A 72,089-nucleotide genomic window follows, 5' to 3' on the forward strand; every position below is an offset into this window, starting at 1 on the left:
CTATAACTGTCTGTGTCGTGGTGTAACTGACATCCATATCATAAATCTCCTCCTTTGTGGCCTCACTTGAGAGGATATGTTGTGCCCATGCAAGAAACGTTAATTGTTTGTCATAACATGTCGCTGATAACAGAAACAAAAACATACTCACATCAAGTTCCGGTGAAGTTGAACGTCATTGTGATGGTGATGGTTTCTATTAGGCCATGATAAATTAATTGTTAGATTTTCATATCCATCTACCTCACATCATTTATTGTTATTCTTATATACCTACACATTAAAAAGGGTGGTCGGGTAGCCTAGTGGTTAAAGCATTCGCTCAACATGCCGAAGACCCGGTATCGATTCTTGACATGGGTACAATGTGTGAAGCCCATTTCTGGTGTCCCCCGCTTTGATATTGCTGGAATATTGCTAAAAGCAGCGCAAAACCATACTCACTCACTCACTCACTCACACATGAAAAATATTTGCTTGCAGTCCCTTCTCTCTTTACTTGATCTGGGTCCAAATTCCAGTTACTAAAACCAAATCTGGAGGTTTTTTCTCTGTGGCAGCCTCACTTCTGTGAAATGCAATCATCTCTGTCACACAGATGCACTGATGTTCTTGAAATATTTCACAGACATTTAAGAACTTGTCTTTTTGCAGAAGCATATTTTTGAAACATTTCACAGACATTTTAAAACTTATCCTTTTTCAGAAGCATATGATATTTAGAAGTACATGTATGTTTTGAGTTCCACGGAACAGAGAGTAGCTGGAGACTGGCACTATAGAAATGAATCATTATATTTGTTTTGGTTATTGTTGTTATTATTATTTAATACATGTAGACCATATATAAAATTCTATCAATCATCCATTACAAATTTGAATCACATACATTTAAGGTAAAGATGCCTCAAGTAGTTTGTTTAATTACAAAATAATATATATATATACATATATAGCTTTGCAACTTGAACTCTGTGCACTGAGAATGCCACTACTTAGCTTTCATTTGGAGTAGTAAAGATTATTTCCCAGCTGACAACTTCCAATCTTGGACATTAGTTCTGTTACCAAGAGAACTGCGAGTGTATACCAAGTATGGAAAGTCAATGCAAGAGAATAACTGGTTTCGATTATATGCTGAAACAGATTGAAGGTGAGTTTCACTTTGTTATGATTTGCAATGCATACAGTGCCATTAGGTGCCATCTGTTTGTTGTTTGTTTGTTTAATGCCACACACAGCAATATTCCAGCTACATGTATATGACAGCTGTCTGTAAATAATCGAGTCTTGACCAGTCAGTCCAGTGATTGTCATGATGAGCATCAATCCATGCAATTGGGATACGATGACATGCATCAATCAAGTCAGTGAGCCTGACCACCTGATCCCGTTAGTCGTCTCTTATGACAAGCATAGTCGCCTGTGACGGCGAGCATGGGTTGCTGAAGACCTATTCTACCCCGGATCTTTATTGGTCCAATGTTAACGGAATTAACATACCATCAATCACCTGGGGAGGTCAGATAGCCTAGTGGTTAAAGCGTTCACTCCGAAGAACCTGGGAGCCGAAGAACCCGGGTTTGATTCCCAACATAGGTACAATGTGTGAAGCCCATTTCTGGTGTCCCCTGCCGTGATATTGCTGGAATATTGCTAAAAGCGGCATAAGACCATACCCACTCACTCACTCACTCACTCACTCAACCACTCACCCACTCACTCACTCACCCACTCACTCACTCACTCACTCACTCACTCACTCACTCACCTTCCAATAGGACATGTTTCAAACTGTAAGTCTTTACATTTCTTGAATAAACTTCTTCATCTTCTTCTCTCCTTAATACTTACCTAGGGTGAGATAATTGAGAAAGTTTCAGCCTGTACTTGCCACACCCATCAATGTAAGGTATTCATGTCATGGGCAAGTCATTTTCATCAACATCAACGAGGATATGATAATAATAAGGTGAGGTGAAATGGAGTTTAACCTTGCGTCCAATCCGAACTGATGCTGATGTATAGTGCTAGCCCACTGAGACACCATGCTGCAGTTTAACATATATGCCCCACTCAGACACAGTATACTGAATCTGAGCCAACCAGTCCTTGTTTTAACCCCTTAATGCCTAGCGCCAGGCAGGTTAACAACAAATACCATTTTCTAACATCTTTAGGTATGACATAGCCAGGGATCGAACCCAGGACCTTCCGCTCTCCAGGCAGACTCCCTACCACTAGACCACGGAGACGGTATAATAATAATAATAATAATAATAATAATAATAATAATAAATGTTAATATAAAGAATCCTTGTGTAAAACATACAGAAAACAGTTACTGATGGAATAAGGAGGTATACATTGTGTTTTCAGTGTGGAACTTTCTCAACTGTAGATTTGACGATGCAAAATTTAAAACTATGCATGCAGCATTATTTTAGCATCCATCAAATCAGCAGTTTCAATCTAAAAAAAACCCTGATCATTCAGAATAGAGTGTTTTCCACAGTCATGGTAGAATGAACACACATCTTATTAGAGGAGAATGTCACACAGGACATGCTGACCTGGCCTCAGGTTAGGGGCGTCATAAAAAGTTATAGTTTGATCACAAGCTGAGAAATGTTTGGTCAGTCTTTATGTAGTCTTTTGCAGATGATCCTCCTTGATTTCTTCTATGTGTCACAAATTTGTGAATAAAAATCTGGGTTAATTTCCTGTATGAATGACCAACACTTTGATGGATACTAAGGACAGAAACTTTGAGCCTGTCCTTGTCAGATAGTGTTGTTAGCTTACTAGGAATGAAAGCCTATGTGAGTTGATGTCATTGCTTGTTGTCCACCATTCATCCATCCGTCCATCCATCTGTCCATCTGTCTCTGGCTTTTGGCTTCTTCTCTGAATCAGCTAAAGGGAAGAGCAAGAAACCTGAGGATTATATATTACTCCATGATATGACTGAAATGAAAATGTTGGTGTGTTTATTAAGAAAAATTGAAAAATGATAGAACCCTGTTCTTAGAATGAACACTATGTAGATGTTTAAGAATCTGATCCATGGTAGAATGTGACCAACACAGTTGGATTCATATTTGTTGAGAAGTAAAAGAAAATATTTATTTAAAGCAAACTTGTTAAGAATTCAAATATTGAAAATAATTTAGAATATTCTTCTCAGAGGCCACAAGCCCCTTAGAGTTGAAACTTCATGAATGTGTGTAGGTTTATGATCCTCCACTTTGAAGTTGGAAGGGTATTTCGGAATGGGTGTTGTCCATCCATCCATCCATCCATCCATTACATTATGTTTCCAGTGCATAACTCAAAGACTGTGTAATGTTTCTTGTATATTTGTATATTTGTGATAACATAGCTCCCAGTGATCTTCTTCATAGTTACACCATCTTACTGAGATGGCCGAGGTACCAGACAGGCTATGAACTAGTGATGATACCAGGTGCTTGCGAACAGAGAAGCATATCCTGCCTCACTGGTGGCATCCATCGCAAACACAAGTCAGTTATCCACGTGAAAAAAACACACAGCAACATAGGTACAAGTCAAAATAGGGAATTGAATCTCACATAATTGTTGTCACTGATGCATCAAATTTGGAAATGAAATGTTCTCCACGTGTCCACCATTAGAAAGCTTTACTAAGGCCTTGTATGTGGTTACTCTAATCAAACAACTTTAGAGCAAGAGTCACATGATGCTCTTTGAAATATTCACAGAATGAGCATGCTCAAAAAGTTATAAGACCGCCCCCCTGGTATAGTGGTAGAGCGTCCGCCCGGAGAGCGGAAGGTCCGGGGTTCGATCGCCGACCACGTCATACCAAAAGACCTTAAAAGATGGTACTTGTTGTTACCCTGTCTGGCGCTCGGCATTAAGGGGCTAAAACAAGGACTGGTCGGCTCGGAGTCAGTATACTGTGTCTGAGTGGGGTATTCATGTTAAACTGCGGCATGGTATCTCAGTGAGCTAGCACTATAAATCGGCATCAGTCCGGACTAGTACAAGCAGCCACACACACACACGTGCATGCACGTCGTTATATAAGTGCAATAATCTTGGATGCGACGTTAAACCCAATTTCGCCTCACCTCAACTCAAAAAGTTATAAAATATGGACATCCAAGTCAGGTGGTGCTAGTATGCTGCTGGACTTGAACTGAAAGTTAACTGTTGGAAAGTTGAAATCATCCTTCTTGTCATGTAGTCTTGTGAACAGAAATGTCTTTTTAGCTCATGAAGACTTCTAAACAGTTGTCTTTGGGCTGAACTTGATGACAAGACATAAATGCCAAGACAACAACTATTTAGAATGTCATTCCAAAGACAGAAAACCCACATTTTGTTCAGCATTGAATACAATACAATACATCTGTGTAATACGAGAATACAGATTTGTAATATTTGTAGCATTAGCATATATTTTGTATGAATTGCCCATTGATAACGAAATGCATTAAACTCCTTTCATTTTATCAAAGAACCGTATGTAAATGATGGTATGCATATGTTTTGACTGAAGTTGTTTATGAATATCTTTGGCAGACGGAGAAGTAAAAAAGAATATGGTCATTAAAATTGCACCTTAAATGGCTGTGTTGCCTGTCAAGTCACCGAATAAGCTACTTGGTACAAACAATATGCTCTTCTTGGTACTTTAAGGGCAGAGGGGTAGCCTAGTGGTTAAAGAGTTAGCTCATCACACTGAATCCCCTGGTTCTAATCCCAGCACATATACAATGTTGTCAGCCCATTGCTGATGTCCCCCACCAGGATATTACTGTTACTGGAATATTGCCTGTTTTAACTCGCTCACTCAGTCGCTCACTCACATGCATCACATGACCAGGGATGTGTGTGTGTGTGTGTGCGTGCGCGCGTGCGTGTGTGCATGTATGTCACCATGGCAAGAAACTTGAAGTAACAATTATATAAGCTCATATCACTCCAGGTTTATATGCTGTGAATATCCCTAACAGTGGCAGTATATCTGTATGCTGCACCTCAATACCTCCAACAAACACAGTGTTATACAGGCTGACTGGGAGGATGTGCTGATGACATTTGGCTCACTTTGACCACTAATGTTCTCGCCAACAAGGGAGGTGGACCGGAGAAACCAGAAATCGGCTCAGTCACTGCACCCAGGTTGGGAATTGAACCCAGGCCATCAGCACCTCATCAACAAACAAACAACAAAACCACCTTATGACCGAATTTTACAAAAATATTATTCTATAGTGGACAATGCACCACGAAGACACCATTCTATAACTGACAAAGCCTCAGGTAGAAGTGCATTCTACATCTCTAGGACAACTCCTTACTATAACAGACATCATCAGACATCACTGTTTAAAAGACATGGAAAAGACTTTTTTCGAAAAGCCCATCCTTGTAGACATAGAAAGACATGTCTTTCTCAACAGATTGACGTAATTATTTATTGTAGAGTCTCGTGTAACAGGAGTTTTAGGAAGATGGGTCACCACTTGAGTGCAAGTGATATCGTATCTGAACAGTTAGACTATTGTGCACCCGGCGTGTTGCAGCGTTTTGAACTAACACGACATGCACCCGTTCTGTATGTCCATGTCTATACGCGACAACTCAGGAAAGTGGTTCATCTGCTTTAGTCCGTTATTTTGACTTATTAACGGTTCTGTTTTTTCCATACAGTTTTATGCATTAATACTTTGCATGGTTCTCTTGAGATCCAGTGTACCAATCTAAGCGCTGTGGTCGGTTAACTCCGCATTCCGAGTTACGGAGGCACTGATATTTGTCTCCCGGTGTTGTTAAGGAAAGCGGGCTAGCTTAGCAACAACTCTGCACATAGCTGGCATGTCGTAAACTTGTTAATAAAGGCTGGTGGTGGTGTTTGCGGGGTGGGCATCATGGACTCCCCAACACGGTTGTGACCACACATGTCGTAAGTTCATAACGACCTATTGGTACCTGGGTCTCCTTTTCAACATACATAACCTCTGGAAGATAGGTAGGAACCAAAAACAAAGGACATGGTTGAAATGAAAGTGGTCATATGTTCTTTCACTTATTCGGAAATGAACCTAAAGAATTGTACAGGAATAATAATGGGAATATTTTGACAACAATAACATTAAATTATAATTCTCGATATTACATAAAAAACATCATATAGATGCAAAATTACTTCTTTCAGTTGATGACATGGGTTTTATTTCATCCTACAACATTCCTCAATGGAAAGAAAGATGACATTGTTAATATGTCATCATGTTTTTATTTTAGATTGGAAGCATTTACATCGCTAAATGAAATCACCCAAACCAGAGGATATTGCAAAATGAACAACACTAGCTTGCAATACGTTTGAAGTTCATATGCTTAAGTCCACTTATGACTTGAACGAATGAACACCTCCTACAAAAATTCTCGTGAATAACACTCAACGGAGATTGAGCGGTTTTGTGAAATGTCATCATAGTGTTGTTTTTTTCCACAAATGTCTCTGTGGCTTATGAGTTTAAAACACACTAAGTCCCTTATTAATAAAAGTACAAAAGATAAACACGGATAGCAAATGTAAGTATATAGGTAAACAGACGTCATTGTGAGGGTATACACCGAAACATTCCTCCAGGTAAGTAGGTAAATTCTCGATCTGCAAGGTGAGGTCAGGATGTGTTTCGGCAGACTGTCGTGCTTGAACGTCGCTTTGTCGTCTCGCAGTGATTGAGGACGTTTTGCGATTGAGATTTTAGTCAAATATTGACAAATACTTCAGTTCGACACAAGAATGGAGTTTAAATGGTAAGAATGAGGCTGCCATGTTTGAGAATGCTGAGCTATCAATACCCGCATCAGCCGCATTTAGAAACATGATAGTCCACGTTGCCGGCTCGCAACCGTCATGGCAAGGTCACGTGATTTGGACAATTGTCATCGCCAGAAATTCCAAATGTTGATCTTTTTCGCAAGACAGCGTATAGAGCCGTGTTTGCAAATACAGGGCTAGAGCAAATATGCTGATATATCGTTGGTGATATTATGCACATTTTTCACGTTCTTCAAGACGGCCTTGATTAGAGAATTTTTCCATGGTGGCGTTTGCGAAATGGTTTTGTATGGATGCCAGAAAACCCAAATAAGATTTAGATTTATTCTGTAATGGATACACATGCAAATATGTCTGGCTGGGTTTTTAAATGTTTTAACACAGGAATCTGACCCGAATCACCTACACAGGATATTGGACATTTTAGATGAGATGATTTATAAACATAAGATATTTCCATTTTATTTTATATCGACACGTTATGTCGGTCTGGAAGAAGTATCAATGCATATATATGGCGATTATTATACGAGCATGTGTGTCATACGGATTTTACGAAACGAGTGTAAGAATTGATGGATTTAACCGAGCGAGAGCGATGGTAATACATGAATTCTTACACGAGTTTGGTAAAATGAGTGTAACACACATGCGAGTATAAAATTTATATTACCCATTATTTCTTAATTGTTCTGAGCTCCCTTTAAAAACATGCACTGGTCACCACAGCTGTCTAGAAAGCCGCGATTTCGAATCAATAGCTATGACGTCGTTTCTAGTGTGACGTCGTTCCGACCTTACATCACAATAAGATTCGAAGGACGTCAACAATGCCGTCCACATGACGTAAACAATACACTGGTGCGCATGAAGTGATATTTGCAGTAGTGCACATACGATTTTTATGGACTCGGTTATTCTAACCTCATGGGTAATAATATTTTATGTTATCATACATTTCCAAATATATTGTGTGTGTGTGTGTATGTGTTCCGGGTCAAAACAGGATGTCCTGCTTGTAAGAGCCGGCTGAAATCAGTACCGGGTTATCAAAACTCGCTGACTTGGCTGCATGTGTGTTAGTTCCACCGACGGCGTGGTACGTCGATCATGATCAACCACCTGGTTGGTTTACCTGGTCCAGACTCGACTACTGACAGGTTACAGTGATAAGGTTGGTGGCCTCCCAGGACCCCGCTCTCTGGATCCTCCTTTCCCAACCCAGAATCCCCACCGGTGTCCGGCAGTGGTAAGCTGTGGACGCATGCAGACCCGGGTGGGGACAGATTATGTAGTTAACTGTGCTGTGAGATGGACTAATGAGCGTTTTGCACGTGTGTTAAGATTAGTCCTAAGTGGACTGATAAGCGATTACCTGTGTTATGAGATATTTTAGGCTTAGCTTACATTAAATATGGTAAAATCATATATCACTGTTCTAAAGGATGATTTTGTTATGAAAATTCAAGTGCCCCGACAAACATCGATACCATTCTACCAGGCTTCCATGTATAACACGTAAAACACGCCACGCACTAGACAATACGTTAAACACTGTCAATATACAACACACGCCAATACGTTTAACACGCACCAGTATGTTAAGCACGCGTCAATATGATAAACACGCCAATACGTAAAACACATGCCCCTACGTTAAACACACGCCAATACGTTAAACACACACCAACATGTTAAATGCAAGCCAATACGTTAAACACGCGTCACTATGTAAACATACGCCAATACGTTAAACATGCGTCATTATGCTAAACACACACCAGCATATTAAACGCACGCCAATACGTTAAACACGCGGCACTGTGTTAAACAAACGCCGATACGTTAAACACACACCAATACGATAAACACACGTCAGTATGTTAAACACACGCCACTCCGTTAAACACGCGTCATCATGCTAAAAACACACCAGCATATTAAACACACACCAATGTGTAAAACACGCGTCACTTTGTTAAACACGCGTCATTATGCTAAAAACACACCAGCATATTATACACACGCCAATACGTTAAACACGCGTCTGTAGTAGAACACACGCCAATACGTTCAACACACGCCAATACGTTAAACACGCGTCAGTATGTTGAATACACACCAATACGTTTTAACACACGCCAATACGTTTTAACACACGCCAAAACATTAAACATAAGCCTATATGCTAAGCACTATTGCTTGTGTTTGATACAAAACTGTCCTAGCAGATGCTAGCCAACATATGTATCCTGGTATATACAGTACGAGGTCAAGGCTATCGAGCTCATTCAGCGCATGCATGCACGCGTGTGTATGTGTGCGTGCCTGCTTGTACTAGTCCGGACTAATGCCGGTTTTACAGTGCTAGCACAATGAGATACCCTACCTCATTTTTGACATTGTTACCCCACTCAGACAGTATACCGACTCCGAGCCGGCCAGGCCTTGTTTTATCCCTTAAAGTCAAGCGACAGGCAGGGTAACAAGTACCATCTTTTAACGACCTTCCCCTCTTGGCAGGCACTGTATCCACTAGACCACGTAGGCCGCCCCAGCCTATAATAGACACTACTCTTATGAAGTCGACGATACAGACACCCAATATTGATAGAAGAGTACCAGGTTGGGAAGTTGATGGTGCAGCATGTTCTATTCTGCACATTTGTATCGTCATGTCAACCTAAGTCATGAAATCTTGAGCAGACACAGAACATGATAGCTTACACTCACACAGAAAATCGATGATAGCGTGTATAGCATAACACATTCGGATAGAAATAAAATCATACCCCTTTTTACATATAGTCTATATGTAGGGGTGTGATTTCTTTTTCTATCCGAATATATTATCCTATACATGCTATCATCGAGTTCCTGTGCTTACACATAGTGTGTCTATGTGCGGAATCAAACTTGGTAAAGAACCCAAGGAGCGAATGCATCAACTGCTGGGCTACCCTCCAGAGACTCGTGAAGATCCGGGGTAGAATAGGTCTTCAGCAACCCATGCTTACCGTAAATGACAACTATGCTTGTTGTATGGGGCGACTAACGGGATCGGGTGGTCAGGCTCGCTGACTTGTTTCATGCGTTTCATCGTATCCCAATTGCGTGGATCGATGCTCATGATGTCAATCTCTGGATTTTCTGGTCCAGACTCGATTATTTACAGACCAGAGTCATTTAGCTTGAATATTGCTGAGTGCGGCGTTAAACAACGAACAAAGTTAAACAAATCTTACGACATGAGCATCATGGAACTGCAATTATTCCTTGTACGCGGATCTCAGTGATCGGCCGCACATTCAGATTCCATGCCAAAGAGAATGATGAGCCGTACATATGATCCTCTGACGAGGTCTGTGATTGTTCTTGAAAAATAACAATCCCACGCAGTAAAAACGTTTTGGATAAATAAATAGCCAGATAATATAAATGTGTAATGGATGATAAACTCATATACTTCAATTCAATCGCTAAAAATTGTTTCTTGTGCTGTGATAACGACGAAGAATTATTTTTGGAAGCGAAATTATATTTGCAAAAGGTCCCTTTAAATCAGTTATATGTCCCTGACATCTTCATTATGAGAATCCGATATCTGATACGCAAGAAAAGTGACTATATTTTATGCTATAGTATGAAACGTAATACATGACAGATATTCTTAGGAACGTGGACAAATAACATAGCAGCTGTTTGTTTGCAAATGAATTTAGAAAAAACTTTTAAAAGCAACATATGTGTTACCAAAATTCTATGTTTTAAACAAGGAGTCTGTTGACTCAATGTCGTGAATAAGATACAGCGACGTTTCCGTGGTATACATCATGCTTATACGTGCTAAAGATGTCAGTTCCGACATTGCGCGTTCAGGCGTTGTCCTAACATTAAACAAGTTGTACGACACGTGTTTTGATGCCTTTCATATGTGGCAACACTCGTTCTGTGACCCATACATCCTTATTAACAGACCATTGCTTCCACCCAGAACCTCGTACGAGGTCATTTAAACACACTTTGCCAAAAGGCACTCTGGTGACAGTGGTTTGAATCCCTTCCAATCGATTCAGATTTCAATCGACATTTTGAATTTAGATAAGCGAGCGGATAAGAGGGTCGCAAGTTCTCAATAATTTCGAACCTATTTCACCGTTACAGAATAGTTACATACAGATTACAGTCGGAAAAAATCGTGTGTTTCCGCGAGGTATCGTGTAATCGCTACGGAGGACCTGGTTTGAATATATTTGTCAGAGATGTGTTACGGAGAGATCTCCAACACGTGGTAGCTTCCCGTGTCGGAATGAATGGCTGTACACAAACTGAACAGAATCCGAAAACCGTTTGACAGGTCGCAGATATTTCCTTAAATTCGAGGAAGACTTCTACCATTTCGCGTCATCCGAATACATAACTGTCACGTGATCGCGTAGATACCACACCCCGCCTTGTCATATTCACACGGGGGTGTGACGTTTTATCAATATGGCCGCCGCGGAAGTTGAAAAGCGCCGCCTCTCGGACCAGGCACGATGTCGGTTGTCGCAGCGAGGGGTGAAAGATGGCGGATAAGGTGACGGGTTACTTGGCCGCTAGGTGGCGTTTGAGACGTACAGGTGGTCACAATTGGTCGGCTGGTGTCGGGCTGGGTCGCCTTTACAGAAAAGTACATGACACATGGCACCAGGGTCGTTAACAGGGGTGATCAATCATTGAAGTCGCTACCTACCGCATCTGTCTGGTGCTAGGACCGGTACTGCTAGTCATTTCATATTATCTAATCCGGCCATATATCTATTGCCTCATATCTTTATCTCTGTATTATTCAGTCAGCCGTTTCGTGTCATGCTCTGATGTAATATTGAAAATAGAAATGTGATGAAGGACACACGAGTCCATCTTAATTGTGTAACCTATATGAGTGATTGAATGACGTGTAACGCCACATTATTGTAGCCATATCACCGTGGCCTGTAAAAAATCGTGTCTGGACAAGGCAAACCAGTGACTAAAACGATGAGCAACGATGCACCACACGGTCCGCTTCAGTTGGCTCTCTTTCGACCGCCTCCGTGGTCTAGTGGTAGAGCGTCTGCCCGGAGAGCGGAAGGTCCGGGATTCGATCCCCGGCCGCGTCATACCAAAAGACGTTAAAAGATGGTACTTGTTGATACCCTGTCTGGCGCTCGGCATTAAGGGGCTAAAACTAGGACTGGTCAGCTCGGAGTCAGTATACTGTGTCTGAGTGGGGTTACGACCGACATAAGGGGGTGGGGTCTTGTTTTGCACCCTCCGGTGCAACCGTTTACCTTTGGAAAACTGAAAACCAAAGCTTAAATCTTTAAAATCGGTAACATTTCAATTTAGATTCTCCTAACTTTGGAAACATAGTTTTAGTGTAAGTCAACACGTCCGCATCACTTAAAACAGAAACGTGTTTAAACATATACGACCGTAAATAAACAAGTAACCATGAGATGATACTGCCTGCAGCGCCCAAGGAGTTAAAACTGAGCCATCACTTACTTCACGTTACCGCTCAGAGGACACCTTCCCTGCATCGGCCATATCAAGATGTTTCAGACATCTGTATCGTGCTGCGGGTCAGACAATCAAGCAGGATTACACTCCACGATAACACATCGTTAGATCGGACAGGACACTGCGCCTGGTTCACTGACGGTAGACTGGGGGTTTAGTCTTAAGTTATGCATGGTTCACTGACGGTAGACTGGGGGTTTAGTCTTAAGTTAAGCATGGTTCACTGACGGTAGACTGGTGCGTTAGTTTGTAGTTTCGCCTGGTTCACTGACGGTAGACTGGTGCGTTAGTCTGTAGTTTAGCCTGGTTCACTGACGGTAGACTGGGGGTTTAGTCTGAAGTTAAGCATGGCTCACTGACGGTAGACTGGTGCGTTAGTCTGTAGTTTAGCCTTGTTTACTGACGGCAGACTGATGCGTTAGTCTGCAGTTTAGTCTGGTTCACTGACGGTAGACGGGGGTTTAGTCTGAAGTTAAGCATGGTTCACTGACGGTAGACTGGTGCGTTAGTCTGTAGTTTATCCTTATTCACTGACGGCAGACTGATGCGTTAGTCTGCAGTTTAGTCTGGTTCACTGACGGTAGACTGGTGCGTTTGTCTGTAGTTTAGCCTGGTTCACTGACGGTAGACGGGTGCGTTAGTCTGTAGTTTAGTCTGGTTCACTGACGGTAGACAGGTCGGTTAGTCTGTAGTTTCGCCTGGTTCACTGACGGTAGACTGGTGCGTTAGTCCCAATCCCAATCTCTGTTGCCGCCGCCACTTTGCTTGATTACTGCGAACAGCGGATTAAGACATTATTCACTCACCTACTCACACCCATCCATCGGGGTGTCCCAGCACGTTCATACCCCAAATGGGGGCACGGGTGGCCAAGTCGTCTAAGGCGCCGCGATTCGCTGTGCAGGGTTGCGTCCCTTGGGCACGCCAGAAACCTATGTTCGAAGCCCGGTTCACCCCGATTATGTTTTTTAGGTTTGTCAGCTCCATACCCGTGCTCGTGGGTTTCGTCGAAATTGTAAAGGTCTGTGTACCTGCATCACTTGGGGCTTTCCTCCCACATTAAGCTGACACGCCGCGATATAACTGGAATACTGTTAAAAGCGGCGTTAAACCAAACTCACTCACTCACTCACCCATGCCCCAAAACTTGCTGAAGGAAAGGCCACCGCCGTCTACTGTGTCTTGTGTTATGCGCAAACTTCACGGCAAATTGCCCATGATGGTAACATGGGTTTATTGACGTAATCCAGTTAGCCAACACGAGAAGGTCATGCCACTGATATGTGTCAGTCATGACACCAGCGTATCCACGCATGACACTTTCTGTCTTACATTTCATGCCTTGATTGGCATTCGGGATCCTCCTGGATATACATTACATGTAATACGTCATAAATGTTCGTCGGGCGTTATGACACCTTCAGCAAGTCAAAACTATTAATGATTTCAGGTCTTCCCGGATCTCATTGTAACCCTGCTGTTCTTGAGATCATCGTGACATCTTGGTTTGCTTCTCCTATAACAGATTACTATGCATACTGTTGTATGTAATACACATGGTTTAAATACGCAACCACGGAAGTGAATTATTCTTATCTTTCGTCTATTTCTTGTATTTTGTTCCTAATTTACTCTATTGGAGGAATATGTATTTCCAATACGACACAGACAAAAAATATATTCACAAACATTTTATACCGTTGGATTTATACTCATGGTTAAAAATATGCAACCACGGAACTAAATTATTTTTTACATTTAATCTATTTCTGCATTGTTTGGCTTCTAATTTAACCTACAGGAGCCATATCTATTTCCAAAACAAGATAAGAAAAAGTATTCACATACATTGTAAGCAGTTGTGTGTACATTATGTTAAAAATACGCAACCACGGAATTTAATAATTTTCTTTTATCCGTTTCTGATAATTTGTTTAATTTAGTAATAAAATGAAACGAAAGACGTACCACGTTGAATATATGTTGAGTTTGACATATGAAGAAAAATACCAATATAAAAGGGGCATGTGAGAGTAAGGTTTTATCATTCTAAGTAAAGGTGAAATTAATCTACAATGATGTTGCCGGGGAAAAAATCGAGGAATATTTGGTTATCAATCAAAACACATTTTCTGCGAATGCGACAAAGACGAATGTGCTGATGAAATATACACACACTGAGACGAGAAGTACAACTATCTGTCAATCAAACATAGATCCCAGATCACTCATTAACAAGGCGCGTGACAGTCGTGCCGTGACGTCATGACTCCCGGCGAACTCCGTAACCCCATCTAAAGAATGCTGATAATGGAATGTCCGTGATTTATGAAGAAGGTTTGGTGTATTTCATCTTAATCTGGTGAAATTGACAACTTGTGACATTAACACAACCTAAAGCAGCTGTACATCTTCCAGGTGCAATATCTCCCCACTTCCGGTTCGTTCTGAGTGTGCATGCACGGGACGTTGGTTGTGCATGTTTGTTAACTTTCGTAAACATGACATATAAACAACTGTAAAAGATATGACATATTTTGCTATTGGATAGTAACAGTGTCAGAATTTCTAAGTACATGTATTAAGATTCTATCTGAATAACAACGATCCATCCAGTGATTATGGTTTGAAATGTGACGTCATTATTACTGTCAGGAAACTGATCTTTTCTCTATGGTTTGTGATAAGTACTAAGCTTTGGTCCGTATGTTAAAATAAATCGTATGGGATATCTATCAAATGTCATTTATTGTGTTGCTTTGTGTTTAGTAATGCGAAGGTGGGGAGCCTTTAATGGCTTCTGAGGTGAGGTGGAATGAGGTTTAACCTCACGTTCAAGATTATTGCACTTATATAGCGGCTTGCATGCGCTCGCGCGCGCGCGCGTGTGTGTATGTGTGCGTGGCTGCTTGTTCTAGTCTGGACTAATAACGATTTTGTAGTGCTAGCCTACTCAGATACCATGACGCAGTGAATACCCTACTCAGACACAGTATACTGACTCCGACCCAGACCTTGTTTTAGCCCCTTAATGCCGAGCGCCAGGTAACAACAAGTACCGTCTTTTAGCGTCTTATGGTATGACGCGGCCGAGGATCTCCGGGCAGACGCACTACTACTAAACCACGGAGGCGGTCTTTTCATAGCTGGACGTGTATGGGAACGTATGAATGTTTCACGTATGTTTAACCTTTACTCTAAAACGAAAGAATACTCTCTGTTTGTGCGTGCGTGCGTGCGTCTGTGCGTGTCGGTGTGATTTTCATGTCGAGTACGTTGGGAATGCAAAATGCCATGTTAGCAAGAATTATAGCTAAAATGGATAGAATTATCATTAAACCGCCCGCACGTTATCAGAAATGAGCGGGCCACTGTAACTTGATAATGCCCTCATATTACTTGACGACGGGCCATTATCACGCCCGTTGTTAGGTGACGTCATAGGGTAGAGAAAATGACGTCACGTATTATAGTGACGTCATCTGGTTTTTTCTATTACGTTTCCATATTTGTAAAATGTGGTCAGTGACATTCGTGTTGATTGCAGTAAATGTTTCAAAACCGATATTGTTGTTTCTTTTTATTTGATAACAAATTCCATCCATTTAAGCTATAATAACGGTAACGCTCTTTTTCAGGGCATTATCATTTGCAGAAGCCCTCGGTCTTTTCAACTGCCCTCCTTCGTCGGGCAGTTAATGAAAAACCTCGGGCTTCTGCAAATGATAATGCCCTGAAAAATAGCGTTGCCCTTATAAGTGTGAATTTTTCGTTATGCCACTTAAGGTCATTGTTCCTGTTATTTCATGATTATTAAGTGAATTATAAGCAATTATAGCTAAAACGGATAGAATTATCATTAAAACGCCACTGTAACTTGATAATGCTCTCATATTGCTTGACGACGGGGCATTATCACGCCCGATGTTAGGTGACGTCCAAGGATAGGATAGGTGACGTCACGTTCAATAGTGACGTCATCTGGTTTGTTCTATGACGTTTCCATAATTGTAAAAGCGGGTCAGTGACATTCGTGTTGATTGCAGTAAATGTTTCAAAACCGATATAATATATTAAGGGTAACGCTATTTTTCCGGGCATTCAGTTAATGGAAGACCTCGGGCTTCTGCAAATGATAATGCCCTGAAAAATAGCGTTACCCTTATATTATCATGGTTTCATAGAGATTAAGACATAGAAAATACGACCCTCTTTCAAAAAAGGCGCCACACATTCCCTTACATTCCAGTCACGAACACCATTTCGTCAGAAATCTCTCAGTTGACATCATTGGACGGTCACGTACAGATTTTATTGTTACCAGCAGTGCAAACAATCCATCTAACCAGATGTACACAGTGAAGCATTTACTATTTAATTCCACTTTTAAACAACAAAGTTTAACTTATCAATATCGAAAATCACAGACATATATGAAACCATTCATTAGAGGTTAAACCTAATATGGATTCAACAAACAATAAATATTTCCCCTGTTTCCCATCAAATCAAAGAAAAGTATCATTTTCTTCATCTGATCTTATACATTTCAGTGTACTCAAAGTGTTTGATGCCGTGGCTTTGTTTACACTAATATCAACTTTTCGACACGCACCGTAAACAAAACCCCGAGGAAGGAACTTGTCAAGATCATATTAAAATTATGTTTCCATATTTCACATCTCTGGCGCTCGACTGTCATCGGGGGCTGTGTTTGTTTCCCATGCACAGCCAGGAAGGGCCGAGATCCCGGGGCTCGTGTACACAAAGGGCAAATAGGGGCAGCGTCCAACACACGGGAAATCCATATATGGAAACAAATCCAGAATTAGAAATAATATTTTACGGAATAAATATCGTAGAAAATATAATCGTAACGTGTTGAGAATTTCTATTTTAACGTTTAAGGTAAAGGGTAATACTTTTACGACTTAAAAAAGTGTTGGAAAAAAATACTTCGACTTTAATCCAGTCATGAAAGATGAAAGACGCGTCGCCGCCATACGGACATAATAGATCTTAAGCATTCATTACATATAAAAGGTCTAGCTAGAGAATAATCAGTCTCGATTATCTACCGGAACAGATCCCATTAAACCCATTTGATAAAGGGGTTTGCTCGAAAAATGATTTATTGAACCTAATATTTTTTTATGGTCAATTTTATAGTCTGATTGAATACATGAATTGTGTCATGATATGCGTCGAATTCGTGTATGCTTTATTACCTGTGAGTTTTGAGCTGATTCCCCAGATAAATGTACGTTAAAACGCCAGGTCTGCGTCACCGATATTTTGATATCAAATGCACGGTTGAAACTTGCAGGGAGGCACACGTGTTCTCTGTACCGAGACTATGCGGTAGCGCTCTCACACATAAATATCTCACACTTTCTCACGGTTAAAGATGATTACAGTAAGGAAACTACAAAATGTCAAACCAGTCGTGATTCGGACAAAGAAAAAACGAAAAACAAACAAAACAAAATATATACACTTACTGGAGACTAGCGTCTGGATTCTCGTTAAATCACCATTCGTTTGTTCTTTGCTTGTTTTCCATCCGTCATTCTTCCACTTTTCCTTGATACTATCCATTTATGTTTTCTTGCCTGCATCCATCTGTCCATCAGTCCATTAATTGACTGTAGTTGTCTGTACATCTGTTGTCCGGGAACATGGTTTGATGGTGTATAACCTTCACTCAGTCGTATATAAGAAGCGTCTGATGGAGGACATTGAGAGTAATTTACTAAATATGACACGTCCCTTGTCAAAATGATGCGCGATGCTATCCTATGCTATGACCTGTACATGGAGTTTTCACCTCTCCCATCTTCCCTTTGCAGAGGAGGGGGCACGGGTGGCCCAGTCGTCTAAGGCGCTGCGATTCGCTGTGCAGAGTTGCGTCCTTTGGGCACGCCAGAAACCTATGATTGTGGGTTCGAATCTCGGTTCGCCCCGATTATGTTTCTAGGTTTGTCAGCACCATACCCGTGCTCGTGGGTTTCACCGAAATGGTAAACGCCTGGGACCTGCATCACTTGGGGCTTTCCTGACACGCCGCGATATAACTGGAATACTTTTAAAAGCGGCGCTAAACCCAACTCACTCACTCACTCACCCGTTGCAGAGGCGTTAAGTGACTAGTCCAGTTGGACTTGTATAGTGAGTTAACGCCCTTGCCTCGGGAAGATGCACCCCTGCTTACTAAATGGCGCTTACGTTTTTTTTGTGAAAAGTGTGTGGCTGGAAATTCTCGATACATTCTTGCCCTTTTCGCGAATACTTGGTGTCATCATATTTTTTAGTGACCCATTCATATAATTGTTATCTCCAGTTTGACTTTACGCCCGCTTGAAACGGTTTCGGCAGATAGTATTATTCGAGACTCAGTATTGTCTGTCATTATCGCTTTGAATTCAATGCCTTGATTCATTTTTTTCAGGCTGCCGGATATAGCTGAAACAGTGCTGACACATGCACACATAGTCTTCTACCCATGAAGATCCGGGTTAGAATAGGTCTTCAGCAACCCATGCTTGACGTAAAAGGCGACTATACTTGTAAGAGGCGACTAACGGGTGGTCAGGCTCGCTGACTTGGTTGATGCATGTCATCGTATCCCAATTGCATGGATCGATGCGCATGACGTCAATCACTGGATTTCTCTGGTCCAGACTTAATTATTTACAGACCGCCGTCCTATAGCTGGAATATTGCTGTGTGGCGTTAAATAACAAACAAACAAACAAGCATAGTCTTCCATAGTACTGACCAATTCGTTCGTTTGTCAATGTGTCGAGAGTCGTCCTTCTTACATGATCTCAAATTATTCTTCCCGGTAAACGTATCTGTGTCCATTTCATCTTCTGAACCTCATCCATCTCCAACGACCATTGTTTCTTCCACTGCTTCTTAATCAATCTCACTCCATCCACCATCCATCAATCCATCCATCTTCTATCTCAATCTCGCGCATACCCCAACCGACTCTCTGCCATCAGGGAGGCCAACTTCCTTTCGGTTTAAGGAAAAGTTTAGACCACGCCATTTGAGAACACAAATAAAGGCGGGTTAGAAAATGTAGTGTGAGATTTTAATGATGAAATTGACATTTTATTGCAGAAGGTTATTCCAGACTGTACCTCAGAGATTGGGATTTAACCGCAAACACGTGTCCGTGCTGTAGATGTGTTTATGTCTATCACAATTGTGTCCGAAATTGTTATTTATATTGTATCGTAGTAATTTGATTCGCGGTATAGCATTTTGACGAGGAGTTGAACGGATATCAAAGAAATATTTAAGTGTTTGATGAGTGTCAAAGACGCCGCTTTTTGGCACCACACTAATCGTTTACTTTTTTAAAATATATGAAACTGAGACAGTTTACGGTGTTATTCTTTAAAAGAAATGGGTCGATGGATAGGTACGAAACCGCCTCTGGAATCCATGAGAATGGGCTTTGGGACGAAAACGAATTTGAGTCAATAAACTTTCGTGCCAGCGATATTACTGAAACTCTATAAGATTTGGTGCGGGTTGAGGTCTTCGGATATTGCCATTTACAACAGGTAGGTTTTATGTGGACAATATTGAAATTGTCACAGAAATTGTATTTACTTTACAACACTGCTAACCAGGTCAAGGTCTCAATGTGTTGGTGCTACGATATTATGGGGACTTCTTCAAAATTAAATTAAATTCTGCTAAATAAATGTCACTGTGCATTGTGCAGTTATTCATTTCAAGGATTGACACAAACGGGGTGTTGAGGCATCGGTTTATGCAACGCTTGTATATCATTAACTTTCGTACATTACCAAGCCTCTGTGCCCAGGGTTTAGTTTTAGTGTCTGCGTCATTTCAGTTCAGTGTGAACGTGTTTGTTGTCTGGATGTTTAAACTGACTTGTGGTAGTGTGCGCATGATTTGTGTTTGTGGAGAGATCTGGCCATCTAACGTTTAGCTAACTCCATTTACTCGTTGTTGTATGTACTTTAAACTCAGCAGCTGATGTCAACACTATTTGATAGTGCTTCATAAACACATGTTTATGATATATAGTCGGAATGGACACTGGTTTTAGTAGAGATTTTTTTATGATTATGGAAATGTTTTTTGTCGCTTTTATTTATTATTATTCAATGTAGCCATTCATCACGCCCAAAATAACTTTTAGATATTGCTCATAAATATTTCTAAAACAACCTAATAACGTCTAGTCGAAGATGTAAAAAATGCAAAACATACAAATAACGAAATAAGAGTATAAAGCGTATATGTAGGGGCGCCGATGCGTGTTTTTCTCACACATTTGACGATTGTAGCAGTGGGTTTAACGCATCGATGCATTCTCTCGTCACAGAAAGAAAAACAAGATTATTCAGTTCCTCAGATGGGTTCAGTGTGTGAGTAAGTGAGCCAATATTTGCCCTCGTATCGGTAACATTTTATCCATATACCGACGACCATTCGCCAATCAACTCGCCCCAATAACTTCGACAAGAAAATATAATTATCAATATGGTTTCACAATCGAACCTGGATCTTCGGCATGACCAGCGAACGCTTAAACCACTAGGCCACCCCACCGCCCCTATATTCTTTTTTAGAATAAAAGTGTCACATCGATCTAACTGTCACCACCTAACGACAATTACCAGCGTCAATACGACATTAACATTTACTGTTATTATATATATATATATATATATATATATATATATATATATATATATATATATATATATATATATATATATATATTTGAGGATGGTTGACCTGTTTTCTAGCCAATCATACACCTATCTGGTAAAAAATATAAAACCTAACATAATGGATTATATCTACTTAATTGAACCTACAAGATAAATGATAGGAATTCTCATATCATTTTTGACTGCGCTCAAATTATAGCGATAGGCGACACCCTGGAGACTTGTGGCTTGAGGTTGTGTGAAAGTGACAAATTCGCTCGTTTCTCGCAGCTTGAGACAATATGCATTAATTTGCACTCTCTCCCCCTTGCCACGGTACGTGCTTGCACATGACACAGTGGTGTCATTACACTTTATTCAATGTTAATTTTAATTTAAGTGAAGCAAAAAAACCAACATGTTTGATATATTTGAGTGCATTCAGATTTCAATTTCACTTTTTAATAGCTTTGTTTCTCATTCTACCACCTCTATATAAACACATGTGTCGATAATATATTTATGTTCTCACAATTACTGCGTGAAATCTTTGCCAGAGTGTGCGAGAATTAAACTGCTAGTTGTAGAATTCAAAACACTATGTATTCACCGTTCAATTCAATGTTTGTGTCTGATAACAAACATATTGAAAGAAAACTGATAAATAACAAACGGATCATATACGATATCAATTATTTAGACATTTTATTTCAAGTATACTGCTATGATAAATATATCCTAGATTTTACTGCACCAAACTCTAATCGCATTCACAAATCACACTCTACTCGTCTGTTTTGTTTTGAAAAGGCCTTGTTGACTCGAACGAGAGGGTGGTTTGTTTAAACGTAAGAAGAATAAAATACATATTTTTTCTGTGGAATTGTGTATGTTTCTTTTGTAGTTTTTATCCCATCATCATGTTATGGTGTTTTTTTCGGAGTTAAATTACAAAAAAAAATGGGTGGTCCCTGGCCGCTTAGAGATGGCATACATAAGATCTCAGTTTTCGTGCGAAACGCTTTCTCTGCTAAAGTGATTAAATTATAAACGCATGCAATTAGGCATATAATATATCATGTTTATAATTACAAATATTATTTTACATGTTTATAAAAGCCATAAATAGAGAGGGTCTCGATGTTAGATAAACATTCCCTCGGCTAAACTTTCCAGGGCTCGCCCAAACTAAGGAGGTGATTCAATGGTGTCTATATAAGAAACTGATACGATTAGCATAAAAAAGGTATTTTTGCAAACTTCACGAGCTCTCTAGTGTTGCAGTTATAAATTCAGGGCACGATGAAGGTTGTCGCATGAGTGCTTTGCGAGACTTTCGCGTATTTTAAGAATTTGTGCTTTTCGGAAAACATTTTGAAAATAACTTTAAACTTGCTGCCCTTTCAAGGAACAACATGTGAATAAGATAAATTCTGGAGGTAACGCACATGTAAAGAAGATGTTCATATAGGTTAATGAAATTTAAAATAACTATTAAGCGGGTCGGGTCTTTTACATTTACAAACTATATTACATTTTGTTTTACAATATCAATATATCCTAACAGATAAACAATCTTAAGCATGTCCATGATGGAAGTTTGGTATAGATTTAAATCGGTACATTTTGTCAGTGAAAAAGATGGTCAAGGTTCTTAAATTTTAACCGGTGGGGAGTCTGGTGCAGAATATGCCCTCAACGCCCCAAGCCTGTTGTAACAGCTGCCTTTTTTATGAAGATCGGGCAGTTACACGAAGACAGTGCGTTGCTGTTTGTGTGTCATCGTACACGGACGATGTGTGGACCTTCGTGTATTGATGGATTCGCTCGGTCCAGACTAGGTACAAAACGGCGTGATACAGTTGTAATATCGATGTCTGCGGCTCCAACCAACATTCTCTCACTCGCTTTACAATTGTTGATCAATCATCGTCGTTGTCGTCGTCGTCATCATCATCATCATCATCTTCGTCGTCGTCGTTATTATTATTATTATCATTATTATATTATTATTATTCAAATAGTAGTCGCCCAAAAGGAATAGTATCTGGCCCTACATCCTTTCCCTGTCTATTACAAAGCGGTTGTTCAAAAACAATCAAAAGTTGCGCGATATGTCATTCGACGCCCCGCTTATAAAGTCTATATCGGTTTTGAGCGAATCCTGAGATTACTGGGAGACAACGTACTCCCTTGATTTACACTCGAGCTGATAAAGTGGGTGATGTATGTATGTATTTACTCCTGCCAAGAGAAAACATGGAACTTTAGTATCTTGTTAATGACAGTTTAATTGTTCAATGAGAACGAGCGTCAGTTTCATGTAATTCATGTCTGTACCGACAGGGAGGTAAAACCTGTCTTATCGTATGAAGTCAAATTGTAACGAAAGTGACGAAAGATTCGCGACTGGTGCAGACTGATTTATAGCGTATGTTTACTCTGAGATACGAGAACTGTTTTTATTTATAAAAATGAATAGAGCTTTTAATTTATGAAGGTAATAATTAATACATAAATATTTAAAACATGTGATGAGTGACATTCGGTTTTGTCACTGTGTCTTTTCAGTTATGGTAGCACTTTGGGAGAACGACGGTGAATTTATGATCATGATTATTTAGTAAATGATGAGCATAATGATTAATACATTCGTCAATGTGTATTTGCATTGTTGATTGTACTTTATAGGTGGACGATCGATTGTATATTTTTTGTAGAGACAGAAGAGGTCAATGTTTTTTTTACCTACAACACATTGTTTTCGGGACAACCAGTGTAAATGATTTGGGGGGTATTGTCTGGAACTATTAATTGATTTCCAAAATGACATCCCGGACCCTCCCAAGAATATCAAAAGACCGGCCCCTAACGATAGTCGTAGCGCGAAGAACGCGTTGAGGAACGAGGCACAGATCTACATCAACCCACCTTACAGCAATATGTTACCGCAGAAATTGTTTTAGTTTTAGTTTAAACAAATTTTATTCTCATGAAAAGGATTGGGCACATGTCATCACAATTTACATGTATTCCTATTTACAGTTAATGAATTTAATGACAGAAAGGAAAGAAAAGAAATATAGAAACGTATGTAAATTCACATTGCTCACTCAAACATTTTTGTTTTCCTTTTTTTACGAAAGCATTTTAGGAATGTACATACATATATCAAGAAAGCAGAAATTGTTTGACTGTCATTTTCAATGAAATGGTTAGTCCTTTATGTTGTACTATAATTGATGATACATATTCAAAGAGGAGCCTACTCGTGGATGAATATGCTCTCCCCTCTGTCGTTAACGACCAGGCATGTACAGTGCCATTTAGTCCAGTCTTGTGTAGGTACTACAACGTTCTCTTGAACTTGAATATTGAATCAATTTGAATTGTCATTTTTCCTGTCGTGTTCTGGGAGAATATCTAAATATTTAACGTCACGTAACGTCAGCCAATACGTTGCTAGTTTTATTGAAGTAATAAAATTCAGCAACCCGGGCCTTAGCTGTGGGAGGTGATAGTTATCTTGAAAATCTATGACCAGGATGTCACTGTAGTTGTGAAACGTTTCAAGCATATCATGCCATCATGATCTAACCACGATGACGTATCCCACCCATTGACGTAGACTGGTTTTAATGGTTCAGGGCCCCGTTCCTCAAAGCAATCTTAGCGCTACGATGATCGTAAACCAATGTTAGAGTATGGGACTTACGTTCACCTTAGTGCTAAGATCGCTTTGTGGAACGGGACCCAGGTTATTTGACACAACCATTTAGGATATCAACCACGTTAATAGACTTCGTCATACTGGAAGTTATAACACTTGTGTTGTGTGCAGAAAGGAAATTATTTTGTGACGTAATTAGATTATGTCCAATCTCTCTCGATGTCTTCCTTTAAGAACACGGTCGGATTTATGTGGATTGTGGATTGCTACTTATCGACATCAGATCATTGCATGTCTAGTTTCACAAAACGATCTTTGGTTCGACTCGACAATCGTAGCGCCAATACTGAGTTAAGGATACCCGTGAAGATCCGGGGTAGAATAGGTCTTCAGCAACCCATTCTTGCTGGTAAAAGACGACTAAGCTTGTCGTAAGAGGCGACTTACAGGATCGGGTGGTCAGGCTCGCTGACTTGGTTGATGCATGTCATCGTATCCTAATTGCGTGGATCGATGTTCATGATGTCAATCACTGGATTGTCTGGTCCAGACTCGATTATTTACAGACCGCCGTCATATATCTGTAATATTGCTGAGTGTGGCGGTAAACAACAAATATACAAACAGACTTGAGGAGTAAGTGACCAGACCTACATACACAGGTCAATCCTAGCGTTAGATCTATTGTAGCTCCTATACTTTAGCATAACCTTAACATTCGCGAACACCTGGTGTCATCATTATTTGATAGTGTCATAAGCACATGCTCATGATATAGTCGGAATCGTACAATTGATTCTGCTTTCAGCACAAATTTCGTATGACTATGGAAGGGGCTTTGTCACTTTATTATAGTTACGCTATGATCGCTTTGTGAAAGTGGCTCGAGGACCTCAATAAAACGACCTCACCACTAGGACAATCGCAAGTCTATGTTACGGTATAGGAGCTACGATGGTCGTAGCGCTAAGATCTTTTTGTTGAGAAAGTTTGGTGGTATAACATACCACTCATTCAAAGGAATTGTCCCCTTTGCACATCGGAAAATATTGGAGATGAATGTCATATATAAAGTATTTGTTTTGCTAAGTAAGGACCAATTGTTCGATGTAAAAACGGTTCCAATGGTTTCAATTTAAAAGCGTAATTGTTCTGAAAATATTGTAATGCATTATTTCAAGGTCGCCATCTAACGACTATTGATCTCTGTAAACCCTAAATATGATATTTGTAAGTCTTGATTGTAATAACGTTATGTCCTGCTATGTTCTGTTTTCTTGTTTCTTGTTTAACGTCGCGCTCAATATTCCAGTCTGAACCAGACAATCCAGTGATTGAAATCATGAGCATGGACCTACGCATTTGGGATACGATGACATGCGTCAACCAAGTCAGCGAGCCTGACCAACCGATCCCATCTGTTCAATTCTGCTAGGAATATTATATCATATTACTATTATAAGTCTACGTTGCAGTTGTACCGGCTGTATGGGACCTGGGCATTTCTGCAAGGTTCGATGTTTGAGAGCGACTGCTCGTCATGGTGGTCTGCCTGGATGGTTGAGCAACTCGGAGTAACATGACTGATACAGTAACGTATGGCTGTGCAGGAGAAAAATATTCATTTAATCAGCTGCATCTTGTTAATCCGGTTATTAGATGTAAAGACGTCCGTATTATCGAGGTTCATGTCATTGATATGGATTAACGATGATCCAATTCTCAGAAGTGTTAACACAATGTATTATCTCAGAAGAGGTGTGATAGTATATTTTAGGTATTATCACATCATCGTCATCAACCCCACCATCATCAACCTCACCATCACCATCATCAACCTCACCCGCACCATCAACCTCACCATCATCATCAACCTCACCACCATCATCAACCTCACCATCATCAACAATCTCACCATCCTCATCATCATCATCATCATCACCCTCATCATCATCATCATCATCATCACATGCAGCGGCAGTAATAGGATGAGGTATAAATGATTAATGTTAAGGAACTGATATAACTCATTTGATGAAGTAAGCTCTTTTCAGTGTGTTCGAACCAGATCAGATAATATCATCATCCATGTCCACACGCTGATCCTCGTTTCAAGCCCTATCAAGATGGCGTGCCAGGTGTGAAACAGACATGTAGATCTGCGATATTATGAGGATCGCTAACTGCATGATGATTAATGTACGATGTAAATTGAGTTGGCAAGCACAAAAAGTACGTGATTAATTACTCCAATGAAACAATCTGGGACTACAAATTGGTCCAAACATACTTCTTTAAAATTCAAGAGAGAACAAGAAACCCATATAAAAAGTATAAACAGGTTTATTCAAAACTTGAATAATAACAATCTAGAAAATATGTACATGATTTATGAAGATGTTCTTCTCTACCTCTGAGATAGCTTATAGAATAAACATACCGAGGAACGGAGATCACTTAGGTAACAACTATAGTGCTTTGCATAAGGCTTGCATAGATACATCATCAAAGAGAGGGTAATCCAGCTATTTCGTGCATGTGCAGCACATGAGATCACGACACTCTAAAGTTGACCAATCACAGGTCTCTACACAATGAAACTGACCAATGAGTAGTCAGATTACATCTGCGCCAAGGCACTTGATCTAGGAAGACAATAGCACTGTAATATGATGTCTACATTGTTTTGGTCATGCATATAGGCGCTACGCTGCGTCTTTGGCACATACAAAGCAACCCAAATCTAACTGCAGGCAAATATAATATGGCGTAGCTTGTTGCAACGCTTAAGAAGCACTTGTATTCCTGCATGAGCTGATGTGTCAGGTGTCTATTCTGATCGTATGTTGCTTGGCAAATAGTCTCTTTGAAGCTGATAGTGGAGGGATGCGGTCTATGACATAACATTTACATACACAATATGGCACAGTCCAGACGATACGTCTCTTGGACACACAGTCTCGTCAATACTGTCTGTAAGTCCGACCAATATCTTCTGGAGACACGAAAGATTGAGCGTAATGTCACAAAGAAGTTCGTTCACAAACGCAGTTCTGTTCTCGCTTCAGAGACAGACGCCATTCAAGCAGTCCTGGCTTCTCGAGCCTGGTTCCAAGAGCAGACGACACTCTCAAGAGCCTCAAGATCCTGTCATCCACATTGGTGGCCACCGGTATTATGCATTTGTGGGATGAGATCAAACACAGCTGTTGACAATGACGCCACTCAAGTATACCTTTCCCAGGTCTGTTCGCTGGGTACCGCAGCAGCAATGGGATTGAACATCTGTCGGTGGAGCCCCATAGCATACTGATAAGAAGGAGCAGCACCTACTGGAGCCGAGTTCTGGCCAAGGTAGGCGCTCTGAACAGGTCCACCAAAAGGTCCAGGATTGTCCATATTGTACCTAGACGTCGATGCATCATAAGCGTCGTATTTCTGGTCGACTCTGTAGGGTTGAGACTGGTGGGCCGGAAGCTGTTCCATCTTGATGTGAGAATTGTCTTCGTCTCTGTATTTATATTCTGGGGAGCCAGCGTGGAAGGAAGAGGAAGATGTTGATGGGGCGGCTTGATGGAGCCCGGCCGTCCGGGACTGTGACGACTGTTCACTGATGTCGTAGGGAGAACTGATGCTGCTGCCGCCGTTGGTGCTGTTGGTGGTACTGGTGTTGTTAGGCATGTAGGATTGGATGCAGGAGCTGGCGGAAGACACTCTGTAGGAATTGGTCCAACTTGTGGCGGTGGTGGCGGGAACGTTGTTACCCTGGTTGCCGTAGCAGGGGGTGTAGTGGCCGGGGTGGGGACCCTGGTGGGAGCTGGGGAGGGCCGTTCCGGAGGGGGGTAGGTAGCGATCAAGATCAAGAGGATCGTCGAAGGGGTCGATGATTTCTGGGCTAAGTTCTCGGAGATCAACACGGCTGAAGTCTATTGGGTGACCGGAAGGACCCAGTTGTCCTGAAACACGAACCAATAACCGTTTTTAAAAACGCTGTTCAATATTTAAAACAAAAGTTAACTCGATCATTAAACTTAGTGCAGCAAAAGAGAGTATCGAATAACTATATGTTTAAAAAGCTTGTTAAACTTGAAAGAATAATCAAACAAGTCACAAGTTTACACATTTCATCTGAGACACAACTCACCTGTTCCAGCACGGACTCCCTTTCTGTCATAGATACACTTCAAGTTGAGGGCCTCGTGTTGGTTGGGTGTGGTAGGTGGGGTAGGGGGGCCGTTTGATCCCCCAGGCTGACTGGAGCACTCACTGGAGCAATCATCGCTAGGGGAGGAGCAGTCACCCACGGGCTTGAGCAGCACCCCCGGGGGTAGAGGGCTGGCGTTTTCGTTACCCTGCTGTTGCCCCTTCAGGGGCTTCCTTCTGCGTGGCTGGTATTTGTAATCAGGGTAGTCCTTCTTGTGTTGAAGACGAAGTCTCTCCGCTTCCTCCACAAAGGGACGCTTCTCCTCCTCGCCAAGAAGTCTGTAAAACAAAGATGTGGAATTAGTTTGGCGTCCTTCAACAAGAAGAATGAGACAATAGACTATTAAGAAGACTATTAACATTTCTTTTTGCCCTCAATAGTTTTAATCAACATGCTTACAACTTACTTTCCGCCATAATAACTCGGAACATTTTAAACACGCAAGACAGCTAAAACCGTAAGGACAACGCATGCAATAACAAGGGCCATTTCACAATTTTACCCCCAGATAAGATGTTACGAGAATCCCAAAGCTGTAACATGCATGATATTGTTTATGCATTAATATTTGAGGAACAATTTCATTAGTTAAGTTTGTGCTGTTTTCTCTATGAAGAAAGCTCCTATGTCAAACCTAAGCGCCGAATGGGTATGAACTTATCGTTTAACCAATCACTGCCTAACGTGGTGTGTACATAACGTATTTGTTTTGTGTAGAATGGCTAGTGTTGGCTTAAGTCGTAATATCTTCACTCGATCTCGTGGTCCTGTCGCTAACAAGGGTACATTGTGGCATATGGCATTATACCCTTCATATATATATGTTTGCAAAGCCCATTTGCTGGTCAAGTGACGTGTTTTATACAATGAATAACTTCATTGAAGTTACTAATACTGGAAACAGGGACTCTTAATTGCAGGTGTTACAAAGGCGAGATTGAGTCACCTGTGACAAAGCTCAGCTAGATTTTCCTGAGAACGCGTAGCAACACACGTACTGCGCGGTAACTTTGTAACCCAATCACTCAGGCGGAAAATCAGCACGTTCCGCTGAAACATAGGGCAGGCGTTTTTACCTACAATATGCCCGAGGCCAAAAATGTTCTCCAAAGCCGATTCTTATGCAGGGGTTATGGAAAAGGCTGGACCTCAATCCGCGGGCAATATTTGACTAGATGGCGGAACATTGTGTTTGGAGTGCGAGACTTTGTAATGGCGGCCAGACTCGGTCCATGAGCGGAGCTTTGGCTAAACTCACCAAGGTCTTAAACCAAAACCCTCCCGCGTTTCTCAGATGTCAAGTTTATACAAAGACACGTCAGAACAAGCTTTGTTGACAGTGAAGATTCAGTTTAAGGCAATTGCAGCAGAGTGGTAATCCCTACGGGAGTTTTACAAGGTGCGTTTAACCAAACTATGGCATCAAGGTCCCCCAGATTAACTCAGAAGATTAGTGATTAGGTCTGAAGGATTTGCGTGGAACCCTTTGCTTGGCTGTAAACGCCTCCCGTGAGCTGGAATCGTAAAAATGTCCATCAAGGTCGCATCAATATTAATCAGGGATTAAAAGGTCAAGCCAGGGGATTTGATATATTAAATTAAAAATTGGTTCTGTTTTTGAACATTTCCTTTACTGCAAGAGTACTGGTTTAAGCAAACATGTCCTTCGAAGAAAAGATTTTCAATACGCGTTAACCAACGGCTTGTGGATATTTTCACATACCAAATTTAATAGAAATTTAGCAATACTTTAATGCTGTCTATATTTTCAAAACGGATTGAGTAAAGAAAAACATAAAGAACATTGTTTCAAACTGATATGGATAAGAAAAGGTTCATATTCAGCTGGCGAAATTGATCTCAATACTGCTGCGTTTAATTTTGCATTTACTGACATAACCTTTGATCTGTTTACCAGTCAAACAGCTTCACTATTACCCTTATTGATAAATTATTCGCCTATCATCGGTCATGTTAAGTCATACAGGCTACAAATCAACATCGACCATCTTACACTCACTGATTCATAAAATCAAAATTTATATTTTAGAATGTGCCCTCATAAATATGTATGAAGATTTTCCCGATCATAAGGAATCATTGGGGCTGCGGAACTTGACACAAATTCCTCCACGTCTTAGACGTAAACGGACGGATGCCGGTGGAGGAGGCGCTGACGAATGGGCAGAGGCTGATAAACTGGTATTTCCGTACAGTGATCTCAGCGGACTTATGGAATGCCATATTGTTACCATAGCGCTGTCAGGGCAATAGTTGCGGTAAGACAGAACCTAGTTGAACCTTGTTGTTTCCTAAACTTCTATTGAACAATCTATCAATGAAATCCGTCTCTTTGATTGAAGTAATTGTGCCAAAATAATTCAAATGAATTAATATAATGTGCTCTCGTTGTACACATTCACATGGACGTGTTGAACGTCTACAAGTCTGAACATCATCGGTCTTAAGAGACGTTTTCGCCCATTGTTTGAAAGTCTATGATTTTGATTTTAAGTTTGAGATATTCTCATTTTACGTTGTTGAAATTATAAATGATGTAATTTTAGGAGGAAGATGTAAAATTTGAAACCCGTGTCATGTCTTTTCATTCAGTTACACAAGTAATATTGTCTTTTACTCCGTAATATTACCAGATTGTAGAAAGGGGGGTTAACTTGTACCCCTTGTCAGTGTTTGGTAATCACGTATAAGCTTGACAAGGGATTCAGTGTTACCACTGGGTATCTTAGTGTCGTGGTAACACCAACAAACGTGACAGGTCGCCAAGCAATGGCAACACGGTCACACGTAACGAACTATTTGTTTTAGCGGAAGCAGACAAAGGTTTTGGGTCAAATTCGACAGTTTTATGCCGAACACTGTGTAAGGATATTTCCGACATTAGTGAGCGTATGCTAAGAGATGAATCTGCCTGTGGTCACGACCGCACGAGACATGCACGTGCTATTGGCACTGCCGGTAAACTTTGACGAAGATTAATGATTGTACGTGACTTGCAAATTAACGTGACTTTCGCTACATTTCAATTGTATCCAACGTCCCGGCCTTTCAAAATGCAAATAACAGCACGCGATTCGTTGGTCTATCTCAAACGGCGGGCGACTTTTATTGAACGTTGTCAACAAATGCGCCCTTTACGCTGGACATGAAGCGAATACAATGACTTCTTGAGGGAGTCGTTAGACAATTTGATTAGTTTAATTCAAATATCGTTGACAAAAGTTTAAAACCTCTTGTTGAAGAATCCCCATTGTTTAACACAATGCATCACTTCAGTGATAGTTAGTTATCTCTAACTTAGTGACCCCAAATAAACATTTAAAGATTGTAAAATGCAAACATTCTTTTTATTGAACATTACTGTATTTTGCTTTAAAATTTTAACTGTGGTTAAATTTTCGTTTAATATGCAAATTCTGTAACTCAAACAGTCAGTTGTATGCCACACTTTTTTATAATTTGTCTTGCTGCGGTAAGTTTCCTGCTACAGTGATAATAGTGTTTGGAATTGCAAGCATGCTGTGTAAGTACATGTCCATAAATATTGTTTATTTTATGACTGCTGTTTACCGAAGCATGACAAAGGCAATTTATGACACACTTTGCTACATTTTGTTTACATCACTACTTCCTTTGAAGTGCCGCCAGTGGAATGCGCACTTTACTCTACCCAAGACCTTCGTAGACGATTTGAAGACACCGATGGTGATTTATCATTTAAATGATTCCATGGAATATTTAAAAAAGTTCGTTCAGAGAGAAATATCTAAATCTGAAAAATCAACATAAAACATTATTTCAAAATAACCTTGAACGTTTTAAATTTAGATATACATAGCAATATATTCCAAAACTAGATGGTTAATAAAGGGAGTATTATGAATTGCTATAAGTCTAGGTAATGTATTTTCTTGAACGTAAATCAGCCCTGTTTAGTATCAGCGATAGGCCTGCCAAGTGACAGGGCGAGAGAAAAAAATGAATATTTATTGCGGTGACAGGTTTCCATACAAGGAAAGTGACATTAACAGGTTCTGTGGAAACACGCGGACCGATTCAACCCGGATGACGGCGGAGCAGCGCGGAGGACTTGCACGTGCGAGACGAACATCAACAAGTTGCAGCGGACGGGCCGGAGAATTGGGAGTATTTCTATGAATAAAGCCAAAGATATGCCAACCTCCCTCGCCGTTCTCCTGCAGACGGGATGCCGACGAGGCAAGAAACATTCTTCCATGTTTGGACACATCATGAGACGTGACGTAACCCCGAAATTGTGCCTCCACATAGTGTCTCAATCTCAATATAATGAAAAACATCCCTTCCCTGTCTATGAGGGTTCATGCAATCTTTAATCATTTCTTCTATAACCATCAATCGTTGCAGTGATAAGTACATGTCAAGATTTATCTTCCTATCGCGATGTCCTAAAACCCTTTTAACGATTTTTGTAATAACCGTCCGTCATTATGAAAGTTATGAATAATAATATTGACACTAGCGTCTTATTACTATTTACTCGTTAGCACTGCACGAGCGATGATGCGTGTTATATGAACATAAACTGAATTTGTGAAGCTTATTTCTGTTGTTTTATGGGTTTTTTTGTGGTATGATATTTTTCTTTCTTGAAAATTGAGATATACATATAGAACAAAAAACTATGACCAGATACCCACAGAGATACGATTCGTAGTCGTGTAAAGCTGCAGTACAAATAATTCGCGTACGATTTCTTTTTTATTCTTTTTAGCCAATCTTGAATGTAATTTCTTGCTACGTGTTAGACATTGGGCTCGTGCGTGACATTGATAAGAACCTATTCATTTTTTATTGCACCTCTAAGTATACAAGATTGAATCTACGTATTTGATGGCAAATACATGTACGTTCGTAATTAAAACCTTCAAACGTTTCTAGGAACTATTTTTTTGCGCGGAGCGAGCACTTGTGAGTCACATGAAGAGATTAGGCTACATGTGTTACACTTGATAACTGACTCATTGATAGAAAGAAGGGACAATCTTGTCAACCTTGTAAAACCTAGAGGCTTTTAAAGATTATATATACAGGATTAAGTTGATTTAATAGTTTTTCCATGACTATATTGGTTCCAGAAAGACGGCTCGCAACACACCATTTCAGTCAAAGCACGAATACTGTTTATCAAATAATGTTTATAAAATATTTTCTTCTTGAACATTAAATTTTGATTGCAAAGAGTATGATTTTGTCTCAAAATGTCTGTTATATTATTTTAACATAGTGACATTGAACTGTTTTAAACGAGAGATATTCTTTACACTATAGAAGGGAAAGGTAAGCCAAGTGAAGACTCAGTTCTATTCGACAAGACGGTAGAGGCGGTACAAAGACTATCATTTGTATAGTAATTAGTACCGGGGGTACAAAATGAAGACAAATACCCTTGTTGGTAATGAATTACAAGTGGCACATTTTGCACAGTCGCTTGGCCACGCTGTGTTGACTATGAACATCACGCGCTCGGTGTTAACAATGTGGCAAACACCTCTAATATTGAACGTTGGGGGGCAAAGGAGCCGTATATAGGGACATTGCTAAGTTGCCCGGGTCCCTATCGTGGCCCAACCCCCTCCCTTAAAGCCCCTCACACCTGAGTGCGACCCCCGGGGGACGCCAGAAGACCCCGGGTTGGTTTGGCCAACGTCTGTCACATTGTCGTGACTTGTCTGCGGTCTTTATCAATTTGTCATGTGGCCAACATCCGCCATATGGGTTCAGATACATCACGCGCTGCCCCATGGTCAGTGCTTGTCCGAGACTTAGCAACGTGACGTTATACTGGTCAGAAGAAGGAGCAACAAATGTAAAGGATGTTAAATCAGCTCGTGAAAAGGTGTTTGTTAGTTGACACATTTTGTTTCCTTTCGCTTTGAACAACAGTTTAAATTTGAGAATTGACACCGGCCACTTGAGCACCCCTTTCTAATAGACAGTGAAATAGTTGAAATATCTGAACATACTGTGCGAAATAACCACGAAGCCTGACATCGTATTCCAGAACATTTGCATGTAACTGAGAGGTAACATTATAACGGAACACTTTTAATGAAATATTTATCAAATTACAAGAATTCAATTGGTTTTGTTAGTTCATTTTCTTTCTTATTTGTTTTATCACTTAACCTGAACGAATGTTTGTTTAACTACGACGTAAAAAAGGGAATAAATTAAAAATTGATTTGATTTAAATATTTGAAAACCCAAAAAATCTGTTTCTTGTGTTACGATTCCAAACAACCCAAGAAATCTCAGTTTTCGCCTGGATGTTGTGCTATTTCAAAATAGTCATCATAACATATTTGTTTTTGTTCAAAGGTCTGCATTTTATCAGGTGTTGAAAAAATATAAATTTGTGAGGGCCTAGGAATATCTAAAGAAATAGGAAACTAAAACAACACGATTCCCCAACTGTTCGCCCGCCTGACGTCTGCTTAAAGTAGATAACTAACGCTTGGAATGTATCGTCGGCTTATTTCACATTTATGCATGTCAAGACAGGATATACTTGTTAAAATTCTTAAGCTATAAGTTTTCATTGTTACGTGTTGTGGGATAAGATGTGATAGTTTATAAGCGTATATATTCCTGTGACATGTATCTATACCCCCGTCAAAACCCCATGTCCGCCATTATGACCGATATCGCTGATAAAATGGCGGCTGATCGAAAACCGGCGACTGAAATGATGGTATCAACAACTGCTATCAGTTTTGGCAGATAGACCGACTTTGGCGGAATTGTTCCCATTTGGCAAGCCCTGACAAATTGTCACATGTATGTCTGTGTATAAACACAATGTCGTAACAGAGATGAATTTACTGCCGTCAAGCAGAGGCAGACGACATTCATACGAAACTAAACGTCATTCGTTACCGCTGCAAGAGTGATGACGCGTTAAATATGAATATAAACTGAATTCGGAAAACCTCATTCTGTTAGTTTAGGTTTTTATACGATGGGAACTTTCGCGCTGGAGTCAGTTTGGCGGATTTGTTGTCGACCTATACAAGCTGGATACAAGAGCGAGAGTAATATTGTTTGGATAAGAAGATAACCCTACAGTTTTTCAGCGTTCTCACTCTTATGTATTTTAGATATTGGGGGAAAAAAATATTTCTCACGATTTGAGCTGTGACTTATCAGGCGGGAGACGGTGGAAAGCTGCGATATCCTTAGCGGGGATTTAGCTGGGACATGCTTTTTGACCTTTTAACACATGTGAGGACAAATCTTGGACCACCCGCTCGTCCTTCATTGGACACGACGAAGAGGGGTGGGGACGGGGGGTATTTTGTTGTTGACCTGGAAAACAACTTTTGGAGGTAATTGTGCGTAGTATAAATGGGAAAAGACACTTTCCAAACAACTCGCGACCGATTTCTTTAATAAACTGCCGGGTAAAAGAAAATATACACCCTTGTTTGATGCGGGTTCAAAATTACATAAAACAAGAAATGGTTATTCAATGGCAATGTATATGATACGGGCATATCATTGTGTTTTTGACCTTAAGTTTGCTGTGTTTCGGCAACTGTTTTCATCCGAGTAACGTTTTGATAACATTTGAAATAGTTTTGTCAAATCAAATCTTGAAGTGAATACTTTCTTTTTCCAGGCAGTTTAGTCAAGTAGTTAAGATATTTCAATATTTTTACAGCACTAAGTCAAAGAACAAAATTACAAACAAAGCACTTTTATTAAGTTTCGGCTGGAATACATTGTTGAGTGAGTGAGCTATATTTAACATCAGCAATATAGCGATGAGATCACATTTACTTTACATTCATTAAGGACCAAGAAATTGTAATAATCTGACATTTAATTAAAAATGTGAGCATGTCGTGTTATTATGTCGACCATTTATATTTTAGTAGTTAATTTGACAATTCCCAGGTGACTATGAACTGTATTATGCTACTCAGTATAAGATTTATTAATTATTACCATGTGAACATAATAAATGATAGGTACAAATGAATTCTATGCGTCTTGGAAACGGCATGGTAAACTGTAATTTTCTTTAGAATCATAATGTATTAGATGAGTATAATCGACATCTAATCCTCAGGTAAGTAATTACATATGTCTTGTTATCTCGTTCTACTTCGGTGGGTAGTATTATTATAGAATTTAATATCATAACAACGTTTGAGCTCATCGCTTTTACAACCCTAATCTGCTGTGTCTCCTTCATAAAAGACTCTACGGGGTTACTCTTGGGCCTTTAAAAAGGGTGGGTTTGATGGGCCGTGATTCCTCCGACAGTTTGACATACGAAAGTCGAGGGGGAAAACGCTCGATGCGTACGAAGTGCGCCTAACCGTATCCAAAGCGTGCACAAATCGTGGCACCAACCACTGTTCTCCGCATACGATCTGCACCCCGTGCGTACTTGCTGCACGGGCAACATTAAAAGCGCGTCGCCAAAACGCAACTTTCATATCATACGAGTCAACACTGTTATCAATTATGGCAATTCTCAGAAGATGAAAGCGCGTTGGAGTGTTGTCCCCCTGCAGGTAAAAAGGGGAACTCGGTCGAATGCCGGTGGGGACTCACACGACACACAACCTCTCCCCCCCCCCCCCCCCCCCCCCCCCGAACAGTCTCGAATCTCGGGGGAGAAACGCGAGGTGCCCCGATTCGCCCCATAGATCTGTGTGGTCCGAATTAAATCCTTTTCGCTGCCCTAGTTTAGGTTGATACACTATGTTATGTGACGTGGGGGACTTCTTATAGGGCGGGCGCGACAGCTAAGCCCGGTATCAAATATAGAGTTTCGCCATGGGTTACGTTATCCTGGTTAACGCAAGTGCGATTTCAGATTCGTACAAAAAGCGTTTTCCACAGAAATAAACATTCCTCGAAAATTGAAATTTCGAAAAACGTATGCACTGATATTATGCGCAGAAGCATACTACTAATAAAACTCTGCATGCATAAACAATCGGGTTTTATCAATAAAACAGTCAACGGCTACAGATAAGCTGGTTAAGTTGTATGACAACTTTCGCTGTAGTCTGTAGACATAATTAAGCAACATGGAAAGTAATTTGTTCCAATCAGCTTTTAACTTCATTAAACTGAATTTCAATTTGAAACAAAACTACCAAGAACAACCGCGGTTAGATACATGATTGAATGGATTACAAGGCGTACGTAGTATGTAATCAGTTCTACAGTAAACAACATATGAAAGTAACAATAAATTTACACGCTCACTGTCCATCAAATAGCAGTAATTTAACGTAACAGTTTGTCTATGGGAGTGACGTTTATTGCTAATCTTAATATTTACAATCTTTCACTGGCAGGGCTCTATACATATGTTCGTCAGGTCTCGCTGTCAGTGCGAGTTTCGGCGAGATTCGTTTGATCTAGCGTTGTGGCACCTATTAAAATGTTAGCTAATTTGAATTACTCTCAGCCGGAGGGAAGACTTCATGACATATGACATCTTTACTGATTAACCTCTCAAGCGCAAAACTCGGGTCTACAACCTCTTTTAACTTTCGTCTTTCAAACAGGATTAAATGTACTTGGCAGATAGTTGATTAATTAGGAAACGGAATATAGCATTTCAAGCGATTTTCATTACCCCGTGACGTCAATTGAATGAACTGTCAGTTTAGTTTTTAGGGGTATAGGTTTCTATTAGAATTGAAATCAAAATTGAAATAAATGCAATAATTGAAATGAAATAAAAGATAAACATGGCATCGATTTTGTTTTCGTTGTTTTAATACATGTAATTACTAAATTTTTATACATATATAATTACGTTTTAATGTTTTAATGTTTATAATGGTTTACTATAACATCAAATATCGACCTCCGTGAACATCTCTGTCTACATGTGTGTTATCGCAGTCCTCAGTTTAATATGAAGACATGGAGCTGACAGAAATCAACAAGTGGTTTAAACGTTTAAACATGTGATATGCCATTTCGCCAACACTGTTGTATATTTCAGCCTCAGCGTAGACGAAATGTGCATAATTCATGCTAATAAAAGTAAATGGTAAAAGTTCAAAGTTGATTGTCGGGTATTTAAACTTTACAAACATACAACACATTTACAATGGGGCAGATCCTGTGCTCAAAACCACTTATTTCCGTTTCGCTCAGAAACACATGGTTTTAAACTTTTTGTGCGGAAAATAATCTTCTGATCTACTTTGAAAGTCAACATGGAACATCTGCAGAACATGAAGAACAGTTTTTGCGGATAAAATCTCCCGTCTACGTGATCGCTCTCCGTGAAGTTGACGTAGCAGTCGAGAGCCTAGTTTCGTCTCGGGTCGACTGGTGTACCATGCATATATAGCAAGGTGGAAGACGTCCATATTAACAAGAAGGCGACACATTTAAATTCTAACAACACTACAAAAGTGCTAAGCTATGTGTTAGTGAACTGTTTACAATAGGGATTTCAGCGTTGTACAGATTTATGGGTGAGACAGTTTGTTAGAAATAACATAGGGTGTTTACAGGTTAGGACATGACATATAAGAACACAGAGACAGTATACAAGGTTGATTCCTACCTCCAAAGCTTTCCTAAAGTCTTGCTCAGTTCCGCGTTATGAAGATGGGGATATTGGTCTGCAAGTTTCCTTCTAGCAGCCTGTGCCCACACCATAAAAGCGTTCATAGGTCTTTTGATGTGGGGCTTTCGCTTTTCCCCTCCGTTAGCCCTTGACGGAGTGGACACAAGTGACCAGTCATAGCCTTTGAGGACTTGAGACACAGCCTCTTGGATGTGCATGGAAAACTTAGGATCATCCGCACCAATACCGGCAAGTCTTTCCTTCATTTCCTCTGGGGTGGGCATTCCGGGTGGGTCCCCCTCTGGGTGTCCGGGGGAGGGGGAACGCAGGTCGGGAGAGCGGCTGTTCTCAGTGTCGCTGCTCATGGTGTTGGGTGGCGTTAAGGTTCCAATGTCAGTGATGGTGGTTATGTCGTGTTGTCTTTCCAAAACTGATTGGACGTCAGACGTGAAGCCTTGTGTAGTCGCCAGGACAGTTTGCCTGATAATGAATTACGCTAGACAGTGTGGTGGATTTGATAGTGCCCAAGAACGCCCCGGGGGTGCTGTTGATGTATGTAAATGAGCCTATCTAAGCCCCGCCTCTTCTTTCCCCGGCGAACCAACGGTGAGACCGGCGCGGCTGGTGTGGCGGTGCGCACAGGATGAAACGAATTTGTCAACTCGACTCGCATTACCACTCTCCGGGGCGGAAAGAGTAGAACAATCTTAATAGCAGTTTCTGGTTTTAATCGCTGTGGCCTGCTCACAATATGAAGATAATAGGAGAAAAATAAACACTGCCTGGTAGAGCCCATAGGACACGTCCTCGTGTAAACCTCTTGCTTTTGCCTGGGGTATTAAGTGCTGCAGTTTTATTGAAAGGGTGGACTTGGTGAGACAGCGAACCTACCTCACCTATCTATCCTAAATTAAACACAGGTGTTGGTCATTTCGTTTTAACTTTTGCATCAGTTTCTGCCAGGATCCGTCTAAAACTCGTTGAACGAATGTAAACATTTGCATCAATTCAATTTAACACCACCTTGAAACTAATTTATTCAGTTTGATATTGCATTTGGATGTTTTGTAATCTGCTATACAGATCCATTGATAAACTGTCACTATCGCTGTACGGAGCTTGTCGCAGCTCGCGACGCCTTGACACGGCCCCATTTCATTCATAAGTTGCGGGTATCACGTGATCCTCAACTCAAGGTCGGGGCTTAGGGGGCGGGGCAGTGTACCCGATTATTGCCCGAGCTCAGCCGGGTAGGCGAACCATTCATGAGCTCCCTGTAGAAATATCTACCCGACATGTGCCGCCATTGTACAGCGTACAGCTAGTCCGGTTGTGTGGTGGAACAACTGCCAACGGGTGGCCTAACATAACTGCATGCTCCAATGTGAGTTGGTCACGAAAGTAAATATATAGATACTAAGTGTGACAGATAAGCTTAGAGTGAATGTCCCTGCAGAATGACGTGGCTGTCGATCAGGACTCATGATCAACTCAGAAAAAAAGTACATGTTCCCTTTTTGTGGCGATGTAAAATCTTATGAATCCACTGTATCCTCCTTTATCCTCTGTATTGTGGGACGGACGTTCATATGCATGTTCATAGTGTGTTATATTAATAAACACACCTTAATCCAATTAGAAACATGACGATAGAAAAGAATTAAGTCCTGAAGTACTGTTAAACATTCAGACAGTCATTGACGCATGAACACTCCAATATAAACCTTATTTCTACAGGGACCTCAAACTTCACCTTTTAACATGTATACTATGAGTTTATTAAGAAGTCATCTACTTCATTTAATCTGAAGAACCATTTACTGGCAAGCTTAGAACTTCCATTACAATCCTGTTTTATTTTTCATCAAAGAATATATTTTTTATCTAATATGACAATATTAGGTACTTTATTCAAGAGTTAATCAAATATATTGAGGAAATACGCATTTCGGCGAAATACTCCCTGTGCCATCGATATAAGTTTGAAATTAAGTAGGGCGTTCATATTTAACACTGTTTTCTATAATTTCTAAACCTACATCAGTCACGATGGTCTTTCCGACAGACTCATCGACGAATAACTCAAAATTAGCATCATATATTTACCATAATCATAAACCCTTCCTCAATCGGGGGACAAAGGCATAAAACTGAGTGTGTGTATAGTTTATATACCAACACTCTTGAGGTGAATACCGTCGTTAATAAGACACTCTGTAGTGCTTCTGGAACGTATTGGGCGTCTGGCGTTTAGGACGTTTCTCCTTCAAGAGTTATTGCCAGAGAATCGGCCCACGATTCTTCATCTCCAGGCACCAATGGCGCCTCGAACTTTTCTACAGCTAATTACGATGGCTGCACAAATGTTGAGGGGACTGTTGATTATCTGAACGGGACTATTAAGATTTAATTTGTGGGTTGTGGAGAGATGTCGGGCGAACTTTCACATAAGGAAAGTCTATTGATAAGTCCCGTCAAGGAGTTTTGGGGTGGGATTTCGGATTTACGTTGTGGTCCGCTCTTGAAGGGAACTGCGACTCGCAAACCCCCGTTGGGTATGGTTTAGAAACTGTTTGATCTGCGATCAGAAATTGCTCCTTCTTTGAACATGCTAGCATTTTGATATGATTGTCTACTTGTACATATTCACGTTAACAGATACCATTTGCTGCTTTAGGTCCTATTAACCCTTGGTTGGTACAGCAAGGTGATATATTCGGTCCAACGTTAAGATCCTATACTTTGAACCATTTTTTATGATATAACTAAACATAGAGAAAATATTATTGAATCATTACAATATTTTTTTTCGTTCAGATTAAAAAAGTGTTTGACATGTTTTATTACAGTTAATGTGGTGTAAAGGTGTTAGAATTTAAAGGGTTACAACATCGCTTTCAGCATGAAAAACAGGAAACTTGCAGTCTCAACGCATGTAATGAATTAGGGGCTAATTGAACTCATTCCTTGTCGTCCCCTCCCATCCCATGGGATAGTTTATACAACGGCTATAATTAACCACATCAAAGAAAGAAATATCTACAGTAATATGTACAGTTAACACCTGTAATTAACAGGTAGATGGGCCCCAGCAGCGGTCGCGACCATAACTGTATCACGTCCGTGCTGCACGTGCATCACGATCAAAGTAATCAACGGAGAAGTAACATGCACGTGCAAAACGTTCCATGCAGTGTTGGCTCTGCACAGTTCCTGGCTGTCACTCATCCGTGACGAAATAATGTGTCAATTATCAAACTCCACTGAGTTCATTAATGAAATAATAGCTTCGCAACTGCCTAACATCCCGTTAGCTGTCTGTTATAGGGCTATTACGTTTTTAAAGTATCTGCTTGCAAATAAAAACATTATGGAACGTATCTTTTGAATTGCGTTCTTGCTTGCTCATTGCTGTATAGGAACATAAAAACATCAAAAGGCTTTTTACAGAGTTTTGTTACGCTTGTCTATAGTTGTGAGACGCTTGCGTGTGAGTTTTAGCATGGTTTTGTTTGTCTCAGCATTGGAAAGATGTTAACTCCTTTATTATCATAAACCTGTCCAAAACACTTCAGAGAGGCTGGTTGGGATGGGCTTGAGTGAGGGGTGGATATGACTTCGTGGTGGGTTAGATTGTGGGGTGTGAGCGGGGTGGTCGTCCGAGTGATTGAGGTTGGGGTGGATAGGAGTTCGTGGTGGGTAAGATTGTGGGGGTGGGAGTGGTAGCGGGGTGATCGTCCAACTGATTGAGGCTGGGGTTCGTGGTGGGTTAGATTGTGGGGGTGGGAGCGGGGTGATCGTCCGACTGATTGAGGCTGGGGTGGGTAGGAGTTCGTGGTGGGTTAGATTGTGGGGGTGGGAGTGGTAGCGGGGTGATCGTCCGACTGATTGAGGCTGGGGTTCGTGGTGGGTTAGATTGTGGGGGTGGGAGTGGTAGCGGGGTGATCGTCCGACTGATTGAGGCTGGGGTTCGTGGTGGGTTAGATTGTGGGGGTGGGAGCGGGGTTTTCGTCCGACTGATTGAGGCTGGGGTGGGTAGGAGTTCGTGGTGGGTTAGATTGTGGGGGTGGGAGTGGTAGCGGGGTGATCGTCCGACTGATTGAGGCTGGGGTTCGTGGTGGGTTAGATTGTGGGGGGTGGGAGCGGGGTTTTCGTCCGACTGATTGAGGCTGGGGTGGGTAGGAGTCCGTGGTGGGTTAGATTGTGGGGGTGGGAGTGGTAGCGGGGTGATCGTCCGACTGATTGAGGCTGGGGTTCGTGGTGGGTTAGATTGTGGGGGGTGGGAGCGAGGTGGTCGTCCGAGTGATTGAGGTTGAGGTGGGTAGGAGTTCGTGGTTAGATATATAGATTGTGGGGGGTAGGGTGGGAGCGGGGTGGCCCTCCGAGTGATTGAGGCCGGGGTGGGTAGGAGTTCGTGGTGGGTAAGGCTGGAGGGAGGGGTCGGTATGGCTGAGAGTGAGGGGTGGGTGTGAGTGAAAGTTATCGTGGGTGGATGTGAAAGTGTAAAAGATGTAAAAGTTTCACCTTGAGTAGACAATAAACATATTCCCATAACTTACCAACGTTAAGTATCGTAAAGCCATTCCACGTGGAATAACGAAAACTATGTATGTAACTGACAACAAATATATGAACTCTCTTAATAAAATTTTGTTTTTTAATGGTGACGTAAAATCTAAGACAGGTTTGCGGACAAAGTGTAGATAAATCGTCGTCTTTGTCGGATAACAGTATTGGTTGAGTCTGAGGAAAGGCTGGGAGTGTATGTGTAGGAGAATGGTTGGGGTGGGGGTGTGTGGGTAGCAGGGAAGACAGTCAATGTATATATTCCAGAGACATGGTCCAATTTTTGAACCACAAAGTTTGTCTTACAATTCATCATTTACCCTTTAACGTTGCATTGACAAGTCTTCAATAAAATGATTCTTTTTCAGAAGTAAAGCAAAATATAGGTATACGGGTATAGAAGCAAACGCGTTAAACCAAACACCTCTCACTTATTGGTTAAACGCATTTCCAAAAGATGCAAGCTTTTGATGTTATGAAATGTATTTGCCATCCGTAGAATCATTGACATAATTTAATTTATAATTTGTTTATATGTTAAATGTCTCTCATAACCCTGAATGGGTAGCCATGTTTTATCTTGTAGTGTTATGTATTTTGTGACCATGGGTGAGACAAAAATAAACAATTTTTCTTCTTCTTCTTCTTTTATAACACGAACGAAACAAACACACGTTCAGATCTTCGTAGCTATGAAAACACATATGCTTCCATCAATTTATCATTTATATCAAGAATATTGTTATGTAATTATTGGAATAAGAACATTCACGCTTAACAAAAACAGTTTTAATTGGTTCGCGATGTTTTAAGTGATTAAAACCTTTCCTGTAAATCGCAGAATTGATGTTCCGTCATTCGTCTTACGCGTCCTGTGTTCACAAATGATTAAAGGCTGAGGTTGTTGACACCGTTGTATGTATATCCGTGTCAATGAACGTGGACCACGGCTTAGTGCATACCAGCATATATTACACCATATCTTTTACAGGTCCCAAATAGCTCCGTGTGATGTACAGCGACTGTATGAAGCCAGGGTGTATAGCTCAGTTAATGTGATAAAATGCCCAATCACCTTCTGACCTACATTTTGATTCAAATTGAGAGTAAATTCTTTGTAAATTCAGTTGGTTGTTGTTTTACGCCGCCATCACATTCCCGCTATATGACGGCGGTGTTAGTCCAGAGTGCCGATATTAGGCCATAGTGCTGAATTCACAGGCCATCGTGCCGATGTTAGTCCAGGGTGCCGATATTAGACCATAGTGCTGAATTCACAGGCCATCGTGCCAATGTTAGTCCAGGGTGCCGATATTAGACCATAGTGCTGAATTCACAGGCCATCGTGCCGATGTTAGTCCAGGGTGCCGATATTAGGCCATAGTGCTGAATTCACAGGCCATCGTGCCTATGTTAGTCCAGGGTGCCGATATTAGACCATAGTGCTGAATTCACAGGCCATCGTTTCGATGTTAGTCCAGGGTGCCGATATTAGACCATAGTGCTGAATTCACAGGCCATCGTGCCGATGTTAGTCCAGGGTGCCGATATTAGGCCATAGTGCTGAATTCACAGGCCATCGTGTCTATGTTAGTCCAGGGTGCCGATATTAGGCCATAGTGCTGAATTCACAGGCCATCGTGCCGATGTTAGTCCAGGGTGCCGATATTAGGCCATAGTGCTGAATTCACAGGCCATCGTGCCTATGTTAGTCCAGGGTGCCGATATTAGACCATAGTGCTGAATTCACAGGCCATCGTGTCGATGTTAGTCCAGGGTGCCGATATTAGACCATAGTGCTGAATTCACAGGCAATCGTGCCGATGTTAGTCCAGGGTGCCGATATTAGACCATAGTGCTGAATTCACAGGCCATCGTGCCAATGTTAGTCCAGGGTGCCGATATTAGACCATAGTGCATATAAGAATTCTTCCGGGATCACGACAAAACACCGCTTAAACTATATATTGAGTAAACAGATTTCAAGTGAACAAGGTTTCACTTTGTATGGATTTAATAAAAGATAATAATTAACTAAGCAGTACGATCTATTATGTTCTCATGGATGCTGAACTCTGTAGAACGGGCCTTTGCTCATATTTGGTAAGTGAAAGTATAGGAACGAAATCTAGAATCTTAAACGAAGGTATCCATGTAGCGTTATATTTTCTATATAAAATAAGCAATGAAAAAACTATTTTCACAACGTTGATTTCAGTTAAATGATGGCTATCAATCATACATGACATTTATATCATGATTTGAATTCATATCATAATTACTTCGCTGAAAAAATGTGTTTTCTTCCCGCAGAGCTGTATCCCTGCTTGCTTTCCCAGTGGTCCTCAATATTTCAATTATGTCAAGAATTTGAAAAGTGCGGGTCGAATTGTTACTTTAAAATGTTGTGAACGCTTGGTCAGAATAAATGGTAATAATTCAGATATGGTTTGATAAACATCACAGCATTAAGTTATAACTCGGCCATATAAATCTGTTTAATTAACTCATGATGTGTTAAAGTATTACATAATGTTTAAACCCTGAATAGAGACAGATGGACGGTTGGAAACTGTATTAGGTGTACTTTTCTAGGTCCGCATTGAGTGAGCTACTCGTGATCAAATTTACATAATTCCGACATAAAACAGACACCTGTCAAATTAAACCTTGAAATTATGCTCTCGTAATATCCTTATGCTGAACTGTAATTTTCAACTCGTCAAATTTCAGATTGCCTAAATTCGCCATCGTGTCATATTAAAGCGTGTGGGCGTTTTTAAATACCTGAGGTTCTAATTATCTATTGTCTGCTATTCCTTTAAGTAATTAGTCTGGCACCTGACCTGAGCAGGTATACAGCGCCACGGTGGCCATGGGGCTCGTGACGCAACGCTCCCTGTCCCCCCTCGGCCCTCTTAGTGTCATATAGCATTCGGGTCCATATCGAGATGGTAATAATAGAGGTCAGAATGAAAGCATGCACGCACCATAATATCTTCAAACTGTTATGATGAATTCCACATGACGATGTTGATGCGTCGCGGCAAGGAGCTGTGAAATGAATTAGGGTCCGTCCCAAATTGAAAGCAAATATTGTTTAGATGTACATTGCATTAAATGTATAGTCGATTCCAGGATGTTCTTCGGATGAATAGTTTATGTTTTTTTTATTAATTCAAGTTGTATTTTGTGTTATTCGCTGTGTAGAAAAAAATACATTACGTATAGTAAGTTTACATAGTTTCCTGAACGTTAATTGCATAAAGGGAGTTTGAAATGACCCCGGACATTTTTGACAACTCCTCACAGCGTCATCACAAGAACTGTGCCCCCAGCAGCGATTCCTGGCCACCAGACACCGTGGTGAATTTACAAACGAGGACAAACATGTGATCGCTATTAAATTCTTCTTGGGGAAATACTCATACAAATTAGCCTCTTCAGACTTGATCTAAAGATGCTGTGCAACCAACATGCTAACTTACGATCCCATTTTGGGTGTTCCCGCCAAAACACATGTCTGACATGATGTCATCAACATGTCGTCTGCTTGGATGGCACCGGGATTTATGGGTGGGGTAAAAAAAAAATCATAACAATTTCACAGTTCACATCCGATGTGTAACTTGGACAGATTCAACATTCCTTGGAATATCTTTCTTCTTTCAACACAGTTTCCTTGCAATTGAACACGTTTCCTCGGTGGGTATTTTAGTGCTAGTTGATCATACGAGTTGTTAGTGGTTCAGCGGACTATATACCAAAACGGTCAAATAAAGTTTGCTGGGGTTTTACAAAGGGAAGATATTTAGTATTCGGGTTGGGTATCGGTGTTTAAGGTTGGTAGATGTTACTTAGAGAGGGTGTTGGCGGGTGAGTGTAGGTGTGTTTAGGGTGGTAAGTGTGTGATTTTGTATGTATTCAGGATTGTGTGTGGGTGTGTTTGTTCAGGGTGTGTAGTGTGTGGTTATGTTTGTATTCAGGGTTTTGTGTGTGTTTGTTTGTTTGTTTGGGGGGGGGGGGGGGGGGGGGGGGGTAGTGTGTGATTATGTATGTATTCAGGGTTGTGTGTGTGTGTGTGTGTGTGTGTGTGTGTGTGTGTGTGTGTGTGTGTGTGTGTGTGTGTGTGTGTGTGTGTGTGTGTGTGTGTGTGTTTTAGGGTGGGTAGTGTTTGATTATGTATGTATTCAGGGTGTAGTTTTGTTGTTGTTGTTGTGTGTGTGTGTGTGTGTGTGTGTTTGTTTGTTTAGGGTGTGGTTGTGTGTGGTTGTTTGTTTAGGGTGGGTAGTGTGTGATTATGTTTGTATTTAGGATTGTGTGTGTGTGTGTATAGGGTGGGTAGTGTGTGATTATGTATGTATTCAGGGTTGTTGTTTTTTGTGTGTGTTTGTATTCAGGTGTGTGTGTGTGTGTGTGTGTGTGTGTGTGTGTGTGTGTGTGTGTGTGTGTGTGTGTGTGTGTGTGTGTGTGTGTGTGTTTAGGGTGGGCAGTGTGTGATTATGTTTGTACTCAGGGTTGTGTGTGTGTGTGTGTTTAGGGTGGGTAGTTTGTGATTATGTATGTATTCAGGGTTGTGTGTGTTTGTTTGTTTAGGGTGGGTAGTTTGTGTGTATGCATGTATTAAGGGTTGTGTGTGTGTGTGTGTGTGTGTAGGTAGGTAGGTAGGTAGGTAGGTAGGTAGGTAGGTAGGTAGGTAGGTAGGGCGTGTGTAGAGGCTTAACGCTCGGATTCGATTACTAACTTGGTACAATGTGTGAAGCCCCGCAGTGTGATATGGCTGAAATATTGCTAAAAGCAGCGTAAAACTATACCCACTCATTTCCTAAACACTGATGTCTATATCTACATAATGACTTTTTTCTTTTTGTTGCTGAAAAAATACTATTAAAGTACAACTGATTCGTCTAGATCCTAAACTAATTTCTGACAACGTTTTGATCATAACAAGTTCGCTGCCTTCTTTACACATTCCAAGTATGTGTGGATTTACCACCCTTCCTGATCAGCCATACTGCACATGTCCACTTCACTGATATGCGTGTCCATATTTCATACACCAGGATATTTAAGCGGCATTGCAATACAATTGCCAGATCCGGCTGTTGTAAGTATCATATCAATACATGCTAATTCTTTAAACGTTTAACTGACCATTAGCTCAATAAGACGACAAACCCGTTCTATAATCATATGAAATCACTGCTGAAAGCATTCCATTGTACGATTTCCACTATATCCCAAGCATGTATGTATGCAGGCATCTCTTTCAAAGAGTGACATTCTGTGGTATTCTTTTAAGGGCGTTAAGAAAGTTGAAATTGCAGTTTTAAAAGAAACTGTTGAATAAAGTTCGCAAGACATTGAATTAAATCGCATTTCCGATGCCCACGCTGTTCGTGAAATGACACATCCGTCTGCGGTTAAGTCATGGGAAAATACAGATTAATAAACTCGTGGGCAGGCATCTAAATATATACACGGAACTTGGACCCGTTTATATGAGATTAATTGAGGAGTGGGGTTCCGACTCTACAATCATGTGTAAATCGGCAACTGTCAGTCTGAGATAGACTCGGGTTCTCAAAACTTCAAACATCGCCATTGCAGTTAGCAAATCGTCTAGTTGCAAGTCGCCACGAAGACGTAAACATATTTTATTTAAAACTGATATTGAGAGTGTTTGATCATAATTTGTTTTATCAACATTGTACTGATAAGGCTGACACTTGTTGTAAAAGTTGTGAATATTTCAGTTGTATCGTAATTTACACAAGCAACGCGCCCCGTTCAGCCATCCCGTTGCTTCAGTGTTTAGTCTGCGGCGCTCGACTCGACGTTTCGTGCCTTGCTGTCACCCGATGGCGATGCCAGCCGATATGAACATCGGTTATTTGTGGTCTTCAAAACTCGGCGAAGAATTGACAAAATTTGTCAACTGGAGCACCCTAGTGGGCAACTCCCGTGGGACCTGCCTAGAATATGTTTGAGATACTATTTTCGTGTGATCTTTTGCCATCAGGGCGGCTGGCAAACCTTAACGTAAACCGTCCTCCAATTTTCACGACATCAAGTCTCCGCCGGCGCTTGGGTCGTACTGGATGAACCCACAAAACGCGGGCGATATCATTTATTATTTCATGACAGATGTATATAGTGTTATGATTAGCGAGAGTGTGGATATGCTAAGAAAATAAGCCAGATCTGTATTTTGACAGAATGCGAATAAATAAAAAAATATAGAAAATATATCCATTTTGATAGCCGCCATGTTAGATGTGGTATTGGATGTTTAAAAATATTGCCCGATAAGCATTTTTAATCAGTAAACATTCTCAGGTCAACTATATTCAATTACTTATATAATAAATTCAGAGGGGAGCAACTATTGTCAATGACATGTAATATGAATTATATCAAGATTTATAAAGAACACTCCTTTGATGCAATCTGGGTCGTTTTACAAGTTATCATGGACTAATCAGTGACAAGACACAAACTATACTCATGCCTGGATACTATAATCTTCATCATAATCCTATATTTATGTAGAATGGATATTTAGCAGTTATGTATTAGCAGAAATCGCACGATCTGCTGAATGTACTGTACAATTGTCTGACTTCCCCTCGGAGAATACGGTAGGAAATCTTGTCTCAAACACAGTCCAACACACACACACACACACACACACACACACACACACACACTCTCTCTCTCTCTCTCTCTCTCTCTCTCTTTCTCTCTCTCTCTTTCTTTCTCTTTCTGTCTGTCTGTCTGTCTGTCTCTCTTTCTTTCTGTCTGTCTGTCTGTCTCTCTCTCTCTCTCTCTCTCTCTCTCTCTCTCTCTCTCTCTCTCTCTCTCTCTCTCTCTCTCTCTCTCACGCCCCCACACACGCACACCCTTACTGGAACCTACTACCCAATTTTAATCATCTGTACTGGAATACATCGTATAGTTTGTGACGCGAGTGTGTGTTCGGGGGTGGTAAATATGCTGTATTAGGAATATAAATTGTATTTAGCGAGCCATGGCGATTAATCATATCATCGTTATGTCATCACATCATTAATGTCAATTATCCGTATATGGCCCCACCGATTTCACCGTTGGCGTTATCTTGCCGAGACACTTACCCATTACATCTCTACTAGAACCTCCTGTGTACATAACCAAAATAAATTGATTGTAATGAATAGGTTTGTTGCCCTAATAAGAAGTATTCTAACTCTATAACGGCAAATTCCTGTCTCTATAACGGTTAATTCCTGTCTCTTTAACGGTTAATTCCTGTCTTTTTCGCGGTTAATGCCTGTTTCTATAACGTTAATTCCAATCCTGTAAAGAATCATGCAAGACAAATCAGTGGTTGGCAGCATGAGGAACGACCACGACGTCCGTGCACGGTGACACAATCAGGCAAGTCACACATAACAACCACTCGACGTTGCTCTACTCTGACCACAAGCACGGGCTACTGGAGGCTTATTCTGCATCGACAATTCCACAGGGGTAAATGAGCAAAAGCATGGGATAGTCGGATAGTTCTATCCAAGAGAAACGAATAGATTAATGATAATTAACTGAAACAGCGACGGAAAACGCAACTCGTTCCGAGTGACGACGATTCTGTTCCACGCGTCATCAAACATGATGAGAAACCTTACAAACGCGATATAAATTATGTTATATAAAAATATGTGCATATGCCACCAACAGCACGCCCTGTGTTTAATCTGATGAAAACATATATTTGTACACGCATAACATCAATCACACCTCCCAAGTTCCAGAGAAGGATCATGTTGACTCATATTTGTACTCAACTTCGGAATTATCTTGGTCACAGATCTATGGAATTCCTGTGTTTAAGTGCACATTTACGTTTTTTGTTATCAAAGCGTAGCTGATACATATCTTACGTGTACATTTCCTGAAATCATCGAGATAACTGAACATCCTTGAAAAACGCCGCGATGAAAGTTTTAATGTCAAAGATTTATCACGTTTATACGCTTCTCCACTCATAATAAACTATGTTTAACTGATTTAACTCTAGGAAATATACACAAAACCTGTCTACGTGACGAATAGATAAAATACTGACAAATTATTTAATGAATGATATTTACCATACAAAAAATGGACGGATATTTGCACGCTCGGGTGATACAGCGCCTAGGATGATACAAACAATTTTCACCCCTGATCTATCAGTATGGGAGGGGTCCGGGGGTGAACAAGTCACGTGACATGATATCCAGAAGTATTTGCAAAAAAACTCAAACATGTCAGTAAACATTTTATGAAAAAGATTACAAGATGCTAATTCCCTGGCGACTTGTTACAGCTCCACCTAAGCGTCTGTTGACCTGCCAGTTGTCAATCAGCTGTGACCAAAAGATTTGTAACAGGCCGCTTTAGTGGTTACAGATCTGTGACAGATATTGATAAAACACGATAAAGCGACCTCGAGTGGGGTGATATATATTTACAAGAGCGAATAGATGGACAGAGTGATGTAAACATTTGGGTATCTCACTGTGTGTGACCTCCAGTTACGCACGTCATCAGAGAGATATCAAACACTTGTAAGCACTTCGTACTGATAGTCCCGATGTCGTTTTTGTCATTTCATTCTGTATTCTGTGTATTTACGTACTTACGTGCACGGGACATTTCTTAAAATGGCGTTCTGTGTAAAATATTTATCAAAATCTGCATTTTGGCTTTCAATCAATAACTTTTAAGACACTGTCAGGTCCAATAATGCATTCTTTACGATAAACGAATAAAGTAGTATGTAAAACAACACGACAGTTGAACTCTACGCCATGAATAAATAAACAAACAAAGAAATAATTAATTAAATAAATAATCTTCTCCACCATATAAATAAGTAAAAATAAATAAATGAATGAATAAATAAATAAACTTTCAGTAACAACTTTAAGAGTGAGTGAGTGAGTTATGATTTAAAGTCACATCGGCAATATTTCAGCCATATAGTGACTAAATCAAGTTATACAGTAATAATACATTCATATAGATATTAAAATTTGTTGACAAAGGACAGTAAAAGCACTAGTCTATCACAGATATAGATTTAAAAAACAACTTTAAGAAAGATTCTGGACAATAAGCCCCTCCCTCCCCCCATCCTGCCAACCCATAATACAGAGAACAGCACTGTGCTGCAACAGTAATGCATCGCACGTCACTGAAGATAAAAAAACTAAGAAATAAATTCATTATTTCCTCTTTTTCAATGAAATGTATTATATTTAACACGGTCACCAATTGTGATAAAACCCATCTTCATAAATAGCACCAGGTGTATGCAAATACAAACTAACGAAGTGTTTTCTTAAAAACGGAAGCGTGCGTATATAAGTATTGTCAATATAATACCTATCACTATCTCCGCACGTGGATTGGGGGAAATGTGTCTATTTCAGTATCGGCGACAAATACTCCTGTCACGACTGTTGCTGAACCAGTTCTTTCAAACAAATCAGGGTATGGATTGATATTCTCGTTTGGGGCTATACAAATTTATATAAGGGCCCTTGTTAAAAGTTGAAATGACAATACTGTGACCGACAAGTACAATACATGTAGTTTTCAACTGAAGGCGAGACTGATCATGTCTATTTTTGTCATTTGAAACAGGCGGATTTTTACCGGCTTGAAACACGCAAGCAGTGACCTGGATTCAAGGTCAGACTGATCTGGTGTCTGTAAGGGGTGTTATGCTGATAGACAGGAAAAGGTGACGCACTTTGTTATCATATGGCATGTGTGACAGTACACCGCACTATCAGTGATGATTGTGGTGTTCTTCACCATCAACGACCACTGTCCTCACCATCATCACCACCATCAATTACACCGTCCTTGTCATAATCATCATCATCGTTATTGCGTCGTCTAACCATGATGACAACATCAAAATCACCGTCATTCAGCGTTACTATCATAATCATCATCATAATGATTGTCAGTGTCGTCGTTATCATCATCATCATCATCATCATAATCGTTGTCAGAACACCACTGACGTCACCACCATCACTATCATCATCGTTGATTTGAAAAATGCAACTTGTAGTCGATGTTAGAGATGCAGCATGATGTAGAGTGAGTGAGTGAGTGAGGGAGTTTGGTTTAACGCCGCTTAATTTGAACCGTTTTCATATCATGGTTTGAAAGTTTGGTGTGGAGGGACATCCCGAAGTGATGCGGGTCTTAGAAGCTTACCACTTTGGTGAAACCCATAAGCACGGTTATGGTGCTGACAAACCTAGAAACAAAATAGGGCCGAATCGGGGATTCGAACCCACGATCACAGGTTTCGTGCACGCATAAGGGATGCAACTCTGCACAGCGAATTGCGCGATACAGCTTGTATCAGATGTCCGAGATTCAACTTGTAGTCGTAGTAGTAGGGTGGGACTCCAGCTACATACACCATGACTATCATTGTCGCCAACTACATACACCATCACTATCTTTGTCGCCAACTACATACACCATGACTATCATTGTCGCCAACTACATACACCATCACTATCATTGTCGCCAACTGCATACATCGTCACTATCATTGTCAATACAATATCAATGTACTTCTATCAGTACATATGGCTATATGGCTGAAATAATGCCGATGAGACATTAAAATTCAACTGACTGCTCTCGATAAACCACAACCAGTGCCTGCTGCCAATACCCCATGACAACAGTGTCTGCCACCAATACACAATGACAACCAGAGCCTGTTACCAACACACCATGACAACCAGTGCATGCTACCAATACACCAAGACAACAGTGTCTCCTACCAATACACGACAACCAGTGCCTGATACCAACACGCCATGACAACCAGTGCCTGCTGCCATCACACCATGGCAACCAGTGCCTGCTGCCCACACACCCTTGCTTCCAACTTCTGCATACAACAGCATGTAAGACTATGATGCGTTCTCCAGTACGGCCTCTGTAGATATGGTGTCACTGACCTCACAGTGTCGTCTCCAGTCACACCGATGTCTTGGCGATAACACTACTGCAGTTATACGCCCCCTGAGCTTCCCTTGTCGATATCATGTCTATAGCCGCGTGGAGATAAAAGTACAAGTCCACATCATTGGTGAATGAAAATGCTGACTGTTGATAAACTGCCCGCTAGATCGTGTCTAGAAAGTCATGTAAGGCTAACTTACAGTCATTATTCAATACAGACACCTCTTCATGTCCACAAGTTCAATGACCGTTTAAATGATTTTTTTTGTATCTGAACCTTTTTCAGTATTCGCCCCCTTTTTTAGGCGCGCTAAAATTTCTTCATACGAGAATGTCAAAGGTAATCAGGTATTCTAAAAGTAAACGTATAAAAACAATAGGACCAATTCATTTGGACTATGTCTCCAACCTTAAACGTCTTAGTTTTCTCCCCAAGGTGATTCATCCAAGTGTCCATTACACATAACACAAATCGGTACTTGATACCCAAACCTAGCCAGTCTGATGTCGATAAGTATCACATTAAGACAAAAAATTAATTACAAAATTAGTTATCATCCGTATCAGACAAGCCCAAAAGCAGGCCCCGACAGTTTCCGCGCGCCGTGCCGCCATCTTGCTTCGGGCAAGATGTGATAGCGCAATTCACACGACTCGTCAACATATTTATGAGGGAGTTTAAGAGGCCAACTGATGTAGATATCCCCAGGTCTATGCCTTATCAATGATTGACAGGGTATTAAGGCGGTATTTATTAACTCAATCAATTCTATCGGATTATCTTGGATTAATTTCAATAGGTTTAATCCGTGACATATTTGTGATACATTTATTGATATCGGGAATGATGAGAACTGACGGGTCAAGACACGTGCCAACACCGTGACTTATTAGATGCTTGTCAGTACCGAATTTATCCTATAAATAATGCATCTATTTCAAAAACTTATGTTTCATATATCTCAAGATTATCTTGCAAAACTCAAATCATTTTTATGAAAAAACGAAATGAAATGATATTTTCGATTAATATGTATTTTGAGTAGGAACACTGTTCATTTATATAGACGGAGGAGTCAATATGGTTATTTATATGTGTGTGTGCAAGATTTGCAACCTCTCAAATATGTTCTTTGCAATAATTATCTTATCATATCTTATCGATATAGCGATGTTTTTTAGTTGATTCTATCATAGAACCACCCATCACCATAGACCATAGACATATTTAATTATAGGTGTTAATTGCGTAATAATTGTATTTTTCTTAATTGATTTGTATTGATAATTACGGGTGTAGTATTGGGCATGGCCATTTGTGGGGTATATTAAAAGCGACAAAATATTTCCATATTCATAAGAAACCTACATCAGAGTTCATAGTTATGTCACCATATTAGGGGCTAAACGAGGGCGTTTCCTTAATTAAATTGTCCATTTGAATTTTGTCAAACTTCAATACATGTTTTTTCTAAACATGGGTATATCGATTTACAAAATCAGTGTTTATCAGAGATGCTCTAAATAAAAAATGATATTGCAATTAAGGACGATTTCCATTTTATCAGACATGATCTCAATACACGCAGGAACCGACACCAGCACCGTTACTACCCGGTGTTATCAACATCTGAATCTGAATCGGGTGTGAATGTACTTGTGAACTTTGCGCATGCATGTTGGGGTCGGTAGGGTAGACTAGTGGTCAACACACATTTTCCACTCATTCGTTCATCCCTGAAACTCGAATACTACTTAACACCAATCTCAAAAACACATTCCAGAATTCACACAGGGTTAGATCGTCGGCCATAGACGAAAACCTAAGAAAACGTTCCTCGGTCAAATAATATACTTCTAGATGAGCATCTCTGCATACACATCTCAAGAGAGATAAACCTCTCAACCGTATTGTGTCCATCATTGCTGGTCAACTTTTCATGATGGTATTCAGACAGTAAATCAATGGTGGCCCGTCATGACGCAGATGGAGAGTGATCTCTCATGCTGTACATTAAATTTAAATCGAGGGCTGGGGAAGAGACGGTGTGAGATTTAAACTTCGCGATAACACCAGTATCGAGACAGATGGTGTATTATGAACACGCAGAGATTCAGATGGCATCGTAAATGGAATTAGGTTCTCGGAAAATTGGCAGGCTTTGCTAATTTAATTCAAGTCGTTGATTACATGTTAAATAAAGTTTTTATGATACATATCAGTTAATGATATTCTTACCTCCACGAGTCAATGTCTCAGTTACACACATTGAACTGAACACAAATTTAAAGGGAGCCGCGCGGTGGGAACGGTATTTTTTTAAATACGAAAAACAATGTTTTACGGAGAAAAAAAAAATATGAAAAAAATTAACCGTTTGCAAGGTGCAAATAAATGTCCAAGGAATACAGTACGTTATTTTTATGCATTTTAAATAAAAAATAACAGAACGCATGTTTATATGAATAATTGGGCGCCTTAAAATTTAAACACCATCATCTTACACACCACCCCCGACCCCCTCAAAAAATAAAAAATAAAAAAAAGATTAAAATAAAAAAAATCAAATGGTTGCTCCCTTAGACGTTGACTGTAAATGGGCCCCAGACCGAAGGTCATTGCCCTTCTTAAGTTAAACTCGAGATAAGGCTAAATTCGAGATAACCGGATCTATCTGTGAGTGAGTGTTATCACGCAGCTTTTCGGGGAGACAAAGCAGAAACATCACTATTACATTAGAGTTGACAAATGGTGTAAAAAAATGGCCGTCTCGTCCTTCCCGGGAGCATTTATCCCGGGCCTTGTTCGCCATAAGCTGCCCGTGACAGATTTGCACCGCTTTACCTACACTGAAAACAAAACATCATCAACGTCGGCCTCGAGACGAAGTGTGAAGGAAACAATTGAGACAGTTTCTACCGCGAGACGTCGCTGCAAGTCGCCATCTTGTAGTTATGTCATGTAAGTAGCGACACTGACAGGTGCTCTGTTGCACATCCATTAAACTTATATATTGCCGTTAGAAAACATCTGTCAAACTTATTTTAAAAATGATGAGAATGCTGCTATCATGTTTCAGCATATATTTATTATAGATAATAAACATTCTTGGCATAATGTATTAATGGTTAGCTTGGATTTCTATGGTGTATAACTAATATATCCTGGAGTTCAATTCCTTTTTCTCTTCTCAATAAACTGTACCGCACACGCACATGCCAACACTCACGCGCGCCCACGTACGTACGCACGCACGCACACACACACACTTCCAATCCCTCCTCACACATCTCAGTCCAGATCCTCACACACAACCCTAGTCTGTCTTACAGACCCTGATACAAATATATATCAAATACAGCCCATGCAAGTCTATAATGTTTGGCAAGTCTAGATTACTGCACTATCAGGAAAATGAAGACAGTCACTGGGCTCCCTTTTCTTATATTTTTGTCAAGATAACTGAACAACTGTTTTTTCTGTACGATATGTTCATTTCAGAGACTAGATGTTAGTCAACCCCATAAATGAATGGTCGTTGAAATCAATTCAATTCTTTATTTTGGATATCAAGTTGCAAGGTGATGCTTGCCGTCCAATGGAATCTTTCAGCAGATAATCGAGACTGAACGTTTACATGCATATTTGGTGAATAATGTGCAGACTCAATTAAGTCACACGTCTTTACAATCTCAAGTCAACACTTTCTGATCATTATTGGTTACATATCTTCATCTAAAGAAACAGATGCTATGTCAACCAAACATAAAACCAACTAATTGTTTGATGTCGAGATTATACGAGCGGCCATCTTGGATCATAATCGGCCATACTCTCTCGCCAGCTTCCATACTCCGTGTTTATTTCAGAAGCTGTCGTTTCAACTCTTTAGAGTTTGTAGAACACGTCAAATTTATGTCCACGTTGAATAATACAAGACGTAAAGGACGCACTCTGAGGAAGAGGGCCACGTGGTCAGGCAGTGATATTTCCCCACGTTATCATGAAGTGAAGAGGCCATCTTGGCTGGCTGTTTGATGTTGGCGTTTCAAGTGCTATTGGTCTTGCCTCGATGGCGGGACGAGGGCTATCTGGAAATCCTAATCTGAAATCTTGTCAGGGTATACTTGACTTGTACTGACGATATAATTAAATGTTTCCATGATAATAGTTTCTACATGGTCATGGGTGTAAAGAATTTCTTTGACTGACATGTGTTTGGGGATAGAAATTAACAAAAGTTACTATTTTGTTAATCTTAATATTAAAAACTTATGGAAAATATTTTTGGTTTAATATAATCCTAAAAACATGAATGAATTACTGTAGACTACGGTTAAAACGAACACGCTTATAACGAACTGACGGACATAACGAACTTACTTTTTGGTCCCGACTATTTGCGGTAGTTATGCTGTATATATGCTTATAACGAACTACGGTTATAACGAACTAAGATTAGTAGTCCCTTTGAGTTCGTTATAGTGTAGTTTACTGTATATACAATATCATACAATGCTATTACAATCGTACTACCATGGTAGTAAACGTACATGTGTGAGAACCGAAAAGAAACCATATCAGAGTAAGTGCCCCATTCAAGGATGTCCATTGTATTGTAGGACTAGTTAGAAGTCAGACTCAATGTACTAACCACCTGTGGACCCGTGAAGATTCCGGGGTAGTAAAGGTCTTCCGCAGCCCATGCTTGCCGTGAGAGGTGACTATGCTTGTCATAAAAGGCGACTAACGGGATCGGGTGGTCTGGCTCGCTGACTTGGTTGATGCATGTCATCGATCCCAATCGCGTGGATCGATGCTCATGATATTAATCACTGGATTGTTTGGTCCAGACTCGATTATTTACAGACCGCAGTCATATAGCTGGAATATTGCTGAGTGCGGCGTTAAACAACCATCCAACCAACCCCCCGAGACGCATGTGCCACCGGTTGGGCAGGATACGCTCATCTTTTTACGAACACCTGGTATCATCACTATTTGATAGCGATTCATAGAAACGTGGTTATGATATAATCGGCTACAATGGACTCTGCTTCGGTAGATATTGTGTATGATTATGGAAACGGTTTTGTCGCTTTTATTTTCTAATGTCAAAGATTCGTAAATAGAAAAACCCACAATTTGATGTTTTTATCAGTTCGTAGGCGCAGCCTGTTGTTTCGAAATACACGGTAATATAACAAGACATTAAACGTACTGAAATGTAGAGCAGTTGCCATCAGTGGTTGTAAGATCTGTCCTTCAATTGAAAAAGCACTCCATCGTTCAAGCACAACATAAACTTAGTTGGTCTGGAAATCACTATTGCGATAACTATTGATATTGCAAGACGCTATTGCGATAACTATTGATATTGCAAGAAACTATTGCGATAACTATTGATATTGCAAGAAAGTATTACGATAAATATCGATAGTTTTCAGTGTATCATTTTAGATGGATTTTAGAGTTGAATTAAACCTTGGAACTGAAGTTTCCTTTGAATGTGATCACCATAACAAAAAATAAAAAGTAAAGTTTGAGACATGACTGATTTGTTTTTTTCTCTACCCTAAAAATTTAAGAAAAAGAAACTTCCACATTACCATGTGTAAATTACTACCACTCATGATCAAAAGAAAAACAAATTTGAACAACATTGCATGTATTTTATTGATATGGTAAATACAATCGAAACTATCGATATTCGTAACTGAAATAGATACTATTGATCGGAAATTGATTTAACAATCAATATATTGACTTTAGGTGACCAATAGCAATATATCAATATTTCGATTTATCGTGACACCCCTAATAATCTCATACAATATACCGGATACAATGTTAAACAATTTGCCTCGGTTACACTGGTCAAGGTATATCAAGGCTAATAACAGTTTTAAATCACAACCAATACAGTCGTCAGGCACAACGTCTTAACCATTAATCAATCTAACGCAAAGACGCAAGCATCCAAGGAAAGTCTTCATACAAAATAATCACAGTCCGTATCACTGAATGCCCCAGGTGAGGCGGCTGAGGTAACAACTCCCGCCTCCCCTTCTCTCTTCTTACTGTAGGTAAGATTATTATTAATTGCATCTATCACATGAAGGGGCGATCCCGCGGCGTCTGAGTGGGGTTTTAATTATCTACGAGTTCTGATTGCCGTTACGTCCCCTGAACGAGATATGCGGTAACCTCCCGTCAAATTGGCCGCCATGATTGATGACGTCATGATGGCGCGAGGACAGTTATTGGCGATAAGTCACATTGTAATGGTGTGTATCACTGCTCTTGATTGTTGAAATTGATGAGATGAACTAGATATCAATAAGATTAATTACAGTTTTCATTAAGTTTATTTTTGGTGGCTAATTTCGTCATGTTCCTTTAAGTCTGAACTGTCTGTCCCCCATCCATTCTGCTTGAAGGACTTGGGAATCCTTAACCACACCGTGAAACTTGTTGCTTATGCACAGGTATGTTTCATTGACACATTTGGCGCTGTCGACTACAACTACTGCTACTACTACAACTACCTCTACATCTGAAACTAAAAGACAAGTTGTGATAAGGTTTTGTTTTGGTGACACGATTTGCTTAAACAAAGAAATGGGCATGACTTATGGAAATTGTTAATTTGAATTTTCCCATTACCTCAAGTACTGCCGCTGTTTTCCCATAACCTCAAATACAACAACTGTTTTCCCGTAATCTCAAGTACTGCAACTGTGTTCACGTTATCTCATGTACTGCCGCTGTTTTCCCATTACCTCAAATACAACAACTGTTTTCCCATTACCTCAAGTACAACAACTGTTTTCCCATTACCTCAAGTACAACTGATTTCCAATTACCTCAAGTACAACAACTGTTTTCCCATTTCAACATCTACGACAGTCCTCTCCGTACTACTAGTACAACAACTGTTTTCATACATCAACAATTACTACCGTGATTACTGCCATGTATCTGAACTTATAAATCTACTATTTCTACCACAGCTATGTCTTCTCTTACTATAACAAAGTGGGGCGGTTGGGTAGCCTAGTGGTTAAAGCGTTCGATCGTCATGTCGAAGGCCTGGGTTCGATTCTCCACATTGGTAGAATGTGTGAAGCCCATTTCTGGTGTCCCCCGTCGTGATATTGCTAGAATATTGCTGAAAGCGGCGTAAAATCATACTCACTCAATCACTGACGATAAAGTACATCATTTTCTACTGCAACTGTTACTACAACTCCTCTGGTGTTACAAATACATCTACGTCCTCTTCTGCTGTTATTACCGCTGTAACAGCTCTACTACAGTACGACTACACCCACTACCTCTCCTGCAGCCTAGACTACAACTATTACCTCTCCTGCAACCCAGACTACAGCTATTGTCTACTGCTGCTGCTGCTTCTACTACTACTACTACTACTACTACTACTGCTGCTGCTGCAACTACTACTACAACAACTACCGCTACTGCTACTTTTACTACTACTTCTACTACTACTACTTCTTCTACTACTACATGTACTACAATTGTCACCGCAACAATTGCTGTTACAAACACTGCTACACCCACTACCTCTCCTACAGCTACCCTCGACTTTCGCTACAGCAACAAGTGAATCTGAATGACAAGGTGTGATGAGGGCCTGCTTCGCCAGCATGATCTGTACAAGTTAAGAAATGAACGAAACATTTAGAAATTGTTATTTCTTTCTGTCCCTATGACATGAATGACCTAGACTTTGTTTATTTAATTTCAACACGTGTATGTTTGTGACTCAAACCAGCACTACATGTGTAGGCTAGCAACCTGGGACGAACACACTCATCTCAGAGTCAGTCTATCGTGGAGATTCTTTTAATATTTTAACATGAACAGGTCTTTTCTGATTTTCCTAGCTGTAGATGAAGATGAAGATGTAGATCCTCTTAGGCCATAGACTTACATATAGTTTGCTTAAAAGTCGGACGTCATCACACAATTTAATCATTCTTTTTTATATGAAATTGCCATAAGTCCTATACATAAAAGAGTGTGAAAGAAAAAGCTAACTCCCAACCATTTGAATATGTCTCGTAATTTTCATGCCAATAAATCCATTTCAAAGTTTCCCCAAATTTCAAATTTGACATTTCCAATGAGCCAAACGGCCCTTATCCTACCTAGTAGGTACTGAATACGACCATTGCACTTACTAACCTGCTACGATGCCTAGTCGAAAAGCTATATTCATTTGTATTTTATGCTTCAGCAATGTGACTTTGTTCACGTTTCCATGTGGGTATACATAGCGTTAAACAAACACGATATACGTATTACCGGAAGACTAATCAACACAAGACAACAACCACGTCACTACAGACACAGTATAATAAAGGTATATCCTATGTAACAACAGTTGCGAGTCTTTAAAGGGCAAGTTCACACGGAAATGAACCTTTTTTGCTTTTACTTTTTCCACATTAAAAGTGTTAACATAGAAGTGTCATAGACAAAAATATAAAAACATCATATTTAATTAACATATTTTTTGCACTAAAACGATTTATATTTTTCACATTTTCCAAGTGTTCTATTTCCATAACAAAAACACCATGGCTTATGTCCCTTGCAATATGACGTCATTGGTGCCAATTGATAAACATTATGACGTCATCATGCTTTGTTAGAGCCGCTTCACGTGGTGTAGGTACAGTTTTGTGATTCTAGCATCTCAGATGCCAGCCAGAATTGTGTTATGCTGAGTCACCACTGCGCCGGAGTGTGTCGTAGACCATGTTGTTTTACCGCAAACTGGTCCTTGATATCTTTTGCGTTGAGAATAGACAGGGACCCAGTTGAATTGGCACCAATTACGTCATAATCTAAGGGGGATAACTCAGGCCTATTTCGCTCGTAAAACGAAGGCCTCATAACGGCATATCACTTTCACACTATTGTGAGCTTCCTACTTTCACTGTGAAAAAAAATGAGTGTATATTTTCAAACACAGATACTAACTAATTCTAAAATTGCGTTTTGTTTAGAAAAAGAAAGAAAGTGATTTTTGCGTGTACACTTCCCCTTTAAGTTTGAAAAGAAGCTTATATCCTATTTATTAGTGTGGATTATTGTATTAATCAGTGTACCATGTTGGACCGACAGCAAACTGCCAACATCCCATTCGTCAAGGCCACGTTAAGATAACGTCATATTAAACGTTGCACTCTGAGACAGATATGTGGCCTCCTAATGGCTTTATTACCCGCCTCCCTCCGACTTTTACCTAACGGTGAGATGGGGGACAATACCTGTCTAAATGCCCTCCTCTATCGTTATCCTCCCTAACTCATGGGGGATGGCCCCTCTCGACGTAACACGTGCACACCGAGCCATGATGCACGAACAGAGCGCAGATAACGTGAGCTCTACGCCATTGCGCGTGCTAATTAGCCTTCGGATTTGACAAACCCACATCGCTTCGACTGAGATAGAACTGTAATTAAGACAGTTATTAGGTGCCCATAATCAGTAAACGACAACACTCGGAGCTGATACCGTCACGTGACTGACGTCGTCACGGTGTCAACAGTAACGCCAGTGTCAGAGTGCTTAACGATCTGGAGCCCCTAGGTGGCGCTTGTCATCATATTGTCCATCTCCTGTCTTTGATTGGACGAAATTTCCTTTATATCTTATAGTGTTGTTAACATAGCATTGGGTTGTCATTAGCAGTGTCAGTATCCCCGAGACTATGATGAATGACATCGTTTGTGTGACGTGTGCCTAGTACTTGATATACGATATATCGATAGAGATTTCACTAAATGGACATTGGGACTGTAAACTACAATGACCAAATCATGGCTAGTTATTCTTGCGATATAATATTTTTATTTTAATGTAACTTTAATGTTTTGGACACAATGTGTACGAACAAGAACAACTATGTACTGTCGCAAAAAATATGCTGAAAGAGTAAAACATTTTTTAGATATATAATATTTCTTGGTAATGGAAATAAAAGCGACAAGATCCGTTCCTTGTTCATAAGAAACCTCTGCCAAACACAGCTTGTTGAACCTACTGAAGTATTATAAGCAAATACGCTGTAGGGGCGGTGGGGTAGCCTAGTGGTTAAAGCGTTCTCTCGTCACGCGGAAGACCTGGGTTCAATTCCAGACATGGGTACAATGTGTGAAGTCCATTTCTAGTCCCCGTCGTGATATTGCTGGAATATTGCTAAAAGCGGGGTAAAACCATACTCACTCACTCCCAAATCTCCTATACATGTAAGTAAATTTAGAACATAAATCATAATAATACATAGTGAGTAAATGTTGTTTTACGCCTATAGAAATATTCCAGGCAAATCACATGAAGGGTAACACCACGAAAGGACACTTATAAAAGTTGAATTTGTTAAACATCCACAACATGGGGTTCATCCCAAATAAAACATGGACGCGTGTAGTGATTACAATAGTGGAGTCTTCGTTCTGAAAAACAAACAAACTGTCACTGCTTAATTATTATGATGGATAATAATAGTAATTTGGACATTTATCTTTGCAAAACTAATGTTTGGGTGTTTGTTTGTTTGTTGTTTAACGCCACACCCAGCAATATTCCAGCGGTCTGTAAATAGTCGAGTCTGGACTAGACAATCCAGTGATCAACACTGATCGATCTACGCAATTGAGATACGATGACATGCATCAACCAAGTCATCGAGCCTGACCACCCGATGCCATTAAATCGCCTCTTACGACAAGCATAGTCGCCTTTTACAACCACAGGTTGCTTAAGGCCTATTCTAACCGGGATTTTCACGGGTTGCAAATTTAATAAAAAATACTTTACAAATCTAGAATTCACGACTGTGTAGCATATTCCCTTGCCACGCGGTATACAACATTTTAGGCAGTGGGCGATGAGGACTCTATTTGAAATGCATTTCATGTGTGTCTGTACGATATCATGGCGCTCTAAATCACATGTCAGTGCAGCAAAAATGTTGGCAATATTGCAGGGGGCCTAGTCAAACATACATGTGCAGAAAATTCTTTATGATCGCGAAACGGAACAAATTCAGATTGACGCGTCATATATTTTCAAGACTTATATGGAAACACAGGCTCATCATTTAGTAGATGCAATGTATTCCTCTAATGCATACCGATGACACAACACTCGAACACTCAACCATGACGTCATCAGCATGTTGTTCCCGGCGCCACCTGGAGATAGGTCACGTGACGAATGAGAAAGATTGGACGTGAGGACAGGGACATCCATTTTCGGGAAAATAAAGGCCTGATTCCTTGCACCGCCGGGCCCGTAAAGTCAGCGCGTGGGTGCTTTTGCAGGAGTTAATAAACACGTTAAAATTGTTATGTAAACGCGACTGTACAAATTATGTGTAAAAATATTGGGTAATAAAACTTGAGAAATTATGTAAAACAATGTTTTTTTATCTGAATGAAGTCGTATGTTATGCAAACGCATCAAATATTTTGATTAACGATGTTACGTCAAAAAAAAAACGTATGTAATTGTCATGTCCCATTAGTAGAAAACCCTCCAGAAAACGGAGAAGCAGGTGACCGAGCCTTACACCTTAACGAAGTTTCTTTGTAGATTAGAGACATTGTCATATGAACACTGTCAGTCGACGTCATAATGCCATTTCTTTTTATAATTACGACTTAATAAGAGATTTGAGGGTAACCTATCTTTGACAGGGCCTGTTGTACGTTGTAGGGAGTGAGTGTATACCGCGCATTGGCAAGATCACAGTTCCAGTAAGATCCCTAAGGTCAAACTAAATTCAAGTATTCAGAAATATCACGGCGGTTAAACATTGTACCCATGCGGGGAATCGAACCCTGGACTGGCGAGCGAACGCTTTAACGTCTAGTCTACACCTATACGCTGTCTGAAGCCAATTCTATCACAGCATGGTACGTTTTGTTGCTAAAGGATTAACGTAGGAAATCGTGAAAGTTGTTTTGATGTTTAAAAAAATCAATAACATCTACCTCAGTGTTGAATATTTCATAAACCATAATTATAAAAATTATTAATTCCTACACAAAAGCATCAAACATAATGCTAAACGGGTAAAAAAGATGACGGTAAATGTAGCGTTTTATTATTATTATTATTATTATTATTATTATTATTATAATAATAATAATAATAATAATAATAATAATAATAACGCTGAACGCTCGCAATAAAGTAAAAGCCACAAATACTTATGCTGTAACCGTCCTTTCATATTCTTTTGGTGTTGTTGACTGGACGAAACAAGAAATTAAGGGTATTGACACCCTCACACGAAGAATCATGTCAGACAAAAGATCCCACCACCCTCGCTCTTCCCTCAATCGCTTATATTTACCAATCATTATGGGAGGACGTGGTTTGATTAACGTTGGGGCTCTTCATAATAGAATTGTTTTGTGCACTTTTGCACACATTTATTTGTCTGATGATCCTGTTGTGACGCATGTCAAGACTCATGATGAAAACAAGTTATTCCACAGTTTTCTAAAACGAGCCAAGGATGTGGGACATAATCTCAATGTGTGTCGGTGTTGATTATGTTGCTTGTTCTGTACTATGAGTGTCAGCCGGGCGGGGTGCCATGTCGAGTCGGCCCGGATTTTCAAGGAGAGACTATCTGAACGACCACTGCATCGAGTGTATGTGCAGTGTGTTGCGAAGATCAGCAATCCTACAGAGTCCTTCGCTTGGGTGAAGTCGTCTGGCCTGAAAAGTGAAACAGAAGGCTTTATGTTTGCTGCCAAGGACCAGTCACTTCCAACTCGAAACCGTCAATGTGTGATTTTGCATCAAAATGTAAATATGAAATGTAGATTATGTAATGAATTTAATGAGACTGTGAACACAATGTGAGTGGATGCCAGCGTTGGCACAAACACAGTATCTTAAGGACATGATGGGGTGGCTCGATCATTTTATTACCGTCAGCGCCAGGCTTGTGGCTTTGACACAGCGGTCCATCCATGGTACGACCCGGTGTATGTAGAGGGCGTCATGAAAAGTGATAAATACAAAATCCTTTGGAATAGGCCCGTATACAGCCTCAGACATATCCAGGCCAACAAACCTGATCTTGTCCTTTTTGATAAATCCAATGAAATCATTTATATCATTGAATTTTCTGTCCTCTTTGACAGTAATGTCATTGACAAGATTGAGGAAAAACATGGCAAATATGCAGACCTCGCTTTCGAAATGTCACGCTTGCATCCCAAGTACCAAGTTGTCCGACTCCCCATTGTTCTCGGTTCGGTCCCTCCCAATCTGTTGACTGTCATTGGGAGAGTACCCGGGTTTGCTACCACGAATACAGCCCTTCTGACAATCTGGGTAATGCAGAAGGCTGCAGTGTTGGGGAGACTTCACATTCTCCGAAACGTTCTGGGTGGGTTTGACTAGGCAGCGCTTCCTCGGAGAAGTCCCATTCGCTGTCTGGGCTGCTTGTAGAGGGGACAAGGGCCATGAGCTGATGATGAGCCTAACCAGCCTGACTGTGCCAGGATCACCCAAACCCTCTTTGCTGCATTTTTTGTTTAAATCCGTAAATAATAATAATAATAATAATAATAATAATAATAATAATAATAATAATAAAAAATACAAACGTAACGGACATAACTAGATTATACTATACACTCGCATGTTAACTCGCTGAACTTCCCGTAGGATACCAAATGACGTCATGACTTGTTGACGATTGGTGGTTACTGGAAGTGACGTTCAGGAGACGGCCACTCAAGGTAAACGGCCCAAAATAAGAATCGAGCTACGTCGACACATTCCGCCAAGCCCGGTTCCGGAATCTACCGAAATGCTCCGATATCAAATGGAGTATTACACGGAAACCGAGGCTTATGGCAATTGAATATGTTGATGAAACATCGTGACAAATAGCTGAAACAGACGTTCTTTAGTTCGTGGGTGAGTTAAAAGTTAACGTCACATCGGCAATATTTCTATCATTTGGTAACGAGAACAATTTATTCATTAATAATAAATACGTTTAGACTATATAAAAACCTGTCGACAACAGTTTAACATCTAGAATATCACAGATTTGTATTTAAAACTCGTATGTAACCATAAAATATGACTATTCGTAACAATAAAAAATATAAACGGGTTTGGATCACTGGCAACCGAGTTAGGCCACCATTCTAGGTACCATGGGGACTAACGGTACATCAGCTACCTTCACGGTTCTCCAGCATCCCTTTAGTCACTGGTGGTTATTGACAAGATTTAGCCGGAGATTAAAACAACAAAAATAATCCACGATTAAAACACTGGTAGACTTTGAATGATGTGGCCTTACTTTTCTCTCAGGGGAACAATACATTTACCAGACTTTCTTTACTTCTTACTGAATCTGTGATTGTGACAATAGATTTCCTATTGCTGAAGCAAGCGATAGTAGGTAGAAGTTCTTGCTATCTTCATTTACGTCTCCGCATTGGACCTTGTGGTTATAAAAGGATACATTGCAACCATAAGTAAACTTGCAACGTTTACACGTTTCTAATAGCTATAAAGGACCCAAAACAACTTTTTAAGGAGATCCAGCTACTGGCTGTTTGATTTCATAGCTTCTGAAGCAGCAGACAAACACGCCTGACTTGCTCTTACGACCCTTTAAGTGTTTACGTAATTGTACGCACGTTTACATTTCATTGATGAGAAACGTGGGAAGATCTAGTACACGAACGTACTTACGTTCTCATTCAAGAATCTCGTGGGAATGTATTGTTTATGACGTCACAGAGTGTGACTTCCGGTCCCCAGCAGCGGTTCCGGTCCGAGCACGTCCCTCAGATGTTTGACAAGTTTAAGTCATTAACCATTTCCTTTCGTTTCCCTTGGTTAGCATCAGCTCATGTCGGTCGATGTGATGAGGGGGCAAGAGTAACATCAGCCCAGCGTGACGGTAACGGTGACAACACAGAACACCATCCCAAAGTCCCGTTAGACCCGGCTAGGTGTCTCTGCTCATTTCCGACTCTACATCACTGTCTGTATGCCTGTCTGTTTACGTGTCACTTTGTCGACCATTTTGTTATACACAGATCTAGACACAAATGGACGAGTGTTTGATATTGAGTGAGTGAATGTGGTTTTACGCCGCTTTTAGCAATATTCCAACAGTATCACGACGGGGGACACCAGAAATGGGCTTCACACATTGTACCCATGTCGGGAATCGAACCCGGGTCTTCGGCGTGACGAGCGAAAGCTTAAACCACTAGGTTACCCAACCGCCCCGTTTGATATTGAACGAGAGTGGCTTGTATAAGCAGACCACGAAGGTGTGTCTGCGCGTGTGTGTGTGTGCATGCGTTCGTTCGTGCATGTGTAGGAGAACGCACCGCCTTTTGAAGCATGCTGGTCATGATAACGTTTGTTTGTTTGTAGTTTAACGCCGCACTCTGCAATATTCCAAATATTCCGTCTATAAATAATCGAGTCTGGACCAGACAATCCAGTGATTGACATGAACGTGGATCTTCGTAATTGATATACGATGACATGCATCAGCCAAATCTGCGAACCTGACCACCCGATCCCCGTAAGCAGCCTCTTACAAGCATAGGCGCCTCCATGATAGGGTATAGAGAAAGCATAACTGAATCATTCCGTGACATTTTTCCAACAAAAGTAACAAGTATCTGATGAATGGTTGACTTGGCAACACAAACACCCGTGAAGATCTGGGTTAGAATTGATCTTCAGCAACCCATGCTAGCCACAGTAGGCGGATTGTTCGTCGTAAGAGTCGACTAACGGGATCGGATGGTTTGGCTCGCTAACTTGGTTGATGCATGTCACAACTAACAAAATACAAACGTAAAATTAATCGGTTGGATTCGTCTCGCATTTTTTTGGCGTCGTGGGAAGGGTAATGATAAATGGACCCTCTATTGTAGGATCGGGTGTGGAAGGACGGTTGCCCTCAAAATGACACATATGGGTGTGGTTTAAAACATATCATTTGATATGTGGCTCTATTAATATCATGTCATGTGATCTTGACAAAATTTGCGTCTTATCTTAGCTTCATTTAAACCCGCACCCCATAAGCGTTGCTCACAATATCAATCACTGGTTCGGCTGGTCCTGATTGGCAACCGTGATGAAAGATTCCTGAATGCGGCTTTTCATATGAGCAAATTGTTTTGCACACCTTTCCTTATATATTTATAAGAGGCCCGCTGATTTTGCGACCCAAGGCGTATTAAAAATCAGCTCTTCAATTTGTAACCTCTATATGAAGGAAAAGTTCCTCCCTCTGTTAGTGATGTAGTCGCTTGAATCAGGGGTATTTTATTGTCGTTTGAAACACCTGACAAACCAACCAATTTAACTATCCCCGAACCCTTCCTTTTTATTGGTAGTTAGCACAATATTTATTTGTTCACTTTGCCGTGGTCTGTTTGTCCTTCGTCCGTCGTCTGAGAAACCACTGTACTGGGAATCTGATACTTGAACCAAATTTGCTTCAGAAGTCAAGATAAGTTTTTCAATATGGCCGCCACTGCAGCCATAATGAAAAACCTCCGTGTTGCCAATACGTCGGCGTTTTCACTGACTACACAGCCAAGTGAGCCATTTTTTTTACAGTTTCTTCAACCCGCGCGGACCAGGGATAGAACCAGACCCCAGCACTCGGTTGTTTGGTGCAGGAGCAGAATTGTGTGGTCTGGTGCATGAGGATTATTTACCAGCCGCCGTCATACAGTTGTAATACTGCTGACTGCGACGTAAAACAACAACACATCACTTTGGCCAGATTCATACTACTAAAATGTTAACAGGGGTTCCTATTATTTCGGGTCGTGTCTGAACTTGTGTCAAA

The 72,089-nt window shown here is 40.5% G+C and overlaps 1 protein-coding gene across 1 annotated transcript; it reads right to left on the reverse strand.

The window, feature by feature from the left end:
* Window positions 1–27,088: 27,088 nt before the first annotated feature.
* On the reverse strand, window positions 27,089–40,195 carry LOC139467404 (transcription factor Sox-10-like). Its single transcript, XM_071248956.1, has 3 exons — window positions 39,580–40,195; window positions 28,908–29,245; window positions 27,089–28,719 (listed from the first exon to the last, which is right to left on the reverse strand). Exons 1-3 carry the CDS (start codon window positions 39,945–39,947, stop codon window positions 27,989–27,991), a joined length of 1,437 nt encoding a protein of 478 aa, XP_071105057.1. The 5' UTR covers window positions 39,948–40,195; the 3' UTR covers window positions 27,089–27,988.
* Window positions 40,196–72,089: the final 31,894 nt, after the last annotated feature.

Source organism: Haliotis cracherodii, unplaced genomic scaffold (assembly GCF_022045235.1).
Source record: "Haliotis cracherodii isolate W230 unplaced genomic scaffold, xgHalCrac1.p SCAF_2, whole genome shotgun sequence".
Taxonomy (NCBI): Eukaryota; Metazoa; Mollusca; class Gastropoda; order Lepetellida; family Haliotidae; genus Haliotis; species Haliotis cracherodii.

Excerpts from the sequence above, each read along its gene's own strand:
- LOC139467404 (XM_071248956.1), bottom strand. The coding sequence starts at position 39,947 with ATGAGCAGCGACACTGAGAACAGCCGCTCTCCCGACCTGCGTTCCCCC. Across the intron at positions 29,246-39,579 it reads ACTTTAGGAAAGCTTTGGAG|ACTTCTTGGCGAGGAGGAGA; the intron begins GTAGGAATCAAC and ends TTTGTTTTACAG. Across the intron at positions 28,720-28,907 it reads GGGAGTCCGTGCTGGAACAG|GACAACTGGGTCCTTCCGGT; the intron begins GTGAGTTGTGTC and ends TTCGTGTTTCAG.